A 72,089-nucleotide genomic window follows, 5' to 3' on the forward strand; every position below is an offset into this window, starting at 1 on the left:
ATTTTCGTACCACCAAAACAAATCCTGTAATTTTACTATTTTTTTAAAAACTGAACCGAGTATTCAGGTAGCCTACGTTGTCTTTAGATTTCGGAGTGATGACTGATGGCAGGTTATTCATAAATTTTACACGTTTTAGTTTCATTTTAATGGTGCAGTATTAACTTTGTGTTCGATCAAATACTGTATATTTTAGTGCTTTCCAAGCCAGAAAGTCAATCATTTTTGACGTTGAATCAATGTAAAAGGTGATTGATTTGCTGGCTGGGTTGTTGTTGAGCATTACAAGAGCTGTGTTTAAAATTGAAGTCGTACACTTGACTTTTGCTTCTCACAATGTTGTGGAGTTTTTGTTTAAAGATTATATTGTGAAGATAAGTTATTGTTAATATAATCGCCATTATGTGAGTTAAAAATATGTTAGTTAGTTCTAACCTATATCTATCATTTAATCTTTTACTTATTTAAGTAACTCTTCAAGTTTTGGTTAGGCTATTATTTTTAGTGAAAATTATAGCAATATGGCATCTCTCAAAGTTATAAGGAAAACTTGGTGTTAGACAATGTTCACCGTTGAAAGCTGACTAAGTATCATATGACTTCGTGTGACCATCATATTGCATTGACGACCAGTTTCATATTTAGTTTCATGTGAAGCGAAGAAACGCAAGAAACTGACGTAATGTGATATTTAAGCAGACAGACCTTCCTTGGGCCTACACTATTTTTCGTTTAACCTTACCTTCTGCATAGATTTCCTAAGCCTAATCTTGTGGGCCTTAGTTTATTATCATCTGGTCGTTTTAAAAGGTTTTTATTTGCACCCAACTAAGATTGATAAAAAATAGTTTTATGCAACTTGTGTGTTCTATAATTGCAATAAACTGGAAATACTAAATCTTGTTGATTAGAAAATTTACGACCTCCTTATGGGTTGGATTTAGAGCTTAATGTTTTTTAGCATGACAGGCTACTTTTGACTACTTTTTTTGAAAGTATGACTTGAGAGTGGGTCGACAGTCGACACCTCAAGTTATAATTCAATAGACCATGAGCACCTAAACACTTTTTCAGGTGCCATTCTTTACTTTTTGAAGATTTTGAACGATTGAAGGTTTATTTAATAAAGTTGTAAGCGGCTAACAAGTGCAGGTGGCCATCTCACCCGTTGTTAGTGATGCAAGATGTTTTCATGTAAAAATATGTATTTACCTATAAAGTGTATGCTATAAAAGTCGGTTCGAAATACAACGAAACCAAAGAAATGAACGATGCCTAATCTCGCAACTGCTGAAACTTTCCCGCAACTGGAAAAAAACTCTGACGTTTTTATTCCATTGTGCCTTTGAAATAATTGAAATAAATAGTATTTATTGCTTCTGCATGAAATTGACTAAAGATTTTCAAATGTACAGTATCTTCTTGCAATACCCCTGAACACCGTATGTGACAGCATAAGCCCATTGTCCTCTTTTCGAACAATAAAAATTAACACCCCATCACCATACCGGTAAACACGAGTAGACCATAACCGTGCAATCGACAAGAAAGAAATTTTATTTCCCCTTTTCGAAACCCACACTTTTTTCTTACAGATGTTTTTCTTCCTATGTCGATTCCATGGTCATGTTTTATTGTTTACCTGTGGCACGAAGCAGTTACGGTAGATCCGCGTTCGGGATTTTGCTCAACTTCGGTACCACAAATTTAAGTTTATTCTGATAGAGCACCAAGGTCGACGCCTTCCATGAGCGACCCAACATCGGAAGCTCCCACTCTCGCATGTAAGGCTCTGCGTCCCATATAAGATCCTGGAACGGCTCCTGTTAACTAGACTCTCGAACCAGTGGTTGATCCTCGGCTGCCTGAAGAACAAGCTGAGTTTGGCACGGGTACGCAGTGCTATCAAGCTGACCGAGGATATAGAGGAAAGTATTGAGAAGTGCTACTAGGCAAGATTAATCTTGGTGGGCATCATCGCTGCTGCTTATGACACTGACACCAAGGATGCTCTTACATCTTTTTCGCATGATCCCAGACAAAAGACAAAAATGTATTGCGATTTCTCATAAATCTTCTGGACATTTGGGCCTGTTTGTTGAAGACCAGTGATGGGCAGTGCAGACGGCCCCGCCGCTTAAGAAACGCTGTTCCGCAAGGGTCATGCTTATCCATGGATCACGGAATTAGAGGGATTGCCATTGAGGAATCAAGGTTGCGATGAAACCCTATCTCACAATAGGTAAATACCTTCCCTCGACTAAAGACCCCGTGAGAGAAGATGAAGTTTCTGGTTTGATCTACCAAGTTCCGTGTCATGACTGTGATTTAATCTTCATTGGACAGACAAAACGTGATCTAGAATCAACGAGCACCAAAGAGCTATTAAATTTCAACGTCCGGAGCATTCCGCTCTTTGCAAACACTCCATAAATTCAGACCATAAAATTACTTGGACCAACGCAACCATTCTTAAAATGGAAAAGGATTATACAAAAAGATTGTTTACAGAAAAGTGGTACATAAACCAGAAAGATGGTCAGAATTTCCCCTCTGTGTACTGTACAAAAAATTACTTTAACTTTAGCTTCACCTTTTCCATTCTCAGTGCGTCTTCTCCATCATTGTTATTGCTAATCCCCCTGTTTTTTGTCTTGTCTGATGTCTTTTCTACGTTTCTTGACGGTAGCCCAATAGATAGATAATTTACGCTGTTGGAAAGTAGCCTGTTGGTTTTAGGCATTCACTGCATTCAGTTTAACCTCTAGGTATCTTGTTGCGTGTTTTAACTCTGATTCTTGCTGCTTTACTTTATTCATTTTATCAGTATGTTTTTGTGTTATGCCATCGTTGCTGAACAGGTTGTGTTAACCTGTCTTAGCCACCTTGAAAAAGTCAGTCGTGCTGACTGACGAAACGTCGGAAATAAAAAAGCTAGTTATCATCTTTAACATCAGGAGGTAACCTAGTAAATATTCATCAGAAGAACGCAAATTAATTTTATTACAACATAATAACGTTACAACATTACAACAATACAGCCTAGAGCCTACATTCTACAAGAACAATTCCAAATCTTCATCTTCTACAGTGTTTCCACTCGAATCTTTGGCATTGGCATAAACATTGTCAGCTAAACACTGTCCAAAAAATCCTAATAACACTTTTCAGTCTCAATTTCCGAAAGACATTTATTTAAATAGCTAGTTTGATAGTATGTGTCAACTGCTTCCAAAAAGAGCCAAATATTGAAAACAAAGGGCCAAGGGGCCAAACAACTTTTTTTGGGCCAACTACAGCCTGCATTAAGGTATTCCAGTTGTCGCAATCATGCGTGACGTATGACATCACTGATGTTGGTAGCGCTATCATGCGTGACATATTAAAGTGCCGACCCACTACCCACCCACCCATTAGTCTGAGCGTAAAATGCGAAAATATAGGGCCGCCTGGAATAAATTGCGACCTTAACAAATTTGGTATCGTTGGAAAGCTTAATTCCTCTAGATTAGGATTATCAATCTCCTTCAACCAGGGACCCTTTACATGTCGGTCTGCTACTATTCAGAGAATCCAATTTGGAGATAGCCTTTTTTGGAGATTTGATTTCTAAAATCTCACAGCGGCATCTGTTTATTAGGAGTTGATAGAGGTTAATCAATTTGAGTCTCAGCGAAAAAAATATAACGGCTGTCAAACGACGTTTCGTGATTAACAGTTCAGTGAACAGTGGTTGATCAAATGAAGTCTTGAGCAGAGAAAATGTCTCGGAACTGGTATACAAGTCGGTGCTGGTTAAAGATCGGCCGCCTTGTACAGTGACGTCACGAAAAAGTGTGACGTCATGCAAAAAAACGCAACTACTTTTAGGAAGGGTGCAAAAACGCGGAACAGAAGTAAAAGCGGAATGCCCATTGATTTTCAACTTAAACTGTACTATTTTGTACCAATTCTCAGCAATTCAATTTTTACAATAAAAATACCAAACCAACACAAATTAAAAGAGTATGTCTTGCCTTATTAACCTACCAACTTTCACGTTTATATGTTATCTACAAAACGAGCAATCGTTGTTGAAACGAAACCGCTCGACAAAGCTTTTTTCCAATGCATTTTTCAAGGCGATTCGATCGTGGTTAAGTATTAGCCGCCCACAGTTTGCTATGATCGATGAATACTGCCTCCACCAAATATGCTGTAGCTTTCTCATTTCTGCTCGGATTCTAACAATTTTACTATCGTTGGATGGCATTATGCTTTATCTACTCGAATGGATTAATTGCCAATCTAAAGTAGGCACTATATTTATGTAGCGATAACTTAAACTTTACTATTTTGTACCAATTCTCAGCAATTCAATTTTTACAATTCAAATACCAAACCAACACAAATTAAAAGAGTATGTCTTGCCTTATTAACCTACCAACTTTCACGTTTATATGTTATTTACAAAACGAGCAATCGTTGTTCAAACGTAACCGCTCGACAAAGCTTTTTTCCAAGGCGATTCGATCGTGGTTCAGTAGGCTATTAGCCGCCCACAGTTTGCTGTGATCGATGAATACTGCCTCCACCAAATATGCTGTAGCTTTCTCATTTCTGCTCGGATTCTAACAATTTTACTATCGTTGGATGGCATTATGCTTCATATACTCGAATGGATTAATTGCCAATCTAAAGTAGGCATTATATTTATGTAGCGATAACTTAAACTTTACTGTTTTGTACCAATTCTCAGCAATTGAATTTTTACAATAAAAATACCAAACCAACACAAATTAAAAGAGTATGTTTTGCCTTATTAACCTACCAACTTTCACGTTTATATGTTATCTACAAAACGAGAAATCGTTGTTCAAACGTAACCGCTCGACAAAGCTTTTTTCCAAGGCGATTCGATCGTGGTTCAGTGTTAGCCGCCCACAGTTTGCTGTGATCGATGAATACTGCCTCCACCAAATATGCTGTAGCTTTCTCATTTCTGCTCGGATTCTAACAATTTTACTATCGTTGGATGGCATTATGCTTTATCTACTCGAATGGATTAATTGCCAATCTAAAGTAGGCATTATATTTATGTCGAGCTAACTTAAACTTTACTATTTTGTACCAATTCTCAGCAATTGAATTTTTACAATAAAAATACCAAACCAACACAAATTAAAAGAGTATGTTTTGCCTTATTAACCTACCAACTTTCACGTTTATATGTTATCTACAAAACGAGCAATCGTTGTTCAAACGTAACCGCTCGACAAAGCTTTTTTCCAAGGCGATTCGATCGTGGTTCAGTGTTAGCCGCCCACAGTTTGCTGTGATCGATGAATACTGCCTCCACCAAATATGCTGCAGCTTTCTCATTTCTGCTCGGATTCTAACAATTTTACTATCGTTGGGTGGCATTATGCTTCATCTACTCGAATAGATTAATTGCCAATCTAAAGTAGGCATTATATTTATGTAGCGATAACTTAAACTTTATTATTTTGTACCAATTCTCAGCAATTCATTTTTTACAATAAAAATACCAAACCAACACAAATTAAAAGAGTATGTCTTGGTTTATTTATATGTTAATTTTCACATTTATATCTAATCTACAAAACGAGCAATCGTTGTTCAAACGTAACCGCTCGACGAAGCTTTTTTCCGATGCATTTTTCAAGGCGATTCGATCGTGGTTCAGCATAAGCCGCCCACAGTTTGCAGTGATCGATGAATACTGCCTCCACCAAATGTGTTGTAGCTTTCTCATTTCTGCGTGGATTTGAGAAATTTTACTATCGTTGGAAAGCACGATGCTGCATCTATCCGATTTAGTTGGTTGCAAGTTTAAAGTATGCATTGTATTGATCTAGCGCTAACTTAAATTTACTATTTTGTACCAATTCTCAGCAATTCAACTTTTACAATAAAAATATCAAACCAACACAAATTAAAAGAGTATGTCTTGGTTTATTCATTTGTTAACTTTCACATTTATATCTAATCAACAAAACGAGCAATCGTTGTTCAAACGTAACCGCTCGACGAAGCTTTTTTCCGATGCATTTTTCAAGGCGATTCGATCGTGGTTCAGCATAAGCCGCCCACAGTTTGCAGTGATCGATGAATACTGCCTCCACCAAATGTGTTGTAGCTTTCTCATTTCTGCGTGGATTTGAGAAATTTTACTATCGTTGGAAAGCACGATGCTGCATCTATCCGATTTAGTTGGTTGCAAGTTTAAAGTATGCATTGTATTGATCTAGCGATAACTTAACTTTACTATTTTGTACCAATTCTCAGCAATTCAACTTTCACAATAAAAATATCAAACCAACACAAATTAAAAGAGTATGTCTTGGTTTATTCATTTGTTAACTTTCACATTTATATCTAATCAACAAAACGAGCAATCGTTGTTCAAACGTAACCGCTTGACGAAGCTTTTTTCCAATGCATTTTTCAAGGCGATTCGATCGTGGTTAAGTATTAGCCGCCCACAGTTTGTGAATTCAGTTGTTCACTCTGGAGGATCCAATATGGCCGCCAAATAACACCAAGAAATAACTTTGCAAACTTTTACCTAGCACGCCAGTGTCTGACCATACTGGGTATGCCAAGCATTGACAGAAAGTAGGTCTTAGCTCTAGGTTCAGTATTAATTATGTAATTTGGCTACTGGGCATTTGCTTCTTTCACCTAGGTGGCTATAGTCACTCCTTGACATGTAGAAAATATGGTGTGACTTTGGCCACTTTTGTATGATGTTAATCCACTTTTTATCGTTTATTACAGGATATTAGTTATGTTAGTGATCCATTTTCTTCAATTTTGGCTTGATGGAGTGCAGATTAATATTTCAAAAATTGACATGCCTATAGGAAATACAAACGGAAACCAGGTGCCAGGCCATATATTAGTGGTACATTTTCGTTCGATTAACTTGATATTTGATACATAATCACGAGTGCTGTTTGTTGAAAGTACTTTAAAAACTCTAAAAGGAGCCAGTGACACCCTTTTTTGGGGTTGGCAATGAGCATGTCTTGAAAAAAGATTACTACTTATAGTTTCTTTAAAACACTGGAGTGAAAACCACTTATAGTTTTTTTTTTTTTGAAACTCTACGCATGGACCAAATGACTTCAAAATTGGTAATATGTAAGGGCTCTTGATAGCCCTCAATATCGGTCACAATTAAAGTTTTCTCCCAGAACCATTGTAAAATTAAAGTAAGCGGTGGCTCATAACTGGACCAAAGTCACCCCATTTTACTTCTCGTATTAAAATAGGCGATGTTAAACTGCTTCAAGACGTAAAATTTGATGCTGTTAAGACTACTGATTTCTGCATCATTAAAGGGTTTCTATTGTTTAATCTTGAAAACTGGTGTTGCTGCGTTTGGCTAAATGTGTAGCCTACTATTTTTACTTGACCAACTGAATCTTGACTTCAAAAACTGCGTAGGCCAAGCACATTGATCCAACATGTCTGGAATAATTAAAAATGTTCAAGCAAGATTCAATTAAAGAGAATTAGTAAACACTTTTTGCCTAGTGTCTGCTTATGGATATCATTGCTTAAGTCTGTTTGGAGTTCATGGTGTTGTCCAAATGTCATATCACTTTCGGAGTAATTGATGTTATAATAGTGAAGTTTAAGTTAGCAGATAAATATACTGTATACCTTGGACATGCAATCAATTGATTCGGGTAGATGCAGTATCGTGCTTTCCAACGTCAGTAAAATTGTCAAAAAAGCTTCATCGAGCGGTTACGTTTGAATAACGATTGCTCGTTTTGTGGATTAGATATAAATGTGAAAGTTAACATATGAATAAACCAAGACATACTCTTTTAATTTGTGTTGGTTTGGTATTTTTATTGTAAAAATTCAATTGCTGAGAATTGGTACAAAATAGTAAAGTTTAAGTTAGCTCGACATAAATATAATGCCTACTTTAAATTGGCAATTAATTAATTCGAGTAGATAAAGCATAATGCCATCCAACGATAGTAAAATTGTAAAAATCCGAGCAGAAATGAGAAAGCTACAGCATATTTGGTGGAGGCAGTATTCATCGATCACAGCAAACTGTGGGCGGCTAATACTTAACCACGATCGAATCGCCTTGAAAAGTGCATTGGAAAAAAGCTTTGTCGAGCGGTTACGTTTGAACAACGATTGCTCGTTTTGTAGATAACATATAAACGTGAAAGTTGGTAGGTTAATAAGGCAAGACATACTCTTTTAATTTGTGTTGGTTTGGTATTTTTATTGTAAAAATTCAATTGCTGAGAATTGGTACAAAATAGTAAAGTTTAAGTTAGCTCGACATAAATATAATGCCTACTTTAGATTGGCAATTAATTAATTCGAGTAGATAAAGCATAATGCCATCCAACGATAGTAAAATTGTAAAAATCCGAGCAGAAATGAGAAAGCTACAGCATATTTGGTGGAGGCAGTATTCATCGATCACAGCAAACTGTGGGCGGCTAATACTTAACCACGATCGAATCGCCTTGAAAAGTGCATTGGAAAAAAGCTTTGTCGAGCGGTTACGTTTGAACAACGATTGCTCGTTTTGTAGATAACATATAAACGTGAAAGTTGGTAGGTTAATAAGGCAAGACATACTCTTTTAATTTGTGTTGGTTTGGTATTTTTATTGTAAAAATTCAATTGCTGAGAATTGGTACAAAATAGTAAAGTTTAAGTTATCGCTACATAAATATAATGCCTACTTTAAATTGACAATTAATCCATTCGAGTAGATGAAGCATAATGCCATCCAACGATAGTAAAATTGTTAGAATCCGAGCAGAAATGAGAAAGCTACAGCATATTTGGTGGAGGCAGTATTCATCGATCACAGCAAACTGTGGGCGGCTAATAGCCTACTGAACCACGATCGAATCGCCTTGAAAAATGCATTGGAAAAAAGCTTTGTCGAGCGGTTACGTTTGAACAACGATTGCTCGTTTTGTAGATAACATATAAACGTGAAAGTTGGTAGGTTAATAAGGCAAGACATACTCTTTTAATTTGTGTTGGTTTGGTATTTTTATTGTAAAAATTGAATTGCTGAGAATTGGTACAAAACAGTAAAGTTTAAGTTATCGCTACATAAATATAATGCCTACTTTAGATTGGCAATTAATCCATTCGAGTAGATGAAGCATAATGCCATCCAACGATAGTAAAATTGTTAGAATCCGAGCAGAAATGAGAAAGCTACAGCATATTTGGTGGAGGCAGTATTCATCGATCACAGCAAACTGTGGGCGGCTTACACTGAACCACGATCGAATCGCCTTGGAAAAAAGCTTCGTCGAGCGGTTACGTTTGAACAACGATTGCTCGTTTTGTAGATAACATATAAACGTGAAAGTTGGTAGGTTAATAAAGCAAAACATACTCTTTTAAATTGTGTTGGTTTGGTATTTTTATTGTAAAAATTCAATTGCTGAGAATTGGTACAAAATAGTAAAGTTTAAGTTAGCTCGACATAAATATAATGCCTACTTTAGATTGGCAATTAATTAATTCGAGTAGATAAAGCATAATGCCATCCAACGATAGTAAAATTGTAAAAATCCGAGCAGAAATGAGAAAGCTACAGCATATTTGGTGGAGGCAGTATTCATCGATCACAGCAAACTGTGGGCGGCTAATACTTAACCACGATCGAATCGCCTTGAAAAGTGCATTGGAAAAAAGCTTTGTCGAGCGGTTACGTTTGAACAACGATTGCTCGTTTTGTAGATAACATATAAACGTGAAAGTTGGTAGGTTAATAAGGCAAGACACACTCTTTTAATTTGTGTTGGTTTGGTATTTTTATTGTAAAAATTCAATTGCTGAGAATTGGTACAAAATAGTAAAGTTTAAGTTATCGCTACATAAATATAATGCCTACTTTAGATTGGCAATTAATTAATTCGAGTAGATAAAGCATAATGCCATCCAACGATAGTAAAATTGTAAAAATCCGAGCAGAAATGAGAAAGCTACAGCATATTTGGTGGAGGCAGTATTCATCGATCACAGCAAACTGTGGGCGGCTAATACTTAACCACGATCGAATCGCCTTGAAAAGTGCATTGGAAAAAAGCTTTGTCGAGCGGTTACGTTTGAACAACGATTGCTCGTTTTGTAGATAACATATAAACGTGAAAGTTGGTAGGTTAATAAGGCAAGACATACTCTTTTAATTTGTGTTGGTTTGGTATTTTTATTGTAAAAATTCAATTGCTGAGAATTGGTACAAAATAGTAAAGTTTAAGTTATCGCTACATAAATATAATGCCTACTTTAAATTGACAATTAATCCATTCGAGTAGATGAAGCATAATGCCATCCAACGATAGTAAAATTGTTAGAATCCGAGCAGAAATGAGAAAGCTACAGCATATTTGGTGGAGGCAGTATTCATCGATCACAGCAAACTGTGGGCGGCTAATAGCCTACTGAACCACGATCGAATCGCCTTGAAAAATGCATTGGAAAAAAGCTTTGTCGAGCGGTTACGTTTGAACAACGATTGCTCGTTTTGTAGATAACATATAAACGTGAAAGTTGGTAGGTTAATAAGGCAAGACATACTCTTTTAATTTGTGTTGGTTTGGTATTTTTATTGTAAAAATTGAATTGCTGAGAATTGGTACAAAACAGTAAAGTTTAAGTTATCGCTACATAAATATAATGCCTACTTTAGATTGGCAATTAATCCATTCGAGTAGATGAAGCATAATGCCATCCAACGATAGTAAAATTGTTAGAATCCGAGCAGAAATGAGAAAGCTACAGCATATTTGGTGGAGGCAGTATTCATCGATCACAGCAAACTGTGGGCGGCTTACACTGAACCACGATCGAATCGCCTTGGAAAAAAGCTTCGTCGAGCGGTTACGTTTGAACAACGATTGCTCGTTTTGTAGATAACATATAAACGTGAAAGTTGGTAGGTTAATAAAGCAAAACATACTCTTTTAAATTGTGTTGGTTTGGTATTTTTATTGTAAAAATTCAATTGCTGAGAATTGGTACAAAATAGTAAAGTTTAAGTTAGCTCGACATAAATATAATGCCTACTTTAGATTGGCAATTAATTAATTCGAGTAGATAAAGCATAATGCCATCCAACGATAGTAAAATTGTAAAAATCCGAGCAGAAATGAGAAAGCTACAGCATATTTGGTGGAGGCAGTATTCATCGATCACAGCAAACTGTGGGCGGCTAATACTTAACCACGATCGAATCGCCTTGAAAAGTGCATTGGAAAAAAGCTTTGTCGAGCGGTTACGTTTGAACAACGATTGCTCGTTTTGTAGATAACATATAAACGTGAAAGTTGGTAGGTTAATAAGGCAAGACACACTCTTTTAATTTGTGTTGGTTTGGTATTTTTATTGTAAAAATTCAATTGCTGAGAATTGGTACAAAATAGTAAAGTTTAAGTTATCGCTACATAAATATAATGCCTACTTTAGATTGGCAATTAATCCATTCGAGTAGATGAAGCATAATGCCATCCAACGATAGTAAAATTGTAAAAATCCGAGCAGAAATGAGAAAGCTACAGCATATTTGGTGGAGGCAGTATTCATCGATCACAGCAAACTGTGGGCGGCTAATACTTAACCACGATCGAATCGCCTTGAAAAGTGCATTGGAAAAAAGCTTTGTCGAGCGGTTACGTTTGAACAACGATTGCTCGTTTTGTAGATAACATATAAACGTGAAAGTTGGTAGGTTAATAAGGCAAGACATACTCTTTTAATTTGTGTTGGTTTGGTATTTTTATTGTAAAAATTCAATTGCTGAGAATTGGTACAAAATAGTAAAGTTTAAGTTAGCTCGACATAAATATAATGCCTACTTTAGATTGGCAATTAATTAATTCGAGTAGATAAAGCATAATGCCATCCAACGATAGTAAAATTGTAAAAATCCGAGCAGAAATGAGAAAGCTACAGCATATTTGGTGGAGGCAGTATTCATCGATCACAGCAAACTGTGGGCGGCTAATACTTAACCACGATCGAATCGCCTTGAAAAGTGCATTGGAAAAAAGCTTTGTCGAGCGGTTACGTTTGAACAACGATTGCTCGTTTTGTAGATAACATATAAACGTGAAAGTTGGTAGGTTAATAAGGCAAGACATACTCTTTTAATTTGTGTTGGTTTGGTATTTTTATTGTAAAAATTCAATTGCTGAGAATTGGTACAAAATAGTAAAGTTTAAGTTATCGCTACATAAATATAATGCCTACTTTAAATTGACAATTAATCCATTCGAGTAGATGAAGCATAATGCCATCCAACGATAGTAAAATTGTTAGAATCCGAGCAGAAATGAGAAAGCTACAGCATATTTGGTGGAGGCAGTATTCATCGATCACAGCAAACTGTGGGCGGCTAATAGCCTACTGAACCACGATCGAATCGCCTTGAAAAATGCATTGGAAAAAAGCTTTGTCGAGCGGTTACGTTTGAACAACGATTGCTCGTTTTGTAGATAACATATAAACGTGAAAGTTGGTAGGTTAATAAGGCAAGACATACTCTTTTAATTTGTGTTGGTTTGGTATTTTTATTGTAAAAATTGAATTGCTGAGAATTGGTACAAAACAGTAAAGTTTAAGTTATCGCTACATAAATATAATGCCTACTTTAGATTGGCAATTAATCCATTCGAGTAGATGAAGCATAATGCCATCCAACGATAGTAAAATTGTTAGAATCCGAGCAGAAATGAGAAAGCTACAGCATATTTGGTGGAGGCAGTATTCATCGATCACAGCAAACTGTGGGCGGCTTACACTGAACCACGATCGAATCGCCTTGGAAAAAAGCTTCGTCGAGCGGTTACGTTTGAACAACGATTGCTCGTTTTGTAGATAACATATAAACGTGAAAGTTGGTAGGTTAATAAAGCAAAACATACTCTTTTAAATTGTGTTGGTTTGGTATTTTTATTGTAAAAATTCAATTGCTGAGAATTGGTACAAAATAGTAAAGTTTAAGTTAGCTCGACATAAATATAATGCCTACTTTAGATTGGCAATTAATTAATTCGAGTAGATAAAGCATAATGCCATCCAACGATAGTAAAATTGTAAAAATCCGAGCAGAAATGAGAAAGCTACAGCATATTTGGTGGAGGCAGTATTCATCGATCACAGCAAACTGTGGGCGGCTAATACTTAACCACGATCGAATCGCCTTGAAAAGTGCATTGGAAAAAAGCTTTGTCGAGCGGTTACGTTTGAACAACGATTGCTCGTTTTGTAGATAACATATAAACGTGAAAGTTGGTAGGTTAATAAGGCAAGACACACTCTTTTAATTTGTGTTGGTTTGGTATTTTTATTGTAAAAATTCAATTGCTGAGAATTGGTACAAAATAGTAAAGTTTAAGTTATCGCTACATAAATATAATGCCTACTTTAGATTGGCAATTAATCCATTCGAGTAGATGAAGCATAATGCCATCCAACGATAGTAAAATTGTTAGAATCCGAGCAGAAATGAGAAAGCTACAGCATATTTGGTGGAGGCAGTATTCATCGATCACAGCAAACTGTGGGCGGCTAATAGCCTACTGAACCACGATCGAATCGCCTTGAAAGATGCATTGGAAAAAAGCTTTGTCGAGCGGTTACGTTTGAACAACGATTGCTCGTTTTGTAGATAACATATAAACGTGAAAGTTGGTAGGTTAATAAGGCAAGACATACTCTTTTAATTTGTGTTGGTTTGGTATTTTTATTGTAAAAATTCAATTGCTGAGAATTGGTACAAAATAGTAAAGTTTAAGTTAGCTCGACATAAATATAATGCCTACTTTAGATTGGCAATTAATCCATTCGAGTAGATGAAGCATAATGCCATCCAACGATAGTAAAATTGTTAGAATCCGAGCAGAAATGAGAAAGCTACAGCATATTTGGTGGAGGCAGTATTCATCGATCACAGCAAACTGTGGGCGGCTAACACTGAACCACGATCGAATCGCCTTGGAAAAAAGCTTTGTCGAGCGGTTACGTTTGAACAACGATTTCTCGTTTTGTAGATAACATATAAACATGAAAGTTGGTAGGTTAATAAAGCAAAACATACTCTTTTAATTTGTGTTGGTTTGGTATTTTTATTGTAAAAATTCAATTGCTGAGAATTGGTACAAAATAGTAAAGTTTAAGTTAGCTCGACATAAATATAATGCCTACTTTAGATTGGCAATTAATCCATTCGAGTAGATGAAGCATAATGCCATCCAACAACAGAAAAATTGTTAAATTCCGAGCAGAAATGAGAAAGCTACAGCATATTTGGTGGAGGCAGTATTCATCGATCACAGCAAACTGTGGGCGGCTAATAGCCTACTGAACCACGATCGAATCGCCTTGAAAAATGCATTGGAAAAAAGCTTTGTCGAGCGGTTACGTTTGAACAACGATTGCTCGTTTTGTAGATAACATATAAACGTGAAAGTTGGTAGGTTAATAAAGCAAAACATACTCTTTTAATTTGTGTTGGTTTGGTATTTTTATTGTAAAAATTCAATTGCTGAGAATTGGTACAAAATAGTAAAGTTTAAGTTAGCTCGACATAAATATAATGCCTACTTTAGATTGGCAATTAATCTATTCGAGTAGATGAAGCATAATGCCATCCAACAACAGAAAAATTGTTAAAATCCGAGCAGAAATGAGAAAGCTACAGCATATTTGGTGGAGGCAGTATTCATCGATCACAGCAAACTGTGGGCGGCTAATGCTTAACCACGATCGAATCGCCTTGAAAAATGCATTGGAAAAAAGCTTTGTCGAGCGGTTACGTTTGAACAACGATTGCTCGTTTTGTAGATAACATATAAACGTGAAAGTTGGTAGGTTAATAAGGCAAGACATACTCTTTTAATTTGTGTTGGTTTGGTATTTTTATTGTAAAAATTGAATTGCTGAGAATTGGTACAAAACAGTAAAGTTTAAGTTATCGCTACATAAATATAATGCCTACTTTAGATTGGCAATTAATCCATTCGAGTAGATGAAGCATAATGCCATCCAACGATAGTAAAATTGTTAGAATCCGAGCAGAAATGAGAAAGCTACAGCATATTTGGTGGAGGCAGTATTCATCGATCACAGCAAACTGTGGGCGGCTTACACTGAACCACGATCGAATCGCCTTGGAAAAAAGCTTCGTCGAGCGGTTACGTTTGAACAACGATTGCTCGTTTTGTAGATAACATATAAACGTGAAAGTTGGTAGGTTAATAAAGCAAAACATACTCTTTTAAATTGTGTTGGTTTGGTATTTTTATTGTAAAAATTCAATTGCTGAGAATTGGTACAAAATAGTAAAGTTTAAGTTAGCTCGACATAAATATAATGCCTACTTTAGATTGGCAATTAATTAATTCGAGTAGATAAAGCATAATGCCATCCAACGATAGTAAAATTGTAAAAATCCGAGCAGAAATGAGAAAGCTACAGCATATTTGGTGGAGGCAGTATTCATCGATCACAGCAAACTGTGGGCGGCTAATACTTAACCACGATCGAATCGCCTTGAAAAGTGCATTGGAAAAAAGCTTTGTCGAGCGGTTACGTTTGAACAACGATTGCTCGTTTTGTAGATAACATATAAACGTGAAAGTTGGTAGGTTAATAAGGCAAGACACACTCTTTTAATTTGTGTTGGTTTGGTATTTTTATTGTAAAAATTCAATTGCTGAGAATTGGTACAAAATAGTAAAGTTTAAGTTATCGCTACATAAATATAATGCCTACTTTAGATTGGCAATTAATCCATTCGAGTAGATGAAGCATAATGCCATCCAACGATAGTAAAATTGTTAGAATCCGAGCAGAAATGAGAAAGCTACAGCATATTTGGTGGAGGCAGTATTCATCGATCACAGCAAACTGTGGGCGGCTAATAGCCTACTGAACCACGATCGAATCGCCTTGAAAGATGCATTGGAAAAAAGCTTTGTCGAGCGGTTACGTTTGAACAACGATTGCTCGTTTTGTAGATAACATATAAACGTGAAAGTTGGTAGGTTAATAAGGCAAGACATACTCTTTTAATTTGTGTTGGTTTGGTATTTTTATTGTAAAAATTCAATTGCTGAGAATTGGTACAAAATAGTAAAGTTTAAGTTAGCTCGACATAAATATAATGCCTACTTTAGATTGGCAATTAATCCATTCGAGTAGATGAAGCATAATGCCATCCAACGATAGTAAAATTGTTAGAATCCGAGCAGAAATGAGAAAGCTACAGCATATTTGGTGGAGGCAGTATTCATCGATCACAGCAAACTGTGGGCGGCTAACACTGAACCACGATCGAATCGCCTTGGAAAAAAGCTTTGTCGAGCGGTTACGTTTGAACAACGATTTCTCGTTTTGTAGATAACATATAAACATGAAAGTTGGTAGGTTAATAAAGCAAAACATACTCTTTTAATTTGTGTTGGTTTGGTATTTTTATTGTAAAAATTCAATTGCTGAGAATTGGTACAAAATAGTAAAGTTTAAGTTAGCTCGACATAAATATAATGCCTACTTTAGATTGGCAATTAATCCATTCGAGTAGATGAAGCATAATGCCATCCAACAACAGAAAAATTGTTAAATTCCGAGCAGAAATGAGAAAGCTACAGCATATTTGGTGGAGGCAGTATTCATCGATCACAGCAAACTGTGGGCGGCTAATAGCCTACTGAACCACGATCGAATCGCCTTGAAAAATGCATTGGAAAAAAGCTTTGTCGAGCGGTTACGTTTGAACAACGATTGCTCGTTTTGTAGATAACATATAAACGTGAAAGTTGGTAGGTTAATAAAGCAAAACATACTCTTTTAATTTGTGTTGGTTTGGTATTTTTATTGTAAAAATTCAATTGCTGAGAATTGGTACAAAATAGTAAAGTTTAAGTTAGCTCGACATAAATATAATGCCTACTTTAGATTGGCAATTAATCTATTCGAGTAGATGAAGCATAATGCCATCCAACAACAGAAAAATTGTTAAAATCCGAGCAGAAATGAGAAAGCTACAGCATATTTGGTGGAGGCAGTATTCATCGATCACAGCAAACTGTGGGCGGCTAATGCTTAACCACGATCGAATCGCCTTGAAAAATGCATTGGATAAAAGCTTTGTCGAGCGGTTACGTTTGAACAACGATTTCTCGTTTTGTAGATAACATATAAACGTGAAAGTTGGTAGGTTAATAAGACAAGACATACTCTTTTAATTTGTGTTGGTTTGGTATTTTTATTGTAAAAATTGAATTGCTGAGAATTGGTACAAAATAGTAAAGTTTAAGTTATCGCTACATAAATATAATGCCTACTTTAGATTGGCAATTAATCCATTCGAGTAGATGAAGCATAATGCCATCCAACGATAGTAAAATTGTTAGAATCCGAGCAGAAATGAGAAAGCTACAGCATATTTGGTGGAGGCAGTATTCATCGATCACAGCAAACTGTGGGCGGCTAATAGCCTACTGAACCACGATCGAATCGCCTTGAAAAATGCATTGGAAAAAAGCTTTGTCGAGCGGTTACGTTTGAACAACGATTTCTCGTTTTGTAGATAACATATAAACGTGAAAGTTGGTAGGTTAATAAGGCAAAACATACTCTTTTAATTTGTGTTGGTTTGGTATTTTTATTGTAAAAATTCAATTGCTGAGAATTGGTACAAAATAGTAAAGTTTAAGTTATCGCTACATAAATATAATGCCTACTTTAGATTGGCAATTAATCAATTCGAGTAGATGAAGCATAATGCCATCCAACGATAGTAAAATTGTTAGAATCCGAGCAGAAATGAGAAAGCTACAGCATATTTGGTGGAGGCAGTATTCATCGATCACAGCAAACTGTGGGCGGCTAATACTGAACCACGATCGAATCGCCTTGGAAAAAAGCTTGTTTTGTAGAAACGTGAAAGTTGGTAGGTTAATAAAGCAAGAATTGGTACAAAATAGTACAGTTTAAAGTGCCCCTGACAGGTTGGATCCAAGTATAGTAACTTTTTAAAGCATTTCCTAGCGCAGAATTATACTTAGCGAACTTTTTAATCTTAACCTCGTAGCTCGACTGGTTAGGGCGTAATTTATATCAAACGACTGTTCCGCAGCGCCACCACAGGCGAAACTCATATTTCACTGCTCTGGGACGACTTTGGTGGTATTACGTCATCCTAAGTGGGCGTCGTTAACGACGGATGAAACAAACGCTTCCTAGATGTAAATGGTGGATCACAGTTTGGTCGGAGTTGGTACAAGCGGTTGCTTTTTTCAAAGATTTATTGTTTTTTGCAGTTTAATAAAACTGTACTGGATACGTTCCTACAAAACCTAAAATATACTTGAAGTGAAAAATGAAGAAATTTACGAATCATCATTCATATTTAATTCATCATCACTATTCAAAAATAAATAAAAGTTCTCTCTCTCTCTCATAATGTGCCTTCAGTTGGCCATTGAAATTCGGTGTAACGGCCATCTGGGTCTAGAAAATTGTTTCGGATTCACCAAACAATGCATGACGGCAGCACAATCCGATTGTTGCTTCCGAGAGCATCAAACTGAAAACTGCAAGCAGTGAGCTTTGCGCAATGCAAGTTGTCAGTGCCAGTTTAACAAAATCTTAGTTATACAGTTACGTACATAGCAGAGTCTACCTGTAAAAGCCTACTTTACCTGTGCAAGGGTACGTTTTTGAAAACGTTGTTGTTTAGAAGTGCTGGAATCATCATCAGCCACTGGTTGCATCTTTACTTTTATAGATGGTATGGCAGATTTTTTCAAAATGTAAAGTTTGCTCAAGCCCATTTTTACTTTAGTGGTATTAACAAAATCATCTTCATTGAAGTGAAGAGAACAAAATACGACTAGTTTTGTATGGCCCATCCCACTTTCGAACACTTGAAGAAAACTTTGACCATTTTCTTCTCAGCACCTTGTTTTGTGGAAAAGCGTGAAAAGAAAGCACACGGTCTTTGTCACTGACACTGTCACATAAACAGCAATTTGTAGGCATTGCCTCAACCATAAAGGTAGGCTACTGTTTGGGAGATACTATTGTTACACTGCAAATGGCTATAGCCAGGTTAGGACAAATAAAAAAGTATCAAAATTGTAGCCCTATGAAACTGCAATTTCAATTGAATTGAGATGCTGTTTGATAAAAATAAACTCAACCTATTTGATCGAAACCTGATAGTAATAATAAGTTCGCTTTTTCATTTCGGTAATTCTTAACTTGCACATGCTTTAGACCTACATAGCCCCACACATTCACGTTTTGCAGTAGCCGTACTATAAATTACCAAGTCACCACAGAGAAAAAATGTATCCTTCCCGCTTACTGTGACGTCACAGCGGTGTTGCCGTTTTTATTTTCGTAATTGACTGATTGCCAGATTCGCCGAAAGTGAACAAAAGTTTGCAAGCGTGTAACTTAGTAGCCTGTTGATATTTTTTACGATTTACTGGTCAGGAAAGTTTGTTAGTGTCATCTCTTTGGTATCTTAGGTAAATTTAGCAAATTTATTTTCCTGTCAGAGGCACTTTAAGTTAAAAATCAATAGGCATTCCGCTTTTACTTCTATTCCGCGTTTTTGCACCCTTCGTAAAAGTAGTTGCGTTTTTTTGCATGACGTCACACTTTTCGTGACGTCACTGACCAAGGCGGCCGATCCTTAACCAGCACCCCAACCATATAGGGTGAAACTACTTTACTTTTGCTTTACTGTTAACACACTTCAATCCACATGTTTTGGTCAATTCCTCTTTGTTATGAGTTATATCAAGGGGAGGGGGGGACTTGTTCTTGTTTTGTATACCACTATACCAGCTCCAATGTCTCAACTAAAGTTACTAGATATCAGTATAGCCCAGTGGTTCCCAACCGGGGAGGAATTCCTCCCTAGGGAGGAATTTCAGTTTTTGCCGTTCGTGTGCAAGAGCTACATTTAATAAGTTAATAGCTGTTTATTTGCTAATAAATTTCATACAAATATTACCCTAAAAGTGTTTCCAGAAAGCGCTATAATCCATTATTTTAGTGTAATTTTGCAAAAATTTTTCGGGGGAGCATGCCCCCGGGGCCCCCTAGAATACGCGTGCCTTCGGCACGCTCTAACCTCCCACCAGTTTTATTGCTTCCCTTGCTCAACCGACCAGGGTACGCCACTGCACATGAGGTAGCGATGTCTTTAATCAAACACTTTGTTGTTCTCTTCGATCCATCAAATATTTGGCCCCCCCAAAAAAACATTTCTGGCTACGCCACTGGCCAACACGCCACTAAAAAACCTTCACATACCTTGGGTTCCGCTTGCGCAGAATGAGGATGATCGACACGATGGTTTTGATAAGCCAAACCAAAAACTGGCATATCTGGTAATTTTTATAGACCGCCGGCTGTGCGGTCCCTGATCCCGTTTTTACTTCCGATCGGAATGAGGAAAGAGTCTTAGAACCCTAACATAATGGTGTCTATTACAATCTGGGGGAATTCTAGAGAAACCATTTTAGTTAAAATTCTAGGGTTTCTAAAATTTAGGACTCCCTTTTTTGTTTTTAGTAATATGGGGAGGAATGAATAGTTCCAAAATAGGCAAAGGGAGGAACGCAACAAAAAAGGTTGGGAACCACTGGTATAGCCTATACCCGCAAGATTTCTGCTAATTTACATCTACCTCACTGAAACAATAACCTTCTCGTTTGGAATCTTCTCGTTTAACCTTCAGTTTTGTGATAGGTTGCTGTTAAATTTTGTGAAATCAGCCAATAGCAGTAGTCTACCATTTTGTGAAATTTATTTAAACTGGAGCTGTCTATCAAACAACTGATTCCAGCTCCACATCAATTTTATTTACAGCTTTCACTCCAGCTCCTTTTGAAAATGCAAAGGGCTGCAGCTTCCAAGCTACACAAAATTGGAAAAGCTCAAGACCTTGCTTCTTCGGCCTCCACAAAGGATTTTACTTTCCATAGCTACATTTCATGTGATGGCTCTAACACACTAAAAAATTTATGACTGATATTGATGTCACTCTTGTCGGCGTCAATATGGCTTGTTTTCATTATGTCTTATTTTTCAAGCTGTGGCTATATTTACACTATATAATGTAATAATAGCCTCAATAATGTTGCCAGATAAGGAATTCTGCCTTAATTTGAGAAAAGTTTAAAGCTGTTAAAAACAAAAACTTGCATTTGGAAATTTTTGTTAGTCCTGGCCAAGATCAAAACCCTAATCTTAACTCTAACCCGTACCTTAACTCTTCCTAACTTTATAATCCTAACTCTGGCAACACCTGATTGTAACCATGGCATTAAGTGTCGAAAAATAGCCACTTTCTATTTTTATAGGCATTACAATAGGAATTACATACATATATACGGGCCATATAGAGCCATATAGGCCTATAGGTTACATTACATACATTACAATAGGAATTAAACTAATTGCACATGAAATATTTGTGTGAGTTTTAACCTTTCTGGCTTAATTTGAAGTGGATTTGGCTTTTCAATTTTGGTCTTGGCAAGATACTGTACTGAGGTTGGAGGCAATGTTGAGTGAGAAAGCTATGACAAAAATTATGAAAAAGAAGACACTTTCAGATTTTGACAACTTTTGTTTGGTCTGTTTTGACAATAGTGTATACAAAAAACTCATTGGACTGGTTTGTTTGGTAAGTAGCCTACTTTGTACGGTTTGAAAGAATTTATTTTCATGTTTATAGAACTAGAAGTATCAATTTATAACATAATACCTAAGAAGTGGCTATATCTACGGCGTTAAAGATATGATATAGCCATTTTATGCCAAAAAGTTTATATATACCATATCTATGTCTCTCTGATTAATCTCAGGGCAACACTAAAAGGTGAAAACGTAGAAATAAGCCGGGCGTGAAATGACGTATTGTCCGCAGAAATAGCGCTTTAACACCGATGTAGAAAACGCGTAAATACGATCTTGGATTCCTAAACAGGAAAAAAGCGGAAATGCAATTTGTAACAACAACTCAATACCGAACATTTTCTTATGTTGAAATATCATTGAAAGATATTGTTTAGAAGCAATTGTGAGGTCATTAAATACTTTGACTGTTTTAATTCCACAGTTATTGAAGTAAATTTCGAAATTTAATGGAATTTATTGAAATAGAAAAAAGGCGGAAATGCGATTTTTAGCCACAACTCAATATCGAACATTTTCTTATGTTGAAATATCATTGAGTTATCGCTATGTTAAACAATATGGACGCCAAGATCGTTTTTTCGTGTTTTCTACATCGGTTTACAAAATATTGGTTTACATCCCCAAGTTTGACAATTGCTGCAGCGTATGACTTAGAAATGTGGAACACTCTCAAAAATGCCATTCAGCCCACCTCTAAAAGAAGCAACTTAGGCGGCCTGGACCTTTTCCTTGAAATGGCTGTTACTGCACGCACGAAACTCAACCTTCACCTGTGGTACTTCATTGAGCGCCACGTTGTGTTTGCTTTTGCAAGTGATCGTGTGAGCATATCCACCAAGGTCCGAATGTGGCAAAAGATGCAAACATTTCAATCAAGTTCTGAGAGAGCCGTTATTGGTAAAGACTTAGTTCAAATGCATTTCTAAACTCCACTCGCTTGCCGGACTTGATCGAACCAGACTCTTTTGACCTTATTAGAATTTTTTTCAAGTTTGAATGTCTGACTCATGAAAGTCCCAGATCTTGGCACCATATCGTTGACTTGAGGTAAACCAAATGGTGTTATGTCCAAAATCATCAAACTGAGATAAACGTAAAAAAACATTTATTTTTTTGAATGTTTTTGATATCTCAAATGGATCAAACACCAATGCCACATACTTACAACTATACCATGCTCTCCTTGGTTTGCACACAACTAGATGTTTTTCAAAATTGTGTGGCACCCCCCATTTTTTACACGGTCCCTTTTTTTGAACATAGCCCAGTGAGGTTCTCAAAGTAACAACCGGTTGTAAAACACAAACTGGACATAGCCCGTTACACTGCCAGGATTGGATTTGATGTGGTGCTTTTGAAAGAGCATGGCATTGTTTGCAATCATGTAGTCATCTGCAAATGGAGTTTTGTAGCCTAGATTTCAACAATTCGTATACGGTATGTGGTGAAGAGCTGGTGCCTTCAAACAGACTATCATATATTGTATGGTAGCATATCACTTTTTGGCAAAAAGCGATTTCTTTTTGGAGTTTGCAACTGAGAAAGCAAACTGAATCCACGTTGTACGGTTGCGTTCTCTGCATTAAAAGTCAGCAAAGCATTAGCAATAGCTGCCAAACTTGGCCAGTGTATGCCACGCTTCGTAGCTATTGTTAAAGCTTTCCACCAATTGTCACCTGGTTCGCAATCAATAATGTTAACAATTCAAGCATAGACATTGTGTATTGTGATTTGTAGGGTGCTTTGACTGCTTTCTAATCCTTTGTGATTATAAGTGGCAAAGTACTTTATTCACAAGACCGCTTGCGTAAAGTTTTCTCGGAACTTCATGGCTGACAAATGCTTTCCCACCTGCTGCTATAGCATTGAAGGATGGCACAGAGGGTTCATGTTCCAGGTATCTGCAAATCATCCAGATATTTGGAAGTTCATATCTGCAATCAAGCGAGAGCAAAACCTAAATGAGGTTCGCATTGAACAGTATGTCAGTGGCCAGGCAGGACCCACTCCAAAGAAGAAGTACAAGGACAGTGCAGAAAGACTAACTAGAGTCGTCCGAACTTGGCGTCAAGATTTTCAAGATGATGAAATTTGTGATTACTTGCGTGGAATTGCACACAATACTTCATACTAAACTTGACTCGTGGGCAATTTGTACGAAGTTACTCAAAGTAGTATTGGTAGTGTAAGCAAAGAATTGCTAAACACAGACAATTGTTGTATTCCAATAAATAACAAAAAATACGCTTTTTCATTGTGCTTATTTCTTTGTGTTGTCGTAACTTGGTTATTCAGGAAAATTTGCATTACGCACCTTCATCGGAAATTGCAAGACAAACCTTGCTGTTGCGAAAAATTGTTCACGAACAGTTCACCTATCACCTGTTTACGAACAATTCACCTATACGAAGAATTGATGTATACGAAGAATTGCTTTACGAAGAATTGCTTTACAAAGAATTGATTTTACAAACAATTGTTTACGAACAATTGTTTACGAACAATTGCTTTACGAACAACTGTTTACGAACAATTCACCTATAACCGTCTACTACAGTAATAAGCAAAAATGCACAGGGTTTGCCTTATTTGCATGGAAAATTCATGTTTTGTTTAACTCAACTGCTTTTTCGATTTCCATTGAGGTGTCGAGCTGGGCGATTTCTGCTGTAGTAAAATGCTACGATTCTTGCTGTTTTTGTATTTTGTACTTTCTGTCTCACCAAAAGCGATGGCGGCAATGTGGTTTCGAAGTATGTAATTTCCTGGCCTCGAAATTCGTTTTTGTTGACGGCGGATAAACGTGTCCGGTCTGCGGTCTGCAGCTATCTCGGCGGACAAATTAAGTCTCACGGCAGACACATTAGTTTTAGCGTAGATCGTCATGCTTAATCACTTCATCTTGATAATTCTTCGCCATTTGAGAACTATAGCTACCGGTACTGTTTAGAAGGTTTTTTAAAATTTCAGCAAAATCACTCTAAAAGGCCTTCATCAGACCTCCAACGACGTGCGCTTGAAGAGTCTAAGCGCCGTGTAGCTGCTTAATATGCGCATAACTGATAAACTTCCACCGAACGAGATCGTGTAGCTTCTTGCGTCACAATGCTCTGGGCACCACTCGGAAAACTTCTACAAATCTACACTAACACTACTATTTTCTGTTGTGCAAACTTTCACTAGGCTTTTTTCTTAAGGTTTATTTTTGCGTGCCATGTGAGCGAAAGTGAATTTTCCTGGGCCTTTTCTTTTTTGCTGTAATAGCCTATTCATATAATTTAATTTTGTAACCAACCTTGCCTTATCAATGTTACTTGAGATCAAAGCCAGACATTGTGACGTAAGACTTGAACTAAGTTCCGCGACCCACGTGATTCATTAGTGTAGTAGACTGTAGAAGTACCATTCTCCCACCGATTCTTAACGAAGAATTCACCTTTGTTCCGCTGATTCAATGATATTCTCGCATACATCTCTGATATTCTCGCAACAATGGTTCGTGCTATGCAATGACAATTTGTATCGCTAGTTCCTGTGTTATTTCTCGGCGGACAAATATGACCGATCTAGATGGTACTTCCAGCAGACATCAAATGCTGTGACAGCAGATGTGTCCGCTGTGAATTTCGAGGCCTGATAATAAATGTATTCGGTACACAAAAATTCGTCAACGCGACTGAGACGAATTTGTCAGGAATTGTGCATCATCAAACATGGTAATCCTAATATATCATGCAAATTATGTTAAATATCATAATTTGTAAAAACATATTTTAAATGTTTTTAGCTCATTTTTTTTGTACCAACAACAATGTCCACTACATCAAGTTATGTGGACTGCTTCATGCTGACTTCATCAAATGCACACAAAGATGATCACTTAGTGAATCCGTGTCCATTGGCAGAGCAAAATGCAATAGGTCACAGCATGGCTTACTCATACGATGAAAATGGATGTCCTTATCTATGTTGTCGATGCCCTAAAGGGTTGTTTCAAGTTAAGCCATGCATGTAAGTAAATTTCATGTTTCCCATGTGTACTCTTACATAGAAAACTAGTAGTTGGGAAATACCATGATATACTACAAGGACTACAAGTAAAGCAATGTTAAACCAAAAGTTTGTTTAAGAGCAATCCTTGCATTTTGTTTCAGCGGTTTCTAGCACCTCTAAACGCAACAAAATTGAACTCAATTAAATGAAGTCCTTCTAATGTTACATCATAGATCTACATCCTACATGTTATACTATTATAATCATAACGACCTGACATTACAGTATTACAGTGCTGGTAATAAGAACTGCAGATATAACAAGTCCTACAGGACTTTTTAACTTTAATCACTATGGTAGATATAAAATTTAAGTCTTATCCACCACCAGAAAATTTGGTAAAACCTAATTGTAATTCTATGCCATAGGAAATATACTGTACTGGAAAATATGCTATCATGTAGCCCATAAACTGAGATGGTAATATTACATCACAATGATTAATTATTCTAATGAAATTTGAAATCTGGTGACATGTTTATGATACAGCAACCCTTAAAATCTCTGAATTCTTTTAACTGAGAGAAACTTGTAGAAATTGAGTGAGTTCAATCTGTTGTGACTTCTGCAACTGAGATTAGGTCATTCTCGTGAATTGTATGACCATTGTAAATAGTTGGCACATAATATCATGCTAGAACGTACGGAATGGCCCGTTTCGGTGAATCTGATTCGGTGAGTCTAATTCGGTGAGTCCGATTCGGTGAGTCCGATCCCTATTCGGTAATTTTTTCAATTTTTTTTTTTTTAATTATCGGGTACCGTAGCCTAATTATCATTGCCGTTTTAGGGTTAGGGGTTAAGGGTTAGAGGTTAGGAACTCACCGAATAGTAGCAGACCCTAGAACGTATGTAGTTAAAAAGCTACAAATTAATACGCTTTGAACTGGGCTATGCATAGTGATTGTTGGTAATAAATGCTAAAAGTGTGCAGTTGTATATATTGGTTTAACTGTTGTTTGTTAAATGTCTGTGTAATTGTCTGCATACTTTTCCAGAAAAGGGGATTACAACACTACAATGTGCCAGGATTCTACACCATATTTACCAACTACGAGAACGTGGAAGAAAAGGTGAGCATAACATGTGAGACTCATAAACTGCAATCTTCTTTTTGAAAGCCTCAAGACTTGAATCAACGTATACTTCTTGTTTTCATAATTTATTTGGTCCACCAAGACATAAACCATGTTTTGGTAGAAGCAAGAATTTATTATGCCGTTTTGTCACATTCATGAATATGTCAACAACAACATGTTTAGCAGATTCTGATTTTACAAATGATTTTTGGCAAGACCACGATAGCTGTTCAACTTGTATCATTCATACAGGATTATTTTTGTTATGAAGGAGGATGTTTAATGACGTAAAGATCACTATATCATAAATAATGTTTTAGGTCATTTGACTGGACCATTTGTACAACTACAAGGAAGTTCACATTACAGCTATTTTCTATCTTTAGATGTTTATTATCGCTTAGGCTCAGGAGCGTCATCTGATTTTATGTGTTGATGTATCTGTGGCTATGTTTTTACTGATATGATATAGTGCATGTTTGTGTTTAGCGAAACTGAGACATCAAATATAATCTCCATTGCATCAACAACCTTACCAAATGAACCAAAGAAATCAGGTAAGATAATAGAGCTGTGATGTATTGAGTTTTTAATTGGTACTTGGTAGCCTACCGTATGCTAAATGGTTTCGAGTTCGACAATGGTTTATTTACACTTTTTTGAAGGGAATTAACATCACACATCCAAGGGATACTGCTATTTATGGATATTGAATATACATACAGTCACACTGAATGCAAGTATCGCATTGTGGATTACCGGTATAATATTCATTGTGTAATGAATGACACTGTTTGATTTGATAAAAATGCCAAAAATGAAAAAAAATGCATTTTTTTAGAAATGAAATGCACTAAAATAGGGTGATTCATGGGTCTCTACGGTTCGACCATAGTAACATCTTGGAAAATGCCTTTTCAGAACTCTCACCCAAACTGTTAATCATTGTCGTGTTGGCCATCATTGGTGGAATTGTAGTTGGATGTGTGTGGCGTCGTTGCAAAAACGTAAGATGAAGTTTTGTGGAGCGTATTATAGGTCGTGAGATTGCAAAGTAAACCTTCAAAGATACGCTTTCTTCACCTGCTTGGACTCACAGTAATAAAACATTATCTTCCGATTGATTTGTTAATTGCAAAGTTACGTCGGTCTTATTTGCAGCAATGGGATTGGAAGTGTTGAGCGGTTTATTGTTTGTGTATACTGTATGATATATCAATGATGCAGAAGAATCTCTTTTATAGCTCAGTCTGGCTTACATGACCGAACTACAATCAATTTTGTGAGTTTATTGAAGAATGTTTCATCAATATAAATTAACGGCAGGTAATGTAGTTTTCTTATTAACTAGTCATTACTTATACAACCCATATTAACACAATAAAAAGCCTTTTGATCAATTGGTTGCGTTTAACGTATTTCTTTTATTTTTCATGTTTCAAAAACGCCGCCATCGTCACAGCCTCTGTAAGTTTGTATATATATCAGCTTTACTGTATTGGTTCATGATCTTTAGAGCTTGCAAACGAAATCGGTGGTTTTGGTGCTACAGAGTTTCTTTTTTTGCCATTTGGCAATTTCGATGAATTGAGAATTTGTTTTACTTTTGAGAAGAATCTGGTTAATACATCCACACTTCACAGTCTATATTATATAATTACCTAGTTATTACATTCAAAATACTTAAACATGTTTTTTCTATTCAATATTCATTATATTATATGCTATTCCAAAAACCTCAGTTGATACATCTTATCACCAGTTAACACAACCACTTGTGAATGCCATACAGATAAATTGTGTAGGTGCGTACATGATCCGATCCCCTATTGGGTCATTTGTTTTTCGTGTATTGAGTGAGTTTGTTTCAAATTTCGTGTAATTGATTAATGTCCAACGCTTACCAGATTTTAACTGCTACGAAAAAAATGTTGAATTTTTTTCTTTCACCACGTTTTTGCATCATCATGACGTTATTTTCGCAGAAGAAAATGCTCGCGGGAGCAGCCATCGGGTGGAGATAATCTGGAACATCCTGCAACTGAATTAACTTCTTTTAGGCGCTCTGGGTGAGACTTTGTTTTAATTTAGGGAAAAGAATTTTTGTTGTTTTTGACTCATCTTTAGTTTATCAGTGTCATCAGTAAATGGGTACAAATAGTTTTTTTTTAAGCGTTTAACGTGATGTTGCAAGTTGTTTTTTATACAGTTATAACATAACAGTTATAACAATCGTGTTATAATTTTTACTTCTCATTAACGAAATACAGCTGTTAAAAGTTAAACTTATCAGAAAGAAAAAACAGCACAGTGATCAATACTTCTGACCAGCGTAAGACTCAACATCATACCAAAGAATGCAAGAAGGTGGCTGCATTAAACGTCTTTAAAGAGATCACATGGGGTAGCATATACAATTAGGCAGAGTACGAAAAACTAATTGATTAAAATACACGGAGTGATTTTTTTTGTCAAGTGTTAAAAATAAACAAAAATATGTCAAATCTGGTTACGTTCCTCCGCGTTGTGTGCTTAATGCTTATGGTACTTTTAAAGTATAGTCAAGTGGGGTAAAAAAAAACACTTAGGCTACCATCTCACATCTAAAATGAGTAGATATTCACTCAAATGTTTTAGTGTCTGTTTAAGTAGTCTCTGGTGATTACTTTGAGGGGTAGAGGAAAAAGATTGGATTTAACAAAGAAGAGATATGTTAAATAGAGTAAATATGGCCAGTGAAGGGTGCAAAAAAAAGGTTCGGAAGAGTTTATTAAACGTTTTTGCTAAATTTTAGTGATAGGTAGTATGAATGTTTTAATGTTATATTGTGAGTACTATGTTGTGAGGCTACTAGATGCAACAAAGACTGGGGCCTCTAAATGTTTGTGTAAATTATTATTGTGGTGTTTTTTTACCCCAATAAAATTTGTTGATTTGGGGTTAAAAAAAACAGTGCATTTCATGGAATGTTTTGGCTTTGTATTGGTGTTATGTCAACTGCCAAGCAGTAAATCACCAAAAAATACAAATACAAACTTCTGGATGCATCAGTGCCAATGTATGCAAGAGTTATGCACAATCAATTGATGTTTGTTGGAATTGGGGGTCCGAGGTTAAGGTTAGTGTTGCGGGTTAGTCGATCAATAGCGCAAATTGAGAGTACAGAGTGATCCATTGATCAATAGTGCACAACACATACAATCATACATACACAAACTGTTGTTTTATTTCCTGTCTGGTGTTTTTTAGTTGTGTGTTTATTTACAAACTGCTGGTTGATTTTTTAGGATTCACAATCCGCGAAATTTAATCGCCCACTCGCATGTTCAAACTAGAGCTTTAGATAAAATTCAGGATGGCGTGCATAAGTATACTAGACACAAATTTTTGTCTTTCTGCTGTTTTTATTACAGAAATGAGACTTTGCGATTTCACAATGTGTATTTAATAGAAATTGTATACAAAAATTGTGGGCAAAATCGTTTACATCATCATCATGACCCATCCGGTCGGTTTCGACTATGGGTTCAGCATCTCTCACAGTTTTTGATATATAATATGAGTTACACAAAGCTTCTTTCCTCTGGTGGAGAATCCTTTACACTACGTATGAAATCAATAGCAAAACATATGAAATCAATATTATAATAATAAAGAAGAAGAAGCTGCTATACTAACAGGTGTTTTTTTTACCCCGTGAAAATTTTTTTTTACCCCAAAGCTGGGGTAAAAAAAAATTCAGGTATTTTGTGCATACTTGTCAAACCAGTTAATGGATTTAAAAAATTTCTTTGGGGGATGATAGGCATACATGGTCTGTATATTGTGACCAACTTTAGTGGTCATACTTGATAAGCTATAAAATCTAGGACAACCTTTCTGAAAAAGTTTTTTTTTTACCCCACTTGACTATATCTAATAAAGTTGACATCCCGTAAGCTGATTGTTGTACTTATATTCATTGCTTGAAAAGTATTTTAACAAGTTTTTTTTTATCAGTTTTTAAGATTTTTTGTGTTATTCTTTGTTTGGACTGAATATAATTCAATGAGCGTGCCATGGGATTTGTATGTAAGCTGTCCTTGAATGTGAACTGCAAATTTCTGGGTGCACCGCTATGTTTTCTTATTATGCTCTGACTTATTCGCACTAGATGTTACGCCAAAAAAAACAACAGATATGGTGTTTTTTTAAAGTAATGTTATTCCACCTGGAATCGAACCCAAGCCAAAAGCACAAGTAGTAAAAGATGATTAGATGTGGAATAAATATGTACTTAGGTCCTTTTATATACTTCGGTCCTTGAAAATAAAAATACTACAAATACAGCCGGGGCGACAATTATAAAGCACTCGTTGGTGAATGCCAAGTAAAAAGACGCAATGTTTCACCTTACTGAGCCAAATTCACCTCTAAGCATTCTGGAAGCACAGCAAAAGTAACTGTTGATTATTTGTATAGTGAAGAGCAAACTACGGAACATGACCAGCCAAATAGTGATACGGTTCCTTCCTCTGCAATGAATTTCCCAGAAGCTAAAGAAGAAGCTAAAGAAGCAATAAATCTTGCTAAAGCATCATCATCTAGCGAAGAAACTAATGACGCTCAGTGATTCTGAAGGTATATATTGAAAAAAATAAAATGTAGAAAAAAATCCACTGTTCTTGTGTAAAAAAACAAATTTTACAGCATAATGGGCCCCAATGGTGTCAAGTAATACCAACAAAACGTTTCAACGGTGCCCTTGTCTTTGGACATCCCTGTTCTAAATTGGTAGCCGCTTTAGTTTTTAGACCGCCATTTTACGTCGTACAACATGCGTGTAACCAGTGCTGTGTTAAGGGGAGGGCCAAGGGGGGCCCGGCACCCGGGCCCACCATCTCAGGGGGCCTACAAATAATAATAGTTTTTGTGTTTCAGTAGTTTTTTTTGAGGTGCTAAAGTTCACTGCGTGTAGGGGAAGTGTGGGACCTATGGAACGCCGGGACCTATGGGACACCAGATTTGCTTCCAAACCAAAAGTGGATTTTAAAAAATATTTATATTTGGAAACACCGTTTTGACATGTAAGCAGAAATCAACTTCGAAAATTCTGGAAAAGGCTGTTTTGAAAGACGCAAACGCTTTTTTATGTTTTTGAGCTTGAAAATGTACCTTTGAGGTCTAACTTTGTAAGAATTCTTCAGGAGTTTAGGGCAAGCAGGACTCTTTGCGCAGAATCTCCGATGAAACCATTTATTTAAACAATAGGATAGACAAGAATGCAGCACAGTAAAGTGCATCATTTCAAACTTACAACCAGTTATCTAAACATCATGGCTATGTGGGACGGGGACCTATGGAACACTGTTTCACATAGGTGTTCCATAGGTAAGGGGCGCTATCATTATTCTGGCTGGATTTGTCATTTAAATGGTAAAAAACTAAGAAAGAGACAGTGCGGTTTTAAATAAGCTCTGCATGCAGTCGTTGCCGAAATGTTACTGTTCAATGTGAACCCTATTACCCAAAATTTGTTAGTGGCAACACTGTTCAATATAGAATGTTCGTTGCATAGTGTTTCTACTGAAAACTTCGGAATAAGGAATTCACTTTGAAAGGTGATATCTTGGAAATGCCTGCACTTCAGTAAGAAAGTTTAAATTTGGAGGGGTAGAGTTTTTAGGTTTTTAATATTTTTAGTAGCCTAACAACTTTACCACGTGACTTTATTTTGTGGGTTTCATTTTTTGTTATATTTCTGTGTAGGCTATTCGTTTTTTTCGATTGGTGTTGAATGTTTCCGTGGTGCTTTGTTAAAAATCTAGATTTTGCTTGACAATGAGCAGTGCTTTTAGCTCTAATGCAATAGCGCTCCATAGGTCCCATCGGGTGTTCCATTGGTCCCATAGGGGTGGGACCAATGGAACATTTCGCAAAATTTTTGTTTTTTCTCGTAACAAGCTAACCAATCAACATATTTTTATTTCGCTTTATCATAAATTAAAACCACCCACCAGCAAAATATAATCCAAAATTTAGGTTGTTTGAAGTTAAAATACAAAAGTTATGACCATTTCAAAAAAAGTGTTCCATAGGTCCCACACTTCCCCTACTTGTCCATTAAAAAGATGATTTAGGTCTTATTAAACTAAAACATCTCAAACTTGGGCCCTTACTACACTGAAACATCTCTAAAAACACCATTACTATCTTAAAAGAAAGGTAAAATGCGATAACGTTAGTAACATGATCTGCAGGAATGTATTTAACATATAACAGGTGGGATGCAATTGAATATGTGAATTCAAAAAGGGCCCAATTGCCACAAAGTGTTTTTTCACAACCGTTTTAATTATTTTGGTCATTTACTTTTGTGGTGAAACTTTGATAATGATTATATTGTTAAACATACTGGTAAGAAGCATATCATTTAGAAGATATTGAAAGAAATCGGAAAGCACAAATAGTGAAATGAAAAAAAAAACTGGAGGACCCTTTCAAATTCACATATTAAATTTCTTTTCGTTGAAAGAAATCGGAATGCACAAAAGTGAAATGAAAACAAATGGCGATGGGCCCTTTGTGAATTCACATTTAATTTCACAGACTATTCAATTTATTTTCATCAATAAAAGTGTTTTGTTTTGAAAAATTGTTTGGTGTAGCCAAAATAGCATTCTGATAGTTTAATTACCGTATCATTTCATTTTTAACATTTACATACAATACCGTAATTATAAATATCCTTGACTAGTGATGTCATGAGCAGGAAAAACCTGTCCGCTACCGCACTGCAATGTCTTCCCGTACACTGCAACGCAAAACATCTCAAAATGTCACACTGTCCCTGCACCACAAAAAGAAGAGTGCACTTGCGCAAGGGCACATCAAATGCAAGGGAAGCTATTAAATGAAAGCAAATTTTGGAAAAAATTTAGGGCCTATTTAGGCAATTGTGTAACTTGCAGCACTTATTATCCACCTATGATAGCTCATCTGAGTTGCCTTTTATTGAATGCTGCGTCCCCTTAGAAACGCTCTTCTGTATTTACTTTTTCTGAATATTAGCACATGAAATTGCTCTTATTTTCAAATACCTTATAGGCCTGGCATATCACATGTTGTACGGTAGCCTTCTGAAATTGCTTTGATCCAAACAAAAATTATTCTTATCACAAGTGACCTGTTTATTCTTGCCACTAACCTAGGCTACCATTCCTAAAAGCTTTAATTAACTTGAATGCCTGCATAAAATAATGAAAGCTTTGCTTTGAAATGAAATAATGTTGAATAAAAATAATTGAACACCTGATCCTCAAAACGTTTTACTGTATACTGTTTTTGTTTACAGATTACAATCACAATGTTTTTACCTTGGTTGACAGAACAAGTAGTGTTGCCAGATAAACCATAGACATGGTGAAAAACAATAATGTTACCAGATGACCAAATCTGAATGAACATTAATAATTTCTACAGTTTTGGTTTCATCCTCAGTTTTTATCTGCACAGTAGCTACCGCACGGCAAAAATCAGTCAAAATTCCCCGTGGTATGGTGGTATTATCGCGTTGTAATCATACTTCATTGGCAAAATTTTTTTTATTAGAAATTGTTAGGAATGGTAGAAGTAGGTTAACTGTGATAAGATTTGATATTTGGTATTCCACTGTCTCTAGAAATTGTTAACACTTTTATGATATCTTTCAATCCGAGCAAAGGTGTAGCTAAGAAATGATAGACCTGTGTTTGCGTTTACTTACACTTGTGTTGTTTTCTAAACTGGTGAGAAAGTTAATTGAAGTGAACCATATTTCCATATAGAGCAGGAGTTACATGGCTTTAATTACATTTTCATTAGGAATTTCAGCAACGACCTTTCTAAATGTATTTTTGAACGTAGAATCCAAAAATCGAGTGCTTACAAGCCGAAAACTGGACATTTTTGAGATATTTGCATTTTTGGGCTAGCAAGAGAATGACGTCAAAGCATTACAACAGGTGTAAGCGATTACATCTTTTTCTTGCCACTGCGTTCAGGAAAAAACATGTAGAGTCGTTCTTAGAGCAGATGAAGGACAATGTGAATAGACATGCTATCATCACAGCAATGCTTCGAAACAGAATACAATATACATATTGAAGATGTAGAGAAATCAAATGCCTTTAAAGGTCTTATGAATGATTATGAGAAGTTCTGTGACGACACACGGAACGGGAACCATTGCGGTACAGCCCAGTTCTGGTTTCTTTACATCAATCTTGTACAGCGATTTTTACTTATGAACAGAGCTGTAAAGACGAATGATATTGAGCTCTTCACTTATGTCTGAAAACAATAATCCCTGTGTTTTTGCATGCAACAAGCCAAACTATTCCAGACACATGCTACTGTACTTCCTGAAACTGTTGAACATGGACTACACACACCCTGGCATACGTGATCAGCTGTAAAAAGGAGCCTTCTCTGTGAGGTTGTCTGGACATTCCTTCTCTAGATTAGGCTACCTGTTGATCAAGCGGTAGAGATGACTGTAAATGTGGATGCTGCATCCAGGATGACTGGTATAAGTGCGTTCACCCAGAGTTTTCCTTCCCACCGAAGATGGAATGTCACGAGGTATGCAAGTAGTCAAGTGATAAATTATGCGATGGAGAAGGCTGGTATAAAACATTATGAAACTGCTTACCAGGAATCAAAACCCTACAGAATAAAAATAGACCATGCTGATTTCAGGAAGATTGGTGAAACTATCGATTCGACCATGAATCCATTTCAACATGTTGAACAAAGCAATCACTTGATCAAGATCTATCGTCTGGAAAACCAGCTCCAAATGAGATCAGAAATGATCTCTTGAACACAATTAGCAAAGGTTCTGAATGACAACAGGAGTTCCTTGATGAAATAGAAGATCCAGCTCGAACTGAAAAGTCCATCAAGAGAAGGAAAGTTAGAAATTTCGCTAGCAGTTCGGCAGCAGTGGCCGAGTAATTCAGCAGCAGTGGCTGAGTGGTTAGCGCGTTGGGCTCGCAGTCGAGAGCCTGCATGTTCGACTCCAGCCACCCGCACTTGCTGTTGTTTCTCTTGGCAAGAAACTTTACGATCATTGCCTAGTGATCGATTTCGAGTAATGGGTAGTACCAAATTTAAGTCATAAGTAGAGTGGACAATCGGAAACAGACATTGCCGTCGGCTGCAGCGTGGGTCAGGTGTACGTCGGAAGGCGTACACCGATGCATAGCGCTCAAGTCGGCTTTCCCGCAATGCAGGATAAAGATATGACAAACAAACAAGCTAGCAATGTAACAAAGGTTTTCGGCACTACAAAAGATAAGAAAGTGGTAGAGCTGAAATGTTCCAGAGACATGTTTGGTAGACTTCTTCACTTGTCCTGCAAAAAAAGGTTGACTTAAGAAAAGTCCTGTCTCACCCACTGTCAGTAGTTCCCCTTAGTCTATGCAATGTAGATGGAAGTATGACTACAACCAACAAGTCCAAATTGGCTAATCATCTTGAGTCACTTGCGACGGCAGCTAATGAACCATTGAATACGGGAAGCGATGTAAGTATTTTTGATGGCATGTTCTTGATCAGAATGATTACGAACCTTCCTTCTACTTATGGTGGAATTGCCAAAGCTCTCTTAACTATGATTTATAAAGCTACTAGCGAAAAAGTGCACTTTGTATGTGACGATTATACTAAGAACACAATCAAAGACTCGGCTCATGAAATTCGGGGGGACACCGACACTGTCATCAGCATTACTAGTCCTAGCCAAAAAAGACCTAAAAACTTTGCAAAGTGCCTATCCTCATCACAGTTCAAAGATTTTTTCCTTGCTTTCTTGTTTTATGAGTGGCAGTCAAATCTTATGCTGAAGTAATCGGGAACAAGAAAGTAATTGTGGCTACGGGAAAAAAAGTGCTATGAATTTAGTGTGCAAAGTGACAATCTTGTAATAAGACAGAACTGCTGTTTATATGACTGCGAACACAATGAAGCGGACACAAGGATGGTGCATCACATCTTTCAGCTCTACAAAAGTAGTAACAATCCTCTGCGAGTGAATGTGCGTTATAATGACACAGATGTAATTATCATTCTCTTGCATTATTGCAGCGATGTGGACCGGCAAACAAAAGTTTTATTAGAAATGGGTCATGCTTACAACAATACTCGGCGTATTGTTAACATCAGAAGCATGATGGAGGAGCTCAGTGAAATTAATGGCTTATTCTGTACAGCTTTGCCAGGATACCATGCCATCACAGGGCGTGATCACAATTCCTGTTTCTTTGGCAAAGGAAAAACTAGACCACTCTTAATTGCATTAAAGTACCCTTAATTCCTTCAAGCACTGGCAGATTTAGGCAGTTCCATCAGTGTTAGCTCTGCCACGGAAGCTGCTCTCGAAGAGTTTGTAGGCTATGTGCAACATACGGGAAAAGGCAACTTCGTGACGTCAATGAAGCCCGCAGAGTTATATTTGAAACGAAGTTTACGCCAATACGTGGTGAGCGGCCTCTGCAAAAGGTAAAAGGTTTGGAACCTACAGCAATGCCTCCTTGCAGGGCAGCGTTTATCCAGCACGTTAAGCGAGCAAATTTTATTGCAAGGATGTGGAAACTTGCAAATGAATTCAAGCCTGTGACAGAGTCACCCTTAGACCACGGGTGGAAAGAGGATAATAGCGGCAAGATAGTGCCAAATTGGTTTGAAGGCTCTTAGCTGCCGGATTCTCTGGAAGTAGACCAATATAACAATGACAGTGACTACAAGCATTCAAATTTATCTGACGATTCAGATGACAGTGAAAGTCAGAATGATAATTTTAATATTATCTAACTAAATCTTGTGTTTCAGATTGTATTTTTTTACAGTTTCATATTTGAAGAACACAAAAACTGTTACAGTTACTCAAAAACCATGACAGATAACCTTTTGTCTTGGCAGAATTTGACCAATTTCACTTTTAAACTAAGAAGCTGTCTTAATTCTACGACAAATTGGCAAAAGAAAAAATTAGAAAATAAAAAGGAAGTAGCCCACAAACATTAAAATTTGCTAATATCTCAAAAATGTCCAGTTTGCGGCGTGTAAGCACTCGATTTTTGGATTCTACGCCCAAAAATACATCTAAAAAGTTCTTCCTTAAATTTCCTAATGAAAATGTAAATAAACTCGTATAACTCCTGGACTAATATAGGTGCAGTAAAAATATACACAACACTATAGGCCTAGGTCTGCTTGACGATAGAGGGCCCAAAATTATTCTGGCCCCGGGGCCCACAAAGGGTTTAACACAGCACTGCGTGTAACACTGTAACTGCTATATCACAAAGTGGAATTTGTTAGAATTTTGTAAATGCAACAGAAATTCGTTAAAAACTAGAAGTGAACATTGCCATTTTGTTTCGTTTGAGCCCATAATCATATTCCTTGCATGTACGGTTTGAAAGTTCATGTTTTGGTTACCACGGACAGTGGGGCATGCGGTGGCTGATTGTCTGAAAAAAATTGAAGCAACCCATATTTTTCTTGTTATTTATATATTTACTAGGATTTGAAAACTACTCTTTTTAAAGCAAAAAATAAAAAAGCTGCTTAATCTTACTCTGCTACATAGGATTTACAACTTTTTTTGTGAAATTTTGCGTTTTTCTGGTGAAAGCTTCGCGTTTGGCTTTCAAGCGGACCGCCTTGATAAGTAACTTTGTTTTTGCTTAACATTGAGCATTATTTTGATTTTTTTTAATAACTCTAAGTTGATGTACTTCCAGCTTCTAAAAATTCTGCTATGTATTTCCATTGCTGTCCTATCACAGAATGGTTGAAGATTTAGATTAAGTAGGCAGGAAGTCAAAGAAGCCAATCTTTGTGTCCACCTTCCATCATGTTATTGTGCCCTGCCAAAGAAGCAGCTTTATGCTCTAGTGGTGTTGGACCGGCTTTGGCTGCTCAGTGGGTGAAGTAACGCAACATTTCGCCAATGTTGCTAAAAGGAAACCCCATTTGACATTTTGTTGCACTTGTGATCAGATAGCTGTCGTGCCATTGTTATGTCAACATTTTTACTTCATTGTATTGCTACTTGCAGGCAAAACCCAGACGATTCACGAGGATTTTCGGAATCTTGAAAGAAATCTGCAACCCTGAATGTTTGGAGAAACTGGAGGCAATGGATAATTTCTGTGGGACTGATAAAAATGTCTGGAAAACTGGTTTTGTATACTCATACTCAAGAAAAAGTTAGACGACATTTCCTAAACATTTGTATTATTTTGCATCAATGTCCACACTGTGACGGGATCCATACTTCCCGACTGTTTTGCTTCTTTTATAAAAATTATTTTTAGGTTGATTGTGTGTCGGTGGACGGTTTAAAATTATGCAATTTTTTTTACTTTTTGTATCAATATTTTTCAAATTAGGAGGAAAAAGTTTTGTTCCATCTAAATGGTTGCTTTAGCAATTACATCGTTTTCAGTAAAGGTCAACACTTACTGTTTTGTACCTCTAAAAAAATCCTGTGTTTTTTACACTAAAGTTTTTCAATTAATGCAAACATTTTAAAATTGTCTGTATTGTTTTCTCTAAACATTATGAAGAAAGTTTACACTTTAAGCATTGATTGCTGGTATTTCTGGATGATCAGTATTATCCCTGTATTAATTCTCCCCCTCCCAGTATTGACTTTTTGCTTTGAAGTAGTGTCTTTACCGAATGCTTGGGTTGGGTTAAACTACACGCGTAGTTTTGCTGAGATGTGAGGATGTAGTTGTGATAAACTGCAATACATAGCCTACTGTATCTTGAATTGTTCATATTTTGCCGAGCAAAGTATAACTTATGCTTTGTTTTAAGTTAGAGTTTTCGTACAGTATACTTTGTTGTATTAACATATAAATCCGCGCAACATGGTACTGTATGATCAAATTAAAAAAGAATAAAATCGACCGTTGTTCGGCTTTCGGAAAGTGTCTGCGAATTAAACTGAACATACAATGTGTTCATTTCGTGAACTGAGGAGCACAGTTCGACATTAGACAACATGAATGATGGCGAGGTTTATGCAGCATATCATATCAGCACAGCATATCCTATTGTTACCAAAGCAAAAAATGATAGTGGTATAATTACGACGTCCATTCTTTAAAACGCAGTTGTAATTTAAAAAGCGAAAAAAAGACAAATATTCAAGTTAATGCACGTTTCCAAATAATTTTGTCTACTCTACATTTTAAATCCTTTCGAAAGTTTGCATTTTTTTTTTTAACTAAAAGTCCTTTTTTATTGCTGATGGTGTGTTAAATTAATTTGTGGTAACTGCTTCTAATACAACTAAATAAAATATCTGCCAAAGCTTACAGCATCGGTTGTAAATGCAATTCTGATCAAATAAGATTTTAACATATTCTTTGTACCTTTTACGATGTTTTTTTTTACCATTTAACCTTTATTATGCAAAAAAACTTCGGTTTAAATGAACCCTTTTTCTAAAATTGTTATTTGTGTTACGTAATGTTGATCTGTGATCCATTCAAAAATGTTTGATCTTCAGAATGGCAAACTTTGTATTTGTTGCTGGTAGTACATTGGCCAATTACTACATCACCAGTACATTGGGACGCGTTGATTTTTCAAGCTTTTACCTAAGATTTTAGGTGCTGAATAACTTAAGTTTTGGTTTTTCTAAGTCAGTATCACAATGTCCATAGCTGTAAGAGTCGTTGTTACTTTTAATTGTGTTCCTTCTTCTCTCTGACATGAAGGCACTTGCTGTATTCTCTGCCGCCATTCTTGTATTAACTATTCACTTAGCCTTAAATATGTATAGTTTTTTCAAGTTTTTGAAAGAGCTTGTAACTAGGTTTTGATGCGAAATAGTCAATTCACCCTCATTGAAAGATGTTTTGATATTTTTCCTGCAATTTTCGTGTTATGCAATCCATATTTTTATTCTATTAATGAAATAATAAAGTAGCTTATGAGCAAACTATGAGCTTGATGAGGTCGACAAGTTGTTGTCAGAGAATCGCAAAAAATATCTATAAGATAAAAAACGTTTTTGATTGAGCAAAACCGCAATGAAAAAGGTATGGAAAGTTTGTATTGATGGAACTCCAACTTTGTTGGGTTCAATCAATCAATCGAGCAAAGAACAAGCTACTTAATTGTGTTGACAGATATGCACTTGCTAGCAAAACCTTACCAATCTCTCTTCAAAATGTATTAGACTCAAGGATAAAGATTGTCAACTGCATTAAATCTGGAAGTCTCAACAAGCCTCTATTTAAATAACCCTGCGAGGACATAAATTCGGTACATTGAGTTCTATTTTACACACCTGTGCTTTGGCCATCCAAGGTAAACATTCTAAGCCTTACACTTTCGGCACATTCTTCACTAAAAACTTGCTTTTAAAAAAGAAACAAAGTTACAACATTTCGAACATAGCTCAAAACGTTTCATGATAAAATTCTTGAAACGTAAAAACAGAAACTAGCAAAAGCGACAGAATTTATTGCAAAAACGATCAAAAACTTTTGATTTCTCACAATTAAGTCTTGAAGTCAAATTTAATTAACAACGAGCAAACATGAATTGGTCTTTGTGTTAAGAGCATCCCTCAATCAGATGGAGCAATCAGTCAACAAAATTGCTGAATATTATTGATTTGAAGGCGTGCGGGCATTTCGTTGACAGACAGTAGGCTATTAGCAATTGTCCAAAGAACCAATATGAGGTCGAATGCATTCTGCATAGCTATTTTGTCCAGTTTCTTCAAAGTAACTGGTGAGTCGATCCACGTTCCACTTTCTGTTGTATCTATTAATTTGATCGTACGCTAGTTGAAATGTTTCAGCAGTAGATGGAGTTGGAACTGGAAAAAACAAGTAAATCAATCAGCAACTGAAGCTACTTGCCAAATTTTAATTCTGGTCATAAAAAGACAACAATCAATTTTAGAAACAATCAAGTATCAGTTATTTATAACACAAAAAAATTCACACGAAATCTAAAGTTTATCAGGAATTTGATCAAAAAGTTGAAGTTATATAATTTTTTTACAAAGTATTCCACTTCATACTTCCAGTTTTCAAGCTTTCCAAAAAAGCATTCTGGCGATCGCGTGGCAGATAACGACGCACCATTTTGTAGACTGTATCTCTGTCGATCTTTTCACTCAGTTTGCTCAGAACTTTGTTCTCTAAAACAGTTTTGCAACATTTTATCAAGTCTCACTTCAATGTACGGTACGTTTATGACAGAATTGAAAAGTATCGATTTGGTGAAGACACAGTTTGCTGAGTAAGTAAAACATGCCAATGCATCAGACAAAAAATATTAATAGCTTGCTGTAGGCAGAGATGTATGTATACGCCGCAAATTCTACGCCGTAGACTTTTTGTTTACGCTAACGCTTACGGCCACATTTTTTTGCATATTTGTCGCTTGAGGCTAGGCTACGCCATAAAGTTTTCGGTTTTTTTTAGCGCATAGCGTCAATGCATACTTTTTAATGTATTTTTTTTTCGCTACAACACGCCATTGAAAGAATGTTTTCAATGGGCAAAGACATATTGAAACCAAAACGCAGCAAAATATCAGATGAGCATTTTCAGATGCTTGTGTTTCTTAGTGGAAATTCTAAATAAAACTTGTTTGTTTCGAGTGGTTTATACCATGTGAATGTTTGGCACCTAGCAAACAAAATGAATTTATGCTAGTATATGCGCTGACGCCGCCAACTTTTTTTTACAAGTTACGTTGACGCATACGGCGTATGGTTTTTCGAACGTTTACGCTGACGGCGTCAGTGGGCCTATGTTTTGTATGCGCGTACATCACTGGCTGTAGGCTATAACTTATTCTAAGCAGTAGTGTTTTTCAGGAACGTTAGCCAAGGGATGCCTGATGGGGAGACAAGCGGCTTCCAAAAGTTTTATCTTGCCTCCCGCAAAAAATAATGTTTCAATACTATTATAGGCTGATTCATTTTGGATAACCTTTGCTCCTAAACAGTTTTTTGTCCACCAAAGGTTTTTTCCTGCTTCGTCGCTGTTTTTTCAGCAATGGAATTGTTTTGCAAAATAAAACATTATGTTCAACAATGCTTGCCTGACGAAACACTCATTTTGAAGTCGTTGATTTCAGATTTAAGGCTTAACAGCTCAAAAATAGCTTTAAACTAACTTGATTTGCCAAACTTTGATTTTTCGGATATGCCTTTCTTTTTATTTCTGGTCTCCTCGTTGTCTGAATAGTTGTTATCACTTTCGGAGGTTGTGGTTGATGATTGGTCTGTGTCCGTTGAGTCATTTTCGTAGGCAACATCGCTGTGGAAGCAATAAAGATGGTGCTTATTGCGCAACAGCGAGAGACCTGCTTTCGACTGTTCAGTCTTATACAGGCGTGCAAAGAAATTTATTAGATTTCTGAAGCACGTAACGCGAATGATGGAAGTATACACATTCAATGTAGGCCTACCTATGGCTTTGAAAATTATGGGTGGTGAGTTTTATTTCGGTGCGATCATATTTCTTGCACCCCATACTACAATATTTTTTTCTAAGGAATGCAATGGCTACATAAAGATAAAGGCTTATAAGTAATGTTGAGTAGAGCAAATAAAAGAGCTTGGAGCGTAATGGTCGTAATTTATTCATTTTGATGTTTTAGTATTGTTTCATCGGCAATTACTTTGTTTTTTGTTTTTTAATGTCTGCAGCAATCGTCAAAAAATCATTTGCTACAAACGATTAGCCTACAGTACGAACTAGGTGCAAAAGCCGTACGAGTAGTGCATGTAACTAGGGATTGTAGATCATAGGGATGCGAAACTTCATCCGCTTTTGGCTTATCCGCAACACTAGAAGGGTTACGTTTTTTTCTAATTTACAAAATATTTTACTTTTTATGGGTTATATAAAAAGAGTTAAGTTGGTTTTAAAGTAATTGAAGGTTTTAAGTTGAAAGCAAGCCTGCAGTAAAGCGTAAAAAAATGTCAAATTGGCAATTGACCCTTCTAATGTTGAAGGAACAACGGAGTTGCGCGTCCCGTAATGTACCGTCCCTAATGTAACTCTGGAAGCAATAAATGTCTGGAAACGGAAGAAGCCACAGAAACAGCTGCTGGTTATCAATACCCTTGGTTATCAATAATACCCAGAATACCCTTGGTTATCAATAATATTTTCTAACAGTTTTCAGCAACTTCTTTAACATGGAAATATAAGTGAGACAAAGTTTTTGGATTGATTGCAAAACGTTTTTTTTTGTGAGAGTTATTTTAGGTTTAATACGTTTTTTTAAAAATGCACTCACTTTTGTAAAATAACTCGAAAACCAGTCATAGCTTATGTATTTATGAAAAGCACAACGTTTTAATAACATTGTATTAAAATATCTGCATTAAAAAATGTGGCATTAAAATATTTGTCCTTCAACAGTTGCATTTGCTCCCCTGACATTTTCTTTCTAGCTAGGGGAAGGCGGGGCAAAACGGACATGTTTATTTTAAAGTTTTTTAATTTACTTTCTGTTTACAATATTTTGCCTTTAATGCGTTAGGTACATTCAGGCTCCAAACAAGAACACATTTGCAATGTTTAAAACATGATTATTTATTCAGATCAATAATTATTTGCAATTCTTTTTTTTTGCTTTGGTGACCGTTTTGCCCCATTATGTTTTTAGTATAAAAGGCTGGTTCTTAGCAAATGAATCTTACTCTTAGCATTACTTTTCTGACTAAAATTTCTTTTTACCTGTAAAGAAGAAATGCGAATGACGACTAATTTTTATGAACCATATTTACCAAACAATAAAATTGTCAATAAGAAAAAAAACAAGGTCACCATGATAGCATGTGCATTACATGTGCAAATTTTCGGGATTTATTGATAAATTATGCAATCAAACATGAGATATCATGTGTTTTAAACCGGCATTCTAAAAACCAAGAACTTGCTGAGTGTGTCCGTTTTGCCCCAAGCAGCACATGTCCGTTTTGCCCCAATGAAGTCAGCAAAAAAAAAATGGTTCTTCTGACATTACTAATAAACTTAAAGCAATATTTTTTTGCTACACACACGCAGAATTAATGCTAGTTTGACCAAATTAAAAAAAAAATCCAAACAGTATACAAATCTACTCAAAACACCTACTCAACCTAACGTACTTCTTTTTGAAAAACCAATGCAAAACGAACTTTGGACTATCAGTTGCTTAAAAATGGCAGCACTGTTGCTAAACATTTACACACGATTTATTGGACTTAACTCCAGCTGTTGCGCAAAACAAAACGGAACCATCAGTCCTTTCAGTATAAAAATAACGGAGTGTCAGTTTTGCCCCGTATGTCCGTTTTGCCCATTAAAAAATGTAGCATTAAAATATTTGTCCCTCAACAGTTGCATTTGCTCCCCTGACATTTTCTTTCTAGCTACGTCAATGATTCAAAGTTGTTAGAGAACAGGTTTACTCACCGTTTTTGTCTGATTGGTAACGGCTTTCTCAATACAGACCTTTTGTTGCGATTGGTGCTTGTTTTTTTCTGTAAAAATACACATGAGCATTTTGATAGTTGCTTTATTATCAAACGTGAGGGAAATGTAAGAATGCATTGAATGAAACTTAAATGTAAAATTAAATACAATCATTCGACAGCTCTCCACGCCCCGAAAGCATCAGATAAATCGAAATTATTGATACATGCAATCCGTCTTGGTGAGCAACAAATGCAATAGCGCGACTTTTCCAGCAGAAATTCTGCTTCAGTGAAACTTGAGAAATTTAGTTTCTTTCAAGTGTAAAAATTATTTCGTTTCATTGAACCAGAAACCTAGACAATTTAAGAAACAAATACAATACAGATTGCAGATTCTTTAATCGAAATACAGACATTGTTTGTAACAGGTATGTGTAAGTAGGGGAAGAGTAAGGTGATTTGATACGGAAGGTAATTTGATACACCCCCCCTACAGCTTTCATGGAAATAAATCAAGCAAAAAATTTGCCGTCCAGTGGTAGAAAAATGCGAATAATGGCTTGCGGGTTGATTTCAGAGCTGTTACTTGTCATTCAAGGCAGTGAGTTAGAGGAACGTATTTTTTGCGATTTTTTCCAAACTTTTTCGTCCTTACATGTTAGCGTGTAGACAAATGAAGAAAGGTTTAACGCAAATAAAAATATAGTCAGTTGCTAGTATATAGATGAGCCTTTAATCCTACCTAGGTTTGATTTTGCAAAGCACATATTTCAGCTGAGCAGCACCAGTTTCGACCCAAATTCTTTAGTAAGGTAATTTGATACAGCAGGTGGAAGGTAATATGATACGGTGTATCAACGTGTTCTTCGTCCAACTTCAATTAACGCATTTCGTGAAAGTCTTCAAAACTTTATTTATTGAAGTTGGAAACAGAACAAGCATTAAAGTGCTCAAAATATCTTTGGTTGAGCCAAACCATTTTCACAAATGCACTGGAATTTCCACCATCCACAAGAGGTGGATAGTACCTTTAATATTCTTACTTCAAATGCGTTGTTTCCGTACATTTCATTCAGAAACCCTGTATTTAGTTTTTGTAATGTAATAACAAGTATTCTTTTTCTATTTCTGGTATGCTTTGAAGCAAATTTACACGTTTTGTGTCAGATTTGTATCAATTTACCTTCCAGGGTGTATCAAATTACCTACCATGGAAGGTGAATTGATACAGTTCGGCAGCATCTTTGGAACGCTCATACAAAAAATACTATTCAAGGTAAAAACTTAAAACCTTTTCAGAAAGGTGCGCAAAACATCAAAGTTTAATTTGAACCCACAAACAGATTTCTAGGGTGAGCCGTTTTCAAGTTATAGCCAGAAATGTCAAAAATGTATCAAATCACCTTACCTTCCTATTGAGTAAATTTGTGAAATGGACAGGTTTAGCTTCGGCCTTAATTTTTCAGCATAGTTGCAGAAGCCACGAAGACATAGCCTACATCAGCAGTTAGCAATAAAATATTTCAGAAATTTGAAACTGCTTTGAAAAAAATAGAGCTTCAGTTTCAGATGGCAACGGACGTTGCAATATCGACTCTGTCGCAATAGTATCAACTTTAGGTTGTATTACAAATTAATCTTTTTCAGAAAATCCTTGTTAGTCGAGAGCTCTTTTTTTATTGTAAGCAAATATTTATTTTTGGGGTGTAGTACGTCTATAGCCTATTGTGGTTAATGAGATGACATATCTTTCACTTATGACCTGTGATGGCCGCCAATAAAGCGAAATTATTTATTCTGTTGTAATATGTCAATGAGTTAATTTACAGTAATAGAAAACGAAAAAAAGAAACATCTTAATGAAGGCATAGTTTGGATACACAGTAGCCCTAGATTAATATTATTCCCTTTGCAAAAATTATTCGAATATTTTCTTGTCAGATTCTAGCGTTACTGTAAAACCACCAGGCCTAGATACGTTAGTGTTGATTGGAAAGTTACTTGTTTGTACTTATATTTTAAGACCGTCTCAAAACTAGTCTGAAGTGTATATAATATAATTATTTAGGATGATAGTCTCTAACATTGGAAGCGTTTTGGAGATCAAAATAAGCAGTTATAAAGCATTTTAAGGACAGTTCCGCTTTTAAGATATTTGCAACAAGGCTGGGCCCCTGGTTCACGCAAATAAGGAAGGTTTACTATACCTTCTGTACTGTACTTCATCTGTTGTCAAATGTATATTTATTCTAAAAAACAACGAGAAGTTTTGTTTTCACACATTTATGGAATTAGTCAACAAAGCAAGAGAAATTTCCATATTTAGAAAGCTAACTTGAAGAAAGCTTACATATAAGTCGGCAAGTGAAAAAAATAACTTCATCATAGCCTTATCAAAACTAAAATAGCTTTATATTTTTCTTATGAGATTTTCATTCGTTTTTGATACTTGTAGTAGACTTTTGCCTCCTATGTTGTTCATTGTAGTACCTTATATTCACCATTTCAAAATTATAGTCTATTGAAAAGATTTTTTTACAAACCTTTCTGTTTGGGTGATAAGCTGCCAGCTGCTTCATCAGGAGCACCAGTACACACGCAAGAACACAACTGAATGCGACAACTGCCACAGCGATTATCAAAAAATCTGTTACAGAAATTATTGTTATTAATATTTATCTAAAATTTATGACTATCTGTACTTATTTTATTTTTCACATCAATTCAAATTATCTAGCATGTGCCATTCCAATTACAAATCTATATTAATTGAATTGTAGGTCACAACACGGAAATGGTTGCTTCAACGGTGGCTTGTTTAAGTGAAATTAACACATTACGGTACTTTTTACGGTCACTGCAGTATTAAAAAGTTGTTTTTTTTGCTTTTTTTATATATATTTAAAAAACAAAAATTGTAATACTTTTTACTTATATATTAATAATACATATAATAATAATACATATAATAATAATACATACATATAATAATACATAATAATACATACATATAAATATAATAATATACTTTTTAATTTTAATACTTTTTTTATTAATTAATTATAATAATTAATTACAATAATTATATTTAAAAAAAACAATGATTTAACAATCCTTGTTTTTTTTAAATATAATCGTTTCAATAACAAGTTCTATCACAGTTTTTGAATTTGAGTTTTACTGACTTCTAACTAAAAAAGGTAAGGCTGTTTAAACCTTTTCAATAATAACATGTTCAGAGCAATTAAAATGTAGTGCAGGCCTAAAGTCAACACTGTGCTCGTAGACAAAATGTCAACCAATAAAACGATGTTCAGAGATAATTAATTCATAGAAACTTTCTGGTTACAAAAACTCAACTTTTAAGCTATCAACAAACAAATGACATAGGACAAAAATTAAACTTGTGCTTTTCAATTATATAGAATATTTTAAATTCGTGTTGTAGCTTGATGTATGCTATACTTTTTTTATACGTATTTGAATAACCTTGTGTCATTTTGTTCTTACTTCCTTCAATTGCAACGTTCAATTGTAAAGTAAAATTTGTGACAAGAGTGGTCACATTGTCTGAACGAGAGCCGGTATTAACGATAGAAGCTTCTTTGGTGTGTGTCTGAATTGTCGTTGTCGAAGTGTCGCCATTCTGACTCTTCTGCACGTTTACGCTTTTTCTTTGAACTGGCGATCTTTCCAGCCGGGATCCATAAATTTCCTAAACGAAAGTAAATTAGAGTTTGCACAGCCTGCAAGGTGTGTTGTGCTACTTCAAACAAAATTGCTTTGAATTTGGAAATAAATTTGTTCCCTTTAGTCTCGAGGCAAGAGTATTATATCTTGGTTTCGTTTTTAGACGATAACTTCGTTTCATGTGAATTTGAACCAAAAAGTCAATCAATTACTAAGAAAAATGTTTCAGAATCGAAGCATTTCGTTTCGATTGCAATCGATTCGTTATTGTGGGAAACTCAAAAGTCCGAAGATAAAGATTCAAGAAATGCCCAAGTTTGTTCAGTTTATATTGAAGGCATCCCACTAATCAGGCTGAGTCACTGAAATGTTTGTTCTTTAAACGATTATTAGCATAGGCTGCACTCACCATACAGTAGCCTACTAAAATCTTCAATTGGCGTGTATAAATACAAATATCTAACCTGCATGCAACATAGCCTACCAGACCACCACTCACCTGAATCAATGATGCTAGAAGAAAATGAAGAACTACGAAAAAGTTCGTCGTCTTGGAAGTCATCTTGATAGTTGTTGATGTGAATATTAGTCTGGCCAGTCACAGTTAGAACTCACGTTTGTTTGACAACAATGCATTAGAAGAGAAAAACTCACCATAACCTACATAAAATGAGTAACGTTTAGATAAATGTGTTCATATAAGTTAATACTTGATTTAAAACTTTTTAAGCGTTTATATTTTCCGGGAAGGAATAAAACATTCTGCTCAGTTTTCACTTTGACAGTTTTCACGAAACATTTTTTCCTAAAATAGACCTCATCATTTATAGTTTGCTTTGTTTTAGGATTTCAATGAAGGGGAACATTGCTGGCGACTTGTTACCTGACGAAATGAAACTCGAGTAAAATTGTCCTCTGCTCCGCAATTTCATGCCCATAAAAACAAATTTGTTCAAATTTGAGACCAATCGTTTTTTGGTACAAAATCTGCTTCTGCTACAAAGACATCAACAAAAATCTGCAGTAGACTATTAATCAGGATCAACATCTACACTGCAGTCTGCAGCACGCAAATGCATTTTTTTTAAATGGCGTAAAAGCAATCCTGTTAGTAGCCTACTGTAATTCATCATCGAGAAAAAAATTTTTTTCTTCTTTTATTTCAAGTTATTTTATTTACCTGTAGCCTATATGTATTGTATATACTGCCTATAAAGAGTAAAAATTAGCCTACAGTACCTGGTTAATCCCCACAAAAAATGTTGTGATTTGTGTGAGTTTCACTGTTGCAATATTTGGAAATGGCATTATAGCCTATAAGAGAGTACTGATGGTCGAGTCATGGTTAATCATTACCAAATCGTAACTGCGTTCAGTAGTTTTCAATTACCTCTTCACTGGTGGTATGAAAATAAGTTTTTATAACTTGTTTCGTTAAATTGCTTGCAAAAGCAAAGACCTAGCAAATTACTTAAAGTTGTGACAAATGTACTCAAATTTCTTGGATTATAACTTAATTATCAGAAAACTAAGCAAATATTGTTCTCAAAACAAATTTTAATTGGATTGCAAAATGAGTATAATTTATCAGACTAACCTATGGAAGTTTTAAAAGCTTTGAAACAACGGATTTGAATGAACTTTGTGAAATGAAAGAAATCTTTTGTAGCAGTAAGAGTCCTTTTGAGATATAAAAATAGTTTTATTTTTTTCATTTGTTACCGATGACAACCACAATGAAGTCATGAGGGACATTCCCAAAAAAATGATAAATTTACCTAAGCAAACTTTTCAAAAAGTACCTTATCGGAAATGCTGCCAAGGTTTTTTCACTTAGATCTAGCTTTAAAGGCTACGAAAAACTTGATGATGTAGCCTGCAACGTTTTTTAATTTCTTTAAATTTTTTAAACACCTTTGCAGTGGCCTAGCGCACCTATCAGTCACCCATGGATATTTGGACGCATCTAAGTCCTTACACCTTAAAAGAACAGGGGCTAATGGACTCTTTGGCAATAAAAAAAGCAGTTCATGACGTTAGCTAATCAAAACACTAGTACCACGTCCACATGTTCTTCTTTTGTGTAAAACAGAATTGTTTAAATTTCAGGGCAGGTAAAAGAAAGCCACGTGAGTGTAGGTTCGTCCAGTTCTGCAATGTCATGCAATTCATTTGGCGCTTTTTAAATATGATATTCAAGAACGCCATGGTCAGCAGTTTGTTACTCTCTTGTTACTCTCCCGCATTCGTAGGCCGATGAGGGAGCCAAACCCCACTTGTGCATGTTGGAATGGAAGCGGCCGACTCTTGCTCAATTCCCAGCTCGACCCAAGTCGGCCTAGGCATTTCCATACCAAGGGGGTTGCGTCACCGGATGAGGCATAAAACAATGGAGTTTGGTATCTGTGACACACCGTGCTGTATTTCAAGTGTCTTCCATGTAATGTGCTGCACTGGTGGTATGATCACTTAATAGTCGTAATAATTTAAGGGCAGCTGGTGCAAAGAGGTGTGTCGACTTCAATCGCCAGACAGATTCCTGATTTGGGCCGCTGAGTTTTGCATTGAGCAAGTGGTCAATATTTTCTGCCTGGCAACCCAGGTGTATAATCGCTCCCTTTCGGCGAAGCTCAGCAGGTTGGTTGCCTGCAGGCAGGGCCATATGAGCACCCCCCTACCGAAATTCACTTCTGGGTCCCTATGTTTAGTGATGGCTCTTAAAAATAGAACAAGAAAAATTTACGTTCGTCTAAAAAAATTCAATGCAGGGAAAAAATTCACATTCACTCTTTCAGCAAAGATTGACCTAAACAATCAAACTCTAATATTTTTTAGTAAAAAGTAGTGGCCTAAATATGCCGATAATTCACTTCCAATACCAATAACATATTACATGGAGTGAATATTCATACAAAATCAATAACAGCATATTAGAATATTTAACCCTCTGTCTACCAAAAAAAAAATATACAAGTTTTACCGTTGGGGTCCATTGGACCCCAAACTTCAAAGGACTTGTTTTGGACAAAAAAAAAATCAGCTCAGATAATGAAATTAAAACTCAATGGGAAAGGACGTAACAGACTATAAAACTCATAGCTTATAAACACTGTAGAAAAACGAAAAATACTCTAAATTTAACAAACGATTCATACAGTAGCCCATGCACAAATCTAATTGTTACGGAATTGGTCTATTCTTGAGCAATGGTGAAACTACTGAGAGAATTAGCATATTAGGCCTACATATTAGTTCTCAAGAAATATTGTGAGTGTATATGTTATCGCATTCATTATGATCAAATGATTTGCGATTGTTCTTGGCAAACGTTGAGTTTGCAAATAGTACAGAATTGTCTGCATTTTTGGTGTTTGTGTCTTTCGCAAAGATAGCATCTAGCCTTTTTTGATTTTGGCTCCTTATCTTCAACACTTAACAGCTGTTTCTTTTATTTTGTTACGGATTTAGATGTCTTGTTGGATTACCAGTCGAAGCTGGTAATCCAGCAAGACCTTTTCCTAGTTGGATCTAAAATTTTCTTCTCTTTCATGCTGAATGTTGTGCTGCTATTTTCGCCTTGCAATTGATGCCATATCACAAAAGCATTGACAGCAGTGACATCGATCATATTGTAAAATAGAACTATCGGCAATCTTCTCGTCATTCTTTTGAAAGTGTATTTCCTAACCATTGTGTCAATAGAGTCGACTCCCCTTTTAGTGCTGTTGTAATACAAGATTACTTCAAATGCAACAGGCTTGGGGTCCATTGGACCCCACGGTACAAGATGCTATTATTTTTTTCTATGCTACTAACCTTTGTTTGAGATAAATAATTATTAAATTGTCTTGAAGATCAAGCAAAGCTGTGAAAAGTCAAGGTATATCAATATCGCATCTGCTATATTTCCTGAGAAATCGCAGAGCGAAATTTGTTTTGGGGTCCATTGGACCCCACGGTAGACAGAGGGCTAAACATCATAACAGATCTTGAAACTTTCTGAGAAAACTGGAATACTTGCGTACCACAAATGAAACCACCAGAAATGCTTACTTGCTTATATGGTGGGATCAAGGCAAACAAGTGTTGAAAAATTAATCAGTCGAACTGATGTCGCGCTCAAGCGACGAGAAGATTACAATCAGGCAAAAAACATGCTTCACACTCTGGACGCTCACTCAAATCACATCTTCCTCTTACTCAACAAAGTACACACCTTTTATTATCTTCTACACCCTTTACGGGGTGTAGAAGATAAGTTGATATGATCTTCTACACCCCTTACGGGGTGTAGAAGACCATATCAACTCTCAAGAACAGAAGAGATACCTGAACATTCTGGAGAGGCCAAAATTGATAAAGACACAGCTGAACATGCAAAGCAGCTTATAACTCTAAAAAAAGTAAAAATTGCAATCGACTCTCTGAACAAAGATTTCGCACCAGGATTCCATGGTCTCGGTACATTCATTTATTAAAGTGCTAGCAGTTATTGAAATACGACATTTTGAAAATGCTTACAAATTGTTATTTGAGAAAAAATGACTTCCTCCATGCAAGAAGCAAAAGTAGGCTATCCTAAAGCTAATCTTTAAAAAAAAGGTGAAACAGAAAAGCTCAAAAACTAGAGGCCGATCTCTCTCCTCAACACAAACTACAAGATTTTGAGTAAAATCCTCGCCAACAGACTTACGCTTATGATCACAAACCTAATTTGTCCAAATCAGAAATGTAGATTGCCAAACTGCAAAATAGAGCAAGTCACAATGAACATACAAGCAGGTCTGGAAGCATCTAAAACACACTACAGGGACGTGTATATGCATAATGTATATCATGATAACTGACTTCAAAAAAGCCTTCGATAGTGTTATTCACTCTTTTCTCGGAATGGAAACCTGAAAAAACTCGGCGAGAAACTAATAATGATGAACTACCCTGTCTTTGGTTTACAACAAAGCAAAAAGCAAGATAGAAATAAATGAAGCCTTAACCAAACAAATAAACGTCAAAAAGGGCATGCGACCAGGATGTCCACTCAGTATGTTTTTTTCATAATCTGTGCTGATGTGCTTATACCCGTCACATAGAAAAAAAAACAAATTATCAACGAATTTTGATTTTCCAAGCTTACAATCAAGGTACAACAATATGCGGACGACTCAACATTCATAACAAGGGGCATTCCATCTCTGAAAGAAACCTACAAATAACTACCAGACCATGTCCGGCCATAAAGGAAAACCAGGAAAATACCTAAGTTCTGGCCTCCAGACCTGACCTGGCCCACCAAGTTATCAGCTCTTTCAAGATGCTGCAATCTTGGACAACATCAAGATCCTGGCCATTTGGCTAGGAACAACCAAAACAGAACTAAATAAAATGAACTGGAAGACGGCCATCAGAAAAACCCAGACGATTGCCAACATCCACAAACCACGAAGACTGTCCTTCATGGAAAAATCTTCATCATCAACACTCTCTTGGTCCCTGTCTTTTTGCATATGAGTAGAGTGCTAATTACAACCCAACAATACCTCAAAGACCCCAACAAAATCCTCTTCAACTTTCTTTGGTATCCCTCACCATTCGAACAACTCCAGAAAAGCAAAACACTTCCTCCTGCTAAAGATGGAAGCATCAATAGGGTGCACATCCAATCTAAATTCCAAACAAGCCGCATTGACAGAATTCGTCATTTACATTTCATAGAAGACGCTACCGAAACTTAGTAGGAATGGACCATGTTCAAATTGAGTAACAAAATGAGACACATCAATCCTCTTTTGTTTTCCAACAGCGTTCCGCGTGCCCCAAATCCAAATAAAATTTCTGCGAACATCTTGAAGTCCTTTTGCAAACTGATAGGCTTGAAACACGATTGGAAAAAACACCTCCTATAAACACATTTACCTTTATCTGAAAACCTTAAATGAAAAGAAGATACACAATATTTGACCAACATGAACAAAAAATCTCTTGCAATGAGATTCTTCTGAGAAATAAGAAAGTCAAATTCTTCTTTCCACTTTACTTATTTTCCACCTCCTATCGGATAGCTCATGGACGATACAACTGGGGTGAATTTGAAAGATCAATACAATCCAGTAAAATCACAAACTGGAAATTCTGCTGAAAACCTGATGATAGTGTGGCCAAGTCAATAGTGTAGAATGATCCTTTCAAGCCCAAATAACAGTGCCCGACAGTGTCCCGGTAGCGAAATTTTTTCCCCACGAGATTTCTGTCTCATTTACATATTTTGGTAAAAGTTTGTATTAAAATTGTGTGAATGCAACAATTTGTCTTTGGCACGGTTGGTTCAGTGGTTTCATCCTCTGCCTAGTGATCGTGAGAATGAGGGTTCGACGCCCGTCGAAGTTTTCTTTAAATTAATTTTTGCGGTGCACAAGAGCTTTTCAAAAAAATTAAGGTTAGGGAAAGCTTATATTTTATTATCATTGCAGAATATCATTGGCACATAGTTATTTCGCAATCTGAATCAACCAATCTCTTAAAACATTTTCGGAAAATCCTACTTTTAGAGTGACTAGAATCAATGAGACAGAAATCTCGTGGGAAAAAAATTTCGCGTCCCGGTAGTGCTTTGTTTGTTTGTTTTTATTATCTTTGTCCTGCATTGCGGGAAAGCGGACTTGAGCGCTATGCATCGGTGTACGCCTTCCGACGTAGCCTACACCTGACCCACGCTGCAGCCGACTGCAATGTCTGTTTCCGGTTGTCTACTCTACTTATGACTTAAATTTGGTACTACCCATTACTCGAAATCGATCACTGGATAGAGGCAATTATCGTAAAGTTTCTTGCCTAGAGAAACAACAGCAAGTGCGGGTGGCTGGAGTCGAACATGCATGCTCTCGACAGCGAGCCCAACGCGCTAACCACTCGGCCACTGCTGCCAACTGCTGCTGCTACTGCTGCCTTTGGTACTGCTCTGGCTGAGTCAAAACCTGAGTCCGAGGAGCTAAAAGCTAAGAACAATTTTTTGCTTGTTTATATGAAATTATAATTGTTTCTTGTTTGTTTATGTGATGAGAAAAGCAGTGGCACTGTCCTGGCAGAGCCAAAAGCAGAGCGAAAATCCTACTAATGCCCTGGCAGTTGTCTTCTTAGTTTATTTTATGAGAAAAGCAGTTCTCTAGCATTGCCCTGACTGGCAAAAGCAGATTTCCGGCAGTTGTCTTATTAAGCAAAGCTTAAGAATCCCACCACGTGGATTGCTGTCACAACCATTGCATCAGATGTTTTATTTCAATACATAGCCTACACGATCAACAAATACAACATAAACGTCGTCCCAAAATTTGAATGTGTCTCCAATAATTGCCTTATCTGGATCAGCATCACTTCCCCGCCGTGCCTCAGAAACTTGGTTACCAAATTCTTCAAAACAGTTTTTTAGAATGTATTGGATCACTTCATAAAAATTTTAGTCACAAAAGGTCGTGTTCTAAGTACTATTTTAACAAGAGTGTGATCAACAAAATTTTTGAACCAAAATAACTCCCAACGAGCATTCGTCTTGGCTTAGATAAAACTTGATTTTTTTTCTGCTTGTTCCTGCATGTAGGCTATTCTCCTATATCGTCCGTGGACACTTCAACATTTTTAAAAATGGGGCAATTCAAGCTATGAATAATCTATCACAAATGAGACAAAACACAAAAACATGTCATATTGTAGGCTACCAATGACCATGTGCACAAAGCAATCAACGAACTTTTTTTTCACCATTAAGTAACGCGTTACTGCCCACCTCTGGATACCTGGCAACGCCAAGTTTTGTTTTGTTAAATGCCATATAGCAGTGGTTCCCAACCTTTTTCATCCGGTAGACCCTTTTAGTCGATATTCAAATCTAAATCCCCTCCTATAAATTTAGTTTGTCAAAAACTCGTTTAAATTAATATTTTAATCTAAGTCTTAGAAAATAAAATAAACTTTTGTTAGTAATAAGCATGTGGGCCTACGCCTAATATTCCTTTCCATACTGAAATAATTTAATTAATGAAGAACGGTGCTGAAATGTATTTTATTCAAAGAATACACTCAAAATATAAGAGTCAATGAATTAACAGTCTGTGTGAAGCTTGTGATTTTTTGTTTCGACAACTCATGAATGTGGTGGAAGAGTATTGGAAAGAGCACAACGAATATCATTCTCCACGTCTAATCTGTTTCTCTGTTTTGTTTTCATTTCCAAGAGCTGAAAAATCTGATTCGCATAGATAGCCTAAGTGAAAGCAAACGGGAGGATACTTCGAATAGCTTTCTCTGCCACTTTGGGATAAGAATTACACATTAATGGCCAAATCCAGTGATTGATTTTTTTCTGAATAATTCTCTTGAGCAAGAATCCGTTTTGAGTTCTAAAAATTCATCCTGCAATTTATCGGGAAGGTTTTCCATCAACAATGTGAATGAATTTCGTATCAAATCAAGCTCATCGTCATAAACTTCAGGAAAATATCGAATGAATTCTAGTTCTTATGCTGTGAGATGTTGCAAAATCATTTTTTTTCGACTCTGGAAGAACTTGTTCTTTGCCGTCAGCAACCAGCACTGATGATAATTCTTTAAACATGGTAACATGTTCAATTGTTCATTCTAACTTTTCTCTTTCAATTATCAGGCTTGCTGGTGAAAGCTTCCAAAGCATCTTTAAATGTTGAGCGGTAGCCTACTGTCATCTGCTTGTTGAAGGGCTACCCAAGCCAGGCTGGTCGAAAGGTAAAGGCCAAACAAAACGTAATCCCTCTCGACCAGGACAGCAGAGCCTTTCTAGTACCTTAAGACAATCTCCTAATAACAGTGACATAAATCAATCACTCTCCTTCAACCTGGCTTGAGCCAGCATGGAAGCAGTAAGCCTACAGCTTGTAAATTCGCATTGTATCAATGACAATATGTCAATGGCTCATAGATACAGATAACCAGTGCTGTATTCGAGGGTACACGGCGGCATACTCTCTGCTTTTTCGAGCAACTAATAGTATACCCTCTGGTTTTCCAAAGAGAGTGCCTATGCTACCCTTACTGATTCTTAATGTAGGCCTATGACGTTTGGCAAGAATTATCCATGTTATCCATTGAACTTCATTGTCGAAGTAGCCTACAACTTTACCTAGAACCGAACTTTAATAAAAAGGACAATACGAATTATTTAGAGTTTCAAGGCAAATCCGGGAGAAAAGACACTGTTGGCTTTAGCAACGAAGGATAATTTAATGTTCACAGATATTTCTCTGATACAGAATTCTAAAATGGTGCCAATTAACGCGAATCAATTCATTCAGAGCATTGTTAGCAGAATGCAAATGAGACTTTGCACTATTGCCGACACTGACAATGGTCAGCAGCTGCTATGGTTGATATTGCTAACTTGCAACCTGAAAAAATGATATAGTAGCCTAGAAGGAAATTTGCATCATGGAGAAGCAGAGGTGAGAAGAATTTGTAAACGCTTTGACATTGATGAAGTAGCCTACAGTCAATCCAAAGATTAAGAGATTTTAGTGAAAAAGTTGAAATTGTACCCAATAATTTGAAGTCTCTCTTGACAGCTATTTCAACTTTGCCTTGTACGACAGCAGAATGTGAACGTGGTTTCAAATTAATGATCAATATTATCACAGGTTTAAGAGCATCTTTGCTCATTGATAATGCGAGCTGTTTATTAATATTGCAATGGTTCACCTGAGCTTCAATTTTCCGCAAAAAAAATATGTAGGCCTAAGATCCTGGCTGCTAAACCACCGATCAGCTAAGGATACGAGATCCCAAATTTGTAAAGAGGATAAAGATGTAGATTCCTCTCGGCAGGCTGTTTGGAATATATATATCTATAGAAAAATAAACAATTTGGTACCTCTCCTCCAATTTTGATGTTGATAATTCATGTTATGGTAGAATAGGCTAAAGATTAGTACGGTAGCTTATTTTGCAAGTTGGGTATTATTTTGGCAAATCTGACAGTATACCCTGTGCTTTTTTGACAAACACAGCACTGCAGATAACCCATGTTGATGCGCAATCTGCTTTGAACGGAGATGGCGATTGGATATATGCCGTGTATTGGTGTTTTTCCCTTGTATTTTGAGATTTAGTTTATTCAATGGACCAAACAAATCAACCATATAACCAAGGAATCTAATCCACCTGTCATCATTCAGCAATGCAACAAATTCCAATTTTATTTAAAGGTCAAAAAATAATTCAAGCTCGTCTCTGAGCTCAAACACTCGCTTGGTTACGTTTCCTCTTGAAAGCCATAGATTATTTGAATGAAAAAGAAGTAGGCCTACAGTAGGCCTACGTCATGTTCTGCATCCATGTCAGTGCACAGTTGCTTAAATAATCGGGAGTTAATCAAATAATATAATTTCCTCTTTAACGCTCTGGTGTAGGCCAACTCATAAGGCTTAAAAAGGTTTACAATCTTAAAACCAAATTCCCCCCTAAAAATTGCAAAATTCCCCCCTTGTGGGAAATTCTCCCCCGGTTGGGAATCACTGCCATATAACATTTATATTTAAATTTGCGTGTTTTTACCACGTTTAGTGAGAATTTGATCTGCTTGGTGATCATTCGGCTAAATTTTATGCATTTGCCAGTTGACCCGCTTCTGTCTTAACAAGTTTACAACGCAATGATTGAGAGTGAAAAAACACATCTAAAATTTTTCTGTAGGTCTAAGCTAACACCAAAGTTTATTTTTTGAAAATAAATGTGAAAGAAAAAAATAGTTAAGAATAAACATGTTCTATAAGTATAACTCTATTTGGCAATAGCCTAATTTAAATTTGAAATTCGACTTCACTCGGATGTTATTTTTGCGCGATGTCTTCCAGTTGCGATTATCCTAAGATTGCTAAACTACAAATGGAAATGTTGTAGGCTAGCCTAATTGCGTCGTTTTTTGTTTGGATAAAATTGTAATTTAAAAAGCAAAAACTGATAGCTTACGTATTTGCGTGAAGAAAATAGCTTTTGCTGTAGGCTTATTCAAGAGATGCAGACAATGAACTTCAGTAGGTCACAGAAAACAAAACAAAAACATAACCTTTGAAAAGATAGATGTTGGTCATAGGCTACTAACTTTTGATAGACCTTTATCTGATGATTTTAGGAAAAAAGGCACAGGAAAAATGGCACGGAAAAAATGGCGCAGGAAAAATGACACAGAAAAAAGTATGATAGCCTATAGCCTAATGACATTTCCTTGCTGAATTCGGAGTTCAAGGAGTCTTCTCATCGTTTGTGACTTTAATCAATAAATACATCTAACTCAACTTTACCATCTAACACAAAGCACCTGAAGGAAGATTCAAGACTTCGGCCTCAGCCACATAGGCCTATACAAAAACAATGAGGACTTCAGACAGTTCTGTTGGGAAAATGGAGTTTTTGACCCTACTTTCAGTGAATGACGTCTCTGATGGCTTGGCTATCTTCTTGACCGGTTTCCATCTGATGTCTTGCCGTTGTTATCGTACTTTGATATAACCTATGTCAGTAGTAGGCTATCTACCGTCCTGCCGTCTACGTCATCTAAACAATGCTAGAGTCAACTTGCACCGCATAGGCCACCTCCTCTTTAGAGGCAACTGTCAACGAGTGCCCAATAACCAACAACTAGTGTGATGGATGGAACTGCTGTTTCTTCCATCTCGTTGGCCACTACCACCCTTTCATTTACTTCAGAAAGAAAATGTCATTGTGCCAATTTTTTCCTTTGTTGCACTTGTGCCATTTTTTCCAGTGCTCATTTTTCCTTTCATCTTATTTACTAGATACACAGGCTACAAACTTTTGCAGTGAGTTCATTGAAATTAAACTGCAACAAAGGTTTCTTAGCGGTCACTTTACACTCAATAAATCCAGACTACCAACTTGGAAGCATTTGTTTTATTTGTGTCTGTAGTAATAAATACATTTTGAAAAACGAATAACCTAATCCGAATAAGTTAATAAAATTGATAAGATAGCATTTGGTAAGATAAAAATGCAGATAGCATTTTCCATTCCTTAAAATGGATTTTAAGCGAATTCTATGTTGTCCCATGGCCACCTAAAGATACGGCCTGATTTGTCACATTTTTGCAGAAATTTCCAGGTTTTTCTAACTTTGGGCGGACGTTTGAATAAATTTTTCTAAAAATCATATTCTTACGCTTTTTTTAGCCTATTCTTTTCCCCAGATGACACAATAGATTTTAACATCTTCACATGTTGAAAAACAAAGAAAATTTGATTTTGAAGATTTTAGTCAGACTGTTAATTTTCAATAACAGTCTGATTTTGCGTTTTTCAACTTACTTTTTCTCATTTGCTACTGCTTCCCCAAGGCAAAAAAAAAGTTTTATGTCATTAGGAAACCGCAAAAAGTAAAAACATTTCAAAAAATGTCAGTCAAGCACTAGCAGTAGCTGTAATCAAAATCTGCAAAATGTGACAAATCAGGCCGCATCTCCAGGTGGCCATGGTTGTCCCCAGCAAATACAAGCAGTAGGATTAAACTCTGTATTTTAAATTTAGAATTCCGGCAGTGTAATGTCGATTTAGTCATTTTTTGAAGTTTAATATTATGCAATTTTTAATAGTTAGGCCTACTATTCGCACATAGTTCTGAAATTTTTTCGCTTGCAAACAATTTTAGGTGGGTTAGCTAATTTCAACTCAGTAATTAGAATATTCCAAAACATCTTCAATGATACCATTCCGAAAGACAGGTTTTTGATACGTCGTATTTTTGTAATATATTTACGCTAAAAGATGTAAAATTTGGTATTTGATAATCAGGCCTTAATAACGGCCAACAGTGGTATTTTAAATTTTGTTAATGAAGACAGATGGTAAAAACGGTATTTTGTAAATGCTAGAAGCTAAAAAATCAAACCATGTCAAAATCGACATTGTTGGAGTTCTTAGTAGCCTATACTCCTCACCTTCAGAGTTGTAATGTTTTAATTACTTAAATGTGGTAGAGGTTTTATTAACGTGACACAAAAGAAAAACTTCAGAGAATGCCAAACAACCTTTTTTAAAGTTCCAACCGTACAAGTTTGTCAGATTCATACATTTGGAGTGATGAAGAAATTTACTGCAAGTTAATTGAAGCTGTTAGATGAGATTGTCGAGATTTATCGCAGCATTGAAAATTCAAATAGTGCCTATATTTTAACTTCCATCCGTGGTAATAAAATCTTCAACAAATTGAGCCAGTAGAAGGTTGTTTTGTTTCTTGAAGTGAAGTTGAATGACATCAGGATTGAAGTCATCTCGAGACTGGTCCATCAATTTAGTGAAAGCGGCAATGAACATTTCCGATGTCTCCCGATCTAACAATATGATGCACAAATTTCTTTCACGTTGAAACATGTTGCAAACAAATAAAAAGTTGCCTGCTGCATTTATTTCTTTTGCCACTTTATGTTTGTTTTCAGTGTGAGCGAATATAAAAAAATACAGATAACACTGGTCAACAAAATTTCACTTTATTTTTTAAACAAGAACGCGAGTACATTATTTTAGATGTATGTTTCACATTGATTCCAAAACTGCCTTTATTTTTTCTGTAGCACATCTCATTTTCAAGACATTGTCGAACCTGTGTTTTCAGAAAAAAAAACATCATAAATACTATGTAGGCAACTTGCTAGGGTGGACTGCAAAAAATTCATTAATTTGAAAAAAGTGTGTTTTGAAAAGCTGCCAAATGGACCTAGAATTTATTTTCAAATATTTTTGAGGTTTGCCACTTCTAACGGCCGTATCACCCATCCCGAGAGGTCAAATTTCCATATCTCAAAAACTACTTAAAGTGCCCCTGACAGGTTGGACCCAAGTATAGTAACTTTTCTAAGCATGTCCTAGCGCAGAATTATGCTTAGCGAACTTTTTAATCTTAACCTCGAAACTCGACTGGTTAGGGCGAAATTTATACAAAAAGACTGCTCCACAGCGCCACCACAGGCGAAACTCCATATTTCACTGCTCAGGGACGACTTTGGTGGTGTTACATCATCCTGGGTGGGCGTCGTTAGCGACGGATGAAACAAATGCTTTCTAGATGTAATTGGTGGATCACAGTTTGGTCGAAGTTGGTACAAGCGGTTGCTTTTTTCAAAGATTTATTGTTTTTTGCAGTTTAATAAAACTGTACTGGATAATGGATACGTTCCTACAATAACTAAAATATACTTTAAGTGAAAAATGAAGAAATCGTACGAATCATCATTCATATTTAATTCATCATTATTCATCACTATTCATAAATAAATAAAAGTTCTCTCTCTCTCTCTCTCTCTCTCTCATAATGTGCCTTCAGTTGGCCATTGAAATCCGGTGTACGACCATCTGGACTTGAAAATTGTTTCGGATTCGCCAAACAATGCATGACGGCAGCGCAATCCGATTGTTGCTTTCGAGAGCACCACCTTGTAGTATCTACTCCAATACATGCCTGCAAGCGACTAACTACCGATACTGCCTGCAAGGAAATAAAATTACTTCTTTTAGTGTGCATTGTTTAGCGTTTAGGGTATTTTTAGTCTAATGCAGCATTCTTACTCTTTTGATAGGTCTCCGTTTTATTTCGGTTTATTGCTTTTTCTCCAGTTCTTCCTGCTCCTCATAAAAAACTTTCTCAGAACTGCAGGATGTAAGTCAAAATCGGTCAAATTGGTAACACAGCTGCAGTAGACGCGTCTTTCATCAAAGTTCTTTCGTCTGTGGCACTTCATGGCAACATACACATTCATTGGGCTGGGACATAGACTCGCACTTGTGGCAAACGCACCACCTACAGTTTCCAGCACACTACTCAATGCTGGGAAGATGCAAATCGGGTTGGTGGTGTTAACAAAATCATCTCCAGTGAAGTGAAGAGAACATATACGACTAGTTTTGTATGGTCCATCCCACTTTCGAACACTTGAAGAAAAATTTGACCATTTTCTTCTCAGAGCCTTGTTTTGTTTGAAAGCATGAAAAGATAGACACGTTTTTGTCACTGACACATAAACAGCAATTTGCAGGCATTACCTCAACCATAAATTAAGGGTACTGTTTGTGAGATACTGCTGTTACACTGCAAATGGCTATAGCCAGATTAGGACAAATAAAAAATTATCAAAATTGTAGCCCTACAAGAATTTAGAAAAACTGCAATTTCAATTGAATTGAGATGCTGTTTGATAAAAATAAACTCCATCTTTTTGATCTAAACCTGATAGTAATAATAAGTTGACTTTTTCATTTCGGTAACTCTCATTTTGCACATGCTTTAGACCAGGGCTTTCCAAACTTTTTTGCTCGCGACCCCTTTTAATCTCCTAAAATTTTCCGCGACCCCCTTTACAGTTAAAGGGATAAACAATGCGAAATATACGTTTGTGATATATATTGAAAGGTTTAATTTGAACGAAAACTAAAAGCAAGCTTTCCGTACTCGAAGGCTACTACTTTACTAGGCCTTGTAGCCTACTGGAAACAAAACCAAACAAAAGTAAACACATTTGTTCAGTGTGATGGGTGCGACTGCTCTCTGCGACAAAGCAAATCTAGCCGTCGCTCGATGTTTGTCAATGCTGGTCTCAAGGCAGCTTCAATGTTATTTACGCTAGAACGGTATTTTATCAACTTTGAAAACACTGACACGCACATACACGTGGAGACAAACGGCAGGAGTGCGGTTACTGCTAAGCCATATAGGCCTAATGATGAATATTCCGGTCTAACGTTAGGCTAAGCCAAAAAGTGTGAAACTTTTTTCCAGAAAATTCAAGCCACAACTTAGTTAAAAGATAGATCTGCAAATTTTTCTTGAGATTTGAAAGAAAGGTGATCGGTACTTTGTTTTAGCATGGTCCGCCCCGTTAGCTCAGTGGTTACGCGCCCAGCTCAAGATCACGCGGCGCAAGTTCGACTCTCGGGGTGTACGCTTGAGTAACGCATTTCAGGACTGCTCTCCATTAAACGGCACTTAGTGCATGGAATAATTCCTCGGCAACAATCGGAAAACTTCACTCTGCCAATCTCGGTAACCGGCCCTGTGTCAGTGTGTCAAGAGCCTCTGCAAGTATGCGAAACTACCAGGAATAACCCATCAAGGCTTTGTCAGTCCGAGGATAAAGATTCAAAACCAACCAATCAAATGGGTTTTGGATCAAATCTAAAAGTATTGTCCAATTCTGAAAGAAAATACTTTTAAGCTCTTTCAACAGTCTTGAGAAGTGTCGATAACCAGAGGCTTAATATAACGTTTGATTCCATGCCATTGTTAGCCAAAAAACTTTTCAGTAAATGAGAATATTTCAAATAAATCATTTTCAATGTTTTGTTTCTAGATGTTTAATTTTTTGATGAACGCTCCAACTTTAGATTTCCATGTAAAAACATAAATGTTTTCTCCTTGGAAGGACAAATTAAATTCGTTCCTCTTTTTCAAGCAAACCTGACAAATAGCATAATTTGAAAAGCCTTTCCAAAAACGTCTTTACAAACACGGTGGACAAAGGCTACACTTTTTCCGTTGGAAAATTCACGACTTAATTTCTTAACACTAATAACTTGTTAGCATTGGCTTTAGTTTTGAAATCCACGTTTACAATGCAGAAAAGAGGATTTTATACTCCTATTCCATATTTCAATAGGTTGTATAAATTTAAAAAATACGGGTAGCCTATTGAGTGCACGACTCTTAATTTGTTAATAACTTTCACAGCATTTTGCATATAAGTGATAATATGCAGTGCATTGTGTAAAATTTGTATACTTTCTGCGACCCCCGAAGTTCGTTACGCGACCCCTCTGGGGGTCGCAACCCCCACTTTGGAAAGCCCTGCTTTAGACCAATGGAGCCCCACACATTGACGTTTTGCAGTAGTCGTAGGCTGCCATACCTTACCAACTCACCACAGAGAAAGAATGTATCCTTCCCACCCATGGTGACGTCACAGCGATGTTGCCGTATTTATTTTCGCAATTGAATGAGTACCAGATTCGCCGAAAGTGAACGAAAGTTTGCAAGCGTGTAACTTAGTAACCTGTTGATATTTTTTACGATTTCCTGGTCAGGGAAGTTTGTTAATGTCATCTCTTTGGTATCTTAGTTAAATTTAGCGAATTTATTTTCCTGTCAGAGGCACTTTAAGCTGGAAAGGTCAAACAAAGTTAAAAAAAAAGCAGAAACACAAAGTTTTTATCTGTCTTTTAAAAGAAATTTTTTTTTTATCCTATAGTTACACTTTAAGTTAAGTTACTAAAAAACCTTTTATACTAAATCGAGTGGTCAAAATCTCACAAAGGGCAAATATTCAAATTTTATCGGTTCTGCTGAACAGTGTTGATGAACTAAACAGTTGATACAATACATGAGTAAATCAGAAAAACAAGGAGTCCAACACGTGACTAGGCCAGGCAACCTGATAAAGGTATTTCACTTTTTCTGCTATTCTCAACTAAAACTTTTCGCTTTTTGTTTTTTTTTTGACTATCTTAGTGCAGATCAAAATTACGCTTACAAAATTTGTTTGGCAGTGATGGTTAGATTTATTGACATAGACTTGCAGCTGACCGAGGTTGGTTCAATTGAACACTAGAGGTGGCTAACCCTGGCTGATTCCATAGTAATTTTTTTTATATTACAACAGAAAATCACTCAACCAATTTGGGGGTTGCTAACAATATTTTGGATGTCGATATATTTTCCATCTTGATTTGAAACAAAACAAAATCACGAAATTACACACGGATCAGTATACTTCTACAATATGTGACATCGGATCATAACATTCAAAACAAAAAGCTAATATTGCTTTAGAAAATGTGCCAAGAAATGTTTTTTTTTGGAAGTCGGCAATAGTAACTTTGAAGAAGGCTTTTTGGAACTAGAAGTTCCAGACGGACAAAACTAGAGACGAAACAAGTTCAGCTTGGAAGATCAATGAATGATCGAAAATCAATGTGAAAGCAAAAGCATTTAACAAAATGGTGAACCTGGATTTTCTAAGGCTGAAAAAAAGTTTGCAGGCTCAGATGAGATGCTTTATGAATTACGTCATTGTTATTTTATATCGCATTGCACAGACTGCCTATAATAAAGATATACCATAACATTGAAAATTTAAAACGCAAGTATCTGGATAGCCTGATTTGCTAGAAAAAAAAGACATTCTCGGAATCAGTGTCAAAAACCCTTCAAGAATCATTCGTTTAATATTTGCTGTTGACCAGTGTAATTATTAAGTAGTAAAGAATTGTTTTAGCTTCAAAACAAGCTGTTTTCGAACAAAATCAGGTTTCTTATAATATGCTAAAAGTTTGTACTACTGTACTTTTTTCACAACTCACTGTTTCTTTTCAAATCTTCAATAACTGGCTCTTTGAATTCATCGCGGCTGAGATCTCTATAAAAACGTATGACACCAACTCTTGATACTTGTGTTGAAAGTTCAACTTTTAGACGATTCACTGCAACAAATAAAATAGTTTGTTGTGATAAGAACAAAAACACTCCAATAACTTATGTTGGTAGACTGTTGAATAAGTTTCTGCTGTTATACAGAAAAAAGTAAAAATATAAATGCTGTGGAATGCAATGAATTATATGCAGGGATGTCATCAACCTGAAACCAAAAACAAAGATAAGGATATTCGAAAAAATAAAAATATAAGAACAAGCGATTTTTGATGTTTTGTGGGGCTGGTGATTTATTTGACTGAAGTAAAATTCACATAAAACCGCTTAATTATCACTGAAATTGGTACTTCGTAAAAAGTAGCCAAATTTTTCATTAAATGTGGGTCAATTTGCTTACTTAAATGTGTTGGGTGTGAGTTTGAAGATGCTCTAGCTGGTGTATGATCAGGTAAATGGGTTTGATTGAAGATGGAGGCAGGTTCTGTAGTAGAGGTAGCTCCTAAGAGAGGAACTTCTTCATCTCTGGAAGTGAAAATATTTGCTGGATGTTTGGACTCTCTTGGTGAATGCGATTCTAATGTCCATGGCACTGTTTCTGATGTCGTCGCTTTGCAGTCCTGCGCGCTGTGTTGTTTTTTCTTTTGCTGTTTTCTCCGGCAATATGTCTGTAAACATCAAGCAAATAAGCAGAAGTTTTTGTAAGTTTATGTTTAAAACTGCAAGTCTAATGGAACATTTGGAACAATAAAACTCAATAATTCACTTCTACAAGTTTACTTTTTGCTCAATCTTTAAGTACCCGGTAGTCGGTGTGAGAACAGCAACTTAACATTGTTACCGTACTGTAAAGTCGTTTCTTTGAGAATAAAAGTTACAGTATTTTGTTCTCATTTTTCTATTTATGCTTGCAAGAAATTCGTGAAGTGTGTCAAAGTGTGTTATTTACATTTTATTTTTTACGCTATTGTACAGTAATTTACGAACACCCATCTTGAGTATCAAAAATGTACCGGAGACGGTGCTGGCAATTTTTTTGCTATGCAACGGCTTTTAGATGATGTATTAACTTTTCCAGATGCAACTTGTGGAGAAACAATCTCTGGAATTTCAACAGTGATGGAAGATTCTTCCGCGCTGCTTCCAGTTTTTACTGGAGCTCTACAAAACAAAAATTCAAAATGTGTCGATGCTGAAAATAAACAAAATCATATTTTCAGGAGCCTATTGTACAATGAGGTGTTTTGAGCCATGATTTAACTATTCCCAAGAAAGCAAAAACTGGAACATCTGTTCTCGAACTGGTAGAATTGTTAAAAAGCGGACACCTGGCAAACAAAGACAAACTTATCTTAAGCAATTTAATGACAAGGTAAAATCATTTACTCTTATTTCATACAAATGCAATAGCCCACTGACACTAGATATGTATGTGAGGCCGTCGATTCTTAGTTCAGAAAAGGCAATTGAAAATAAAAAAATGCACTTTTTGTTGGTCTAGCGGGGTCAAGAAAAATTAATCATGGACACAGTCTGTTTTGCTTACAAATCATCATTGAAGGTACGAGGAGTTGAACTTCGAACTTCAGAAGAAATTGTGATTGTTTCCTCCGTGCGTTGGTTGCTGTTCAAAAATCAAGATTAAGAGAATTTAGAAAAATTGAAACCATGTCACAATGCAAGTAATAAACTTTTCTTTTACAAAAACAAATCCCGTGCCTCTTTTACCCTGCGCAAAGTTATGCTAGGAATATTGCAATTTGATGTAAAATAATGAAACAAGGATTTGATAAGAAATAACATGATATGCCTTGTTCTGGTGCAAACTAAGCTGAACTATCACAAGATGTATAAGGTGATAACCTACTTTTCTTCCTACGTTTCGTCAATCAGACACGATTGTCGGCTGCATAGCCGAGTGGTGAGAGCCTTGGAACGGCAATCGAAAGGTCGCCGGTTCGACACCGCTCAAGAGCATGCGGCTGTGTCCTTGGCAGGACACTTAAAGGCATGCCTGAAGATGGACACGAAGATTGGCTTCCTTGCCTTCCCGTCCACGTAATCTAAATCTTCAACCACCGGGTGTAAGCCTGGATACGACAAACAGACACGATTGACTTCTTTAGGGGGTTAAATCGAGTTGTGACTACCCGTCTAGTATGGAAAAACGCAGGACTATGTTGCTGTAAAACAACCAAACATGCAAAATGAAATTCAATTTCCAAACAAAAATTATCGCGCACAAAATTTAAAACTAGAACAAGTTTAAATGTTGTCAATCAACAAGAAATTTAAATAACGGTTCCGGTATGCACTTAAACATAAAAAGTTGAATTTTATTTTGCAAGTTTAGTCGGTGTACAGCAACATGGTCCTGTGTTTTGCCATGCTAGACAGGTAGTTACGAATAAGTTTAACCCCCTGAAGAAGTCAATCGTGTCTGATTGACAAAACGTCCAAACAAAAGCAGATTATCACCTTATACATCTTGTGATAGTTCAGCTTAGTTTTCTACAGAAGAACGTATATCATGTTATTCAACTAAATGCCTGATGAACAGCCTTGTTCAATTTTTAAGGATTTGTAACTTCTACCCCAGGGAGTTTAGCCATGCAGTTCGGTGAGTTAGTCAGAACATGGTAAGGTAGTTGGGGCAACTCAATTTTATAAAGATAAAATAAAACATGTTTATAGAATATGTAGGCTACATTATACAGTATTTTGCACTAACTGGATAGGTGCGTTTCAGAAAAAAAAACAGTCTAATCAATATATTACATTACAACACAAGATTGACTCAATTATTTTAACTCTGCGTCAAACTCACGATTTAAACAACCAAAGAATTATGACATAACTTACGTTGGGCCTGTTGCGTTTGCATTGTGTGTCACTACACTGTCGAGAGGTAATTTCTCCACATCATGTTCAACCTATATAAAAACATGTCATGTTGTTACATGTTACAACAATGAAATAGTTTTTCGGTTTAAAACACGTCGCTTTAGCGGGGTGCCCGGACTATCGCAAAGCGAAAAGTCGATCAATCGCCACGTTTATTGTCACTGTACTGCGTGGATTTTTCAGTTCTGCATTCTTACTTGACAATAATCAGCTATTGTTTTCGTTAACCAACTACTGCGCTGTATTTAGAGACGCGAGAATCATTTTTGCTTCACTCCTAAAAATACGGTTTATCGAATTTCCATTCTATTAATTTAGCAAATTTGTTCCAATTTTTTTTCTGTTGGAGTCGGACAGGGGAAATTGAAAGAGTAAAAATGCATCACAAGAAACCCGTTTCCAGCAGCTTTGTGTCGGATAACAGGGATTTCGGTTGTTCGGAAACCGGATTGACGAGATCCGACTGTAATTGACACACATGAACATACATGAACAATGAACATTGTTCATTGTTCATGTATTGAACAATGAACAGTAGTTCATGTATTGAACAATGAACAGTAGTTGTATTGAACAGTAGTTCATGAACAATGAACATTGTTCATTGGCACAGATTAATCCTACTGATTTTATTCTTTGATCATCATCATCGTGTAGAAAAAATAAATTTATTTCTACGACAAACCATTAAAGTAATTACAAATACACTACCAGAACACAGAATGAAAACATCTACACATTGTACAATAGTATTGAGGAAAGGGAGGAGGGAAATAAGTATAATTGCACATGTGAGTGAGCCCGGCAACAAGTCACCGAAGGCAAAGCATCCCAGGGGGTCTGTGGGCCCACCCTATAAAATTTTGAAAAAAAAACAACTTAAAATTGCTCATTCTTAAAATACTTTCAGTCTAAATCAATTGTGAAACTTTGTCAAGTGATGCTGTAACAAAGTGTGAAGTATTTATTTGAAATATTTCAAGGGGGGGGGGGACAATTGCTTTTTTTGTCCTTTCTGATTACGCCCCTGAGTAGGGTCTACTACTTGACCTAACCAAACATAAGAAGAAAGGTTTTTTCTTGCATTTGAAGCCACGCATGTCACGTTGTTAAATCCAGGCACACCAGCCAATAGATTGTGTGTTCATCGAGCTTTGTTAGGTCTACATATCTACCCTGGGGCCCGTATACATGACATTGGTAGAGAATGTGGTATGCAGGTTGAAAATCTGAGACACATGCACAAGATGCTAAGTCGGCGGGGCTCCATTAAAACATATTGCTATTGAAACGGCCCACTCTAGTTCGCAAGCGACTGAGCTTCACCCATTTCTTCCAAAGTAGTTTTGCTCCAGGTGGTGTAGTTATTGGAATGGAAAGGACTGTAAACTAAATTTGTCTCAAGATTTCTTTCCATTCACTGTTTAAAACTTCAGAAATTTAGAAATTGGAGTTGCAGATAGCTGCACATACCGGAAAAAAGGACCTCAAGATTTAAAGCGCTGGGGCCTTTGGAAGTGTGAGTTTAGGACAATCTGGTTGAGAAGGTGGTCATCTCTTGATATATTTTGTAGCCTAAAACAATACTACGTACGTTACTTTCCTTACAGAGTTTAGCTGTGGCAATGTCTGATAGTAGGCCTACCGGCAGAAAGTTAGTGGGAGTTGAAACTAAACAACCGGTAACTATTCTTATGGT

The 72,089-nt window shown here is 36.3% G+C and overlaps 3 protein-coding genes across 3 annotated transcripts in view; 1 reads left to right on the forward strand and 2 right to left on the reverse strand.

Moving 5' to 3' along the window:
• Positions 1–21,469: 21,469 nt before the first annotated feature.
• Positions 21,470–40,850, forward strand: LOC145773678 (uncharacterized). Its single transcript, XM_082584818.1, has 8 exons — positions 21,470–21,727; positions 25,529–25,752; positions 26,793–26,867; positions 27,363–27,430; positions 27,795–28,340; positions 28,859–28,942; positions 31,335–31,493; positions 38,959–40,850. Exons 1-5 carry the CDS (start codon positions 21,605–21,607, stop codon positions 27,887–27,889), a joined length of 585 nt encoding a protein of 194 aa, XP_082440944.1. The 5' UTR covers positions 21,470–21,604; the 3' UTR covers positions 27,890–28,340; positions 28,859–28,942; positions 31,335–31,493; positions 38,959–40,850.
• A 520-nt stretch (positions 40,851–41,370) lies between these two features.
• LOC145782973 (uncharacterized) lies at positions 41,371–49,698 on the reverse strand. Its single transcript, XM_082594732.1, has 7 exons — positions 49,544–49,698; positions 48,865–49,069; positions 47,898–48,001; positions 45,353–45,420; positions 43,059–43,201; positions 41,953–42,072; positions 41,371–41,745 (listed from the first exon to the last, which is right to left on the reverse strand). The coding sequence occupies exons 1-7, from the start codon at positions 49,604–49,606 to the stop codon at positions 41,579–41,581; spliced, it is 870 nt and encodes a 289-aa protein (XP_082450858.1). The 5' UTR covers positions 49,607–49,698; the 3' UTR covers positions 41,371–41,578.
• Positions 49,699–60,957: 11,259 nt separating this feature from the next.
• The window catches only part of LOC145773788 (uncharacterized), a 16,958-nt gene continuing 5,826 nt past the window's right edge, over positions 60,958–72,089 (reverse strand). Inside the window, exons 7-12 of the mRNA XM_082584918.1 lie at positions 70,349–70,419; positions 69,033–69,110; positions 68,500–68,647; positions 67,887–68,154; positions 67,420–67,539; positions 60,958–62,405 (exon numbers count right to left, since the gene is read on the reverse strand). Coding sequence (XP_082441044.1) covers positions 62,245–62,405; positions 67,420–67,539; positions 67,887–68,154; positions 68,500–68,647; positions 69,033–69,110; positions 70,349–70,419 — 846 coding nt within the window. The 3' untranslated portion in view covers positions 60,958–62,244. The remainder of the gene's footprint in view (positions 62,406–67,419; positions 67,540–67,886; positions 68,155–68,499; positions 68,648–69,032; positions 69,111–70,348; positions 70,420–72,089) is intronic.

This window comes from Aplidium turbinatum, chromosome 1 (genome assembly GCF_918807975.1).
Source record: "Aplidium turbinatum chromosome 1, kaAplTurb1.1, whole genome shotgun sequence".
NCBI lineage: Eukaryota > Metazoa > Chordata > Ascidiacea > Aplousobranchia > Polyclinidae > Aplidium > Aplidium turbinatum.

What these genes read in the sequence shown, in the direction of transcription:
- LOC145782973 (XM_082594732.1), bottom strand. Translation starts at nt 49,606, where the DNA reads ATGACTTCCAAGACGACGAACTTTTTCGTAGTTCTTCATTTTCTTCTA. An exon ending in CTTATCACCCAAACAGAAAG is followed by an intron (nt 45,421 to 47,897) that starts GTTTGTAAAAAA and finishes GTATTTTTACAG; the next exon opens with AAAAAAACAAGCACCAATCG. An exon ending in ATCAAAGTTTGGCAAATCAA is followed by an intron (nt 42,073 to 43,058) that starts GTTAGTTTAAAG and finishes AAACTGTTTTAG; the next exon opens with AGAACAAAGTTCTGAGCAAA.
- LOC145773678 (XM_082584818.1), top strand. Translation starts at nt 21,605, where the DNA reads ATGTTGAGTGAGAAAGCTATGACAAAAATTATGAAAAAGAAGACACTT. An exon ending in TCATTGGACTGGTTTGTTTG is followed by an intron (nt 21,728 to 25,528) that starts GTAAGTAGCCTA and finishes AAATGTTTTTAG; the next exon opens with CTCATTTTTTTTGTACCAAC. An exon ending in AAATGAACCAAAGAAATCAG is followed by an intron (nt 27,431 to 27,794) that starts GTAAGATAATAG and finishes ATGCCTTTTCAG; the next exon opens with AACTCTCACCCAAACTGTTA.